Below are 70,674 nucleotides of genomic sequence, written 5' to 3' on the forward strand. Positions count from 1 at the left end.
AAATAATATTGTATCATAGTGTACTAATTATTTTAGGACCATTTTATATGCGAACTAAATTTAGTTTAAATTATACAATAGATTATATATGCATGTGATTTTCATTTATAATTATTGGATCCTATTCTTATGAACAATCTCCAAAGGAAAAAAAAATCCAGATCATACTGATTTTCTTATATTAATTGTTATACTAATTTTGTCATTTTTATTATTATATTATTTCTCATTTTGTTTAGACTCTTACTCTTATTATTTCTTGTGTCTCAGATGTAAATTTATTAAAACTTTATCATCTTATTATATTCATAGGTGTTAAATTATAAAAATTTTGATATATAAACAAGTAATATTCTATATATAACTAGGAAGATTTGTTGTTATTGTTATCCAAACTTTCAAACTTTTCAAAAATTGAAAATGATTAAAAACTTATAACACAACAAAATTTTATTACATATTTTACAAGATTATGTGAAAAGTCAAACTATTTTTCATAGTATTTTAAAATATATAAATAAATTTTTTTAAAATTATACCTATAATCATGTATTATACAGGTATATTATGAGTACTTACTAACTAAGGCACTAAGAATTAATCATTAATAAAACATCTTATCGTTATTTCAAATAAATTTCCTAATACTAGTTTGAAATATGTTTTAAAGTAAAATAGTCCATGTGCCCCATAAATCAGTAAGTTTTGATTATTAATCAATTTTACCATGTTATCAGTAAGAATTACTATTTATGTATAAAAACTTACTATTACTTGAATTAAACTTACTCTCTAAAAAGTAAGTTTGGGATATAAAATAGTAATTTATTTATTTAAAAAGTAAGTTTAATATTTATTCCAATTTACCTTTTGTAGTATAAAAGTTACCAATTTATTACTGTTAACTTACTATTTCAGATGGGAAACTTACTGTCTTATTTTTAAATGTTATCCTATTTAGGTGATAGGTCTATCAAATAATCAAATAGTCGCTAAAAGTAAATCAAAAATAAATCGAAAATGGTCATATAAGTGTTATCCTATTTATGTCTCAAAAAGTAAATCGAAATAAAAATGAAAGTTATTTTTTTTTAAAAATAAATTACTACTCTATATTCGAAACTTACTTTTTAGAGAGTAAGTTTAGTTCAAGTAATAGTAAGTTTTTATAGATTAATAGTAAATCTTGTTGATAGAATAGTAAATTTGGTTAATCATCAAATTTACTATTTTACTTAAAGAAACTTATATGAAACAAGTATTAAGAAGTTTATTTAAAATAATGCTAAGATTTTTTTTAATGATTGAAACTTAATATTATAGTTAGTAATTGTTGGTAACGTAAATGTATAATACATGATTGTATGTATCATTCATAAATGTTTTGTGTTTTAAGCATTTTAATAAATGTATGTATCATTTATAAATGTTATGTGTTTTAATAAATTTATTTTCTAGGTGACAAGTATAAAAGTTAAAGTTGTACTAATGTAGCATAATCTTTGAAAATTATAGTAAATTTACCCATATATTAAGTTTCGTGAGTTTCAAATATATTTTGTATCATTTACAATATGGATTTATATGCACATTTTTATCAAAATTATTTTTAATTCGCAAATAGTATGTAAATTATTATAAAATGTCATTTTATAATAATCATAATTTTTATAGGTGAATGGTCTATAAACTGCTAAAATTGTCAATTTATAAATGAGTAAATCATACTACTTTATGGCATATATCAGTCTGATCAACTAAAAAAATTACCTTAATTAAGTGCACGTTGGTTGTTGATTTGAAAGTTGCACCCCTGTCACTATTTCGTTATTATTACCACAAGTTTTTCTAATCAAAGTAAAACAAAATCATCAGTAATTTATTTGTTGGTAGATATAAAATGCATATTATTTTTCTACATATGAAAAATACAATTTCATATATACTAACCATTAATAGAATATATAGTTTGAACACGATCAATTGAGCTCATATTTCATTTGTTTAGTTATCATTTATTTTGTTACTTATTAATTTCATGAAGTCATCTGAAGTGGAACAAATGAGTTAAATCATGGTACAGTTTTGTAATTTAATATGAGTTTTTTGTAGTGACTAATTTTAAATGTCATTGTAACCGTTGTCTTCACTGGCATGGTTAACTCACTAATTCTATTATGGTGTCATGAATTTTCAATTCAATCCGAGACTGAACATTTTAACATTGCAATGGAATTGGTCCTACACCCTAAGAATTTGTGGGGATTTCTTCTACAAGATCAGTTGCAGAGAAGATGAACAATAAAAGTATTCATAGTTGGGAAAAATTATAATTTATCTTTGCTATTTCTAGCTGAATTCAGGCCTATGGAATTCAGGCCTGAGAAAATGTATCAGACCGAAAGTGTGTCCCCAAGTTGCAGTTCAGTAATAAGCCATTACCTACGCTACATATGAGACTGAAAGACTGAAAATATACTTTTTTTTCAGTTATTTTTGGAGAATCAAGGACCAAGTAAATAATAACCTTTAGGATTAATAAATGAGTAGCTCGAAAACCAGAGGGTATTGAAGTTTGACTCTGCATTTCCATTTTAAACTGGAAAGGCTGAAGACTTTTTTTTTAACAGGAACATGCAACGTTGATATCAATTACATTTTGAGCTTAAACAATCCACAGGGACTCGAATCTTTCTAAATTGTACACAAGGGACAATCCCTTCTAAAACCATCAAAGCCTGCATTAAAAATCATCAAAATATTCCATGGTCTGATTTGTCATTAATCCTTGTTGAGAACTGCTGCCGCAAATTCTTGGTGTCAAGATTCCCCAGTTGCAATTGTTTGGTTCTCACGGCATTGTTGTGGACTCCACCTAGTGATTGTCCTTTCTTCAACAATGTAACTTTCTAAACATGGAGGCAATGTTACATTCTCTCCATATTTATCAATATTAACAAGCAACAATGTCTTTGCAACACTGCCACAAGGTCAAGTGTGCAATGATAATCAGATCAAACCATCAAACGCCCATTTGTTTCACCATTGTTATCAGACAAAACAATCACAGCATACTCTGACTGCACCAAAGATGGATGATGCCGGTAGGCGACAAAGTCCACACGATACTGTGATCCTGATCTAACCACCCAATTCTTCATCCGAAGATGAGAATAAGATTTGAATAAATTCGTAAAATTTTCCTTTTTGGACATCATGTACATCCACAACTCTTCACTATCAATTTCACAATTATTTTCGTTGACAATTTTGATGCATTTTAGGACATAGAAGAGGTAAAAAGCTTCCTCCAGACTTAATTGGAACCACTGCTTATCCTTCTCAGCTGTGACTACCGGGTAGCCAAAACAAGCTCGATTAAGTAGATCAGTTTGTTTGGCATCTGCTTGGAAGAGTACGCTCTGACTTTTGAAGACTTAGGAAGCCTCCTTTGAATATATATTGATCACCAGTAATACAAAGCCACATGCTCTGATTTTTTCTGAAACCAGGATATATATATATACACACACACACACATATATGCTTAAAAGCGTCCCATTAAGGCTTTCTTAACTACAACTTCACCAAAGAAGCATCTCGAAAGCTTATTACTATGGAATTCAGACCGAAAGTGTGGGAAAGTCTTATGGAATTCAGACCGAAAGTGTCTTCTTGTATGCATAATAGTTGAATTTCATCAGAAGATAATTTGTCAAGCCGATCAATAATGGTTCTCCCACTTATACCACCACCATGCTTGGGCGATTTGTTAGATAACTGTACTAGCTCATCTACATGAACTGTCATTTCTTCCATTTTCAGCATGATGCTAGAAGCTATCATGTCAAAAAAGCTATCATGTCAACATTTGTGTTGGTGTATGCTTTCTGAGATTTTAACTTAAATTCTTTGTAGTACATATGAAATATTGCAACTTTGTACTCCTACGCAATCCATACTCAAGCTGATCATTCCTAAAGATTGCAATCCTACGCAACCCATACCCAAAGATTGCTGAAAGTTATCTCAAATTGCATCCCTATTTCATATGTAAAAGTTTAAAATTAATAAACCACGGATTTAAATGATTTATTTAATAGTTTTATCATCTGATTTTTCGTTTAGTCTTGAAGAAATAGATTTTACCGAGCAAATTTGTGCAGTCAACTTGTCCTCTTAAATTATGCATAAGATCGAACATTTGTATGCCTAATGAAACACTACATAGTTAGAAGTTAAAAGGCTTTTTGCATTTGACAAATAAATTACTCTATTTGGGTCGGTGGATTTGAATTCAATAAAGCATTCAGTTGAATGGATTCGGTGGATTTGGAAGTTAAAAGGCTTGTTGCTTTGTGCTTTTAACCCGGTACAGGTATCAATCATATCATACAAATTTCTTTTTGACATTTCAGCAAACAGCTTATATGCATTCCAGAATTAACTGCTTTTCCCATAAATGCCGACACCCTACTATGTTTCACATACAGGTTCTAAGTCATTTCCCATACATTTTTCAAGTTGACAATCAAATCAAATGAAAGATAAACAAATTAAAGCAATATAATGAAGCGATTTTCAAGAAACATGATAGTCTAACCTTTTGGCTGTTATTTTTTATCCGCTCTCTTGCTTGATACAACCACCCAGCCTTAATAAAATTCTCAACCTTTCTGTTGGGTCTGCATATGCCCGATCGATCAGGAAGTAGAGATGGAAAGTGTGGACTGAAAAATTTTGCAAGGAAAAAATTTCTATTCCATCATGTCCTGAGGTGAGAAAATAAAAAGAAGGCAACCAACTTTGGAGAGGCAAAACCGTTTCAGAAATTGGTGGTTTTTTACTTAAATATGAAAATTTTTTACTTTTAGTATTAGTAAGTTTAATTTAAACAAAAGTAAATTTTGTCAAATAATAAGTAAATTAAATTACTCAAAGCGTAAATTTGTATTTCTGATTAAAACTTATCTTTTAGGCATATACTTACTAGTTTTAATTAAAAACTTACTAAAGTTAATATTAATTAATTTAATATAGTATTTAAAAAGTCGCTAAAAAACTTGATCTGTCACTAAAGGTAATAGAAACCTATAATAGTAGGTTTCTCTAATATCGTTATCATAACTATAGGCACTGTAGCATTGTCCGTTAGTTATAATAGCAATGACAAAAGAAAAAAAAAAAGGGCAAATTACATTTTGCCCCCCTATGGTTTAGTGCTTTTTTACATAACCCCCTATAGTTTGAAACACTATACATAACCCCGCGGGCACCCGCACCACGGCAGTAGAAACGGGACGGGGGGTGGGGAAACATACACCCGCCCCATTTCTCGCCTTGTTCCTCGCAAACAATAAAATATATATATGTGTATATATATATATATATAATACAATTCTAAATTCTCCAAAGTTGCACCCTTACTTACAAGTACAATGCTAGTCAGTGTCAACGGCCGTCGCAACAACTGAAGAAATTTTTTGGACTATTGTTGATTTGTTTCTAATGCTCCCCCCCTGCCCCAAGACTAAGCTATCTAATTCCAACCTATTTTGCTCCTAACCTTTTTTATTTCGATCGGTTCTCTTCCTCCGCACTGAATATAACTTGACTTGTTATGCTTTATTTCCATCTTAACAGCTTTTTAATCTTATTTAACATTGTTTACAATTGTATTATTGTAAATGAACATTTATGATAAGTTGATTTAGGGGGCAAGGGGGGACGGGGAGAGTTATTTGACAATGGGGCAGGGAATGGGGAAAGGATCCCCCGCCCAACCCTGCTCCATTGCTATCCCTACTCTCATGGTTTGAATTAAAGTGTCATAGTGATGAAAATAGTCATTCGTAACGGAATTTCTAAAAATGTCGAAATTACCCTTATAAATACATAACACATTAACCCCGTATGATTTTTATGTTTTACCATATAAATCCCTTATGGTTTAATATTTTACCATATAATCCCCTTATAGTTTTCAAAATATACACATAACCTCCCTTGGTTAATAAATAATTTTTAACTTTATATAAGGGTATCTTTAATATTTTAGGTAACTCTGTTACGAATGATTATTTCTGTCACTTCGACACTTTAATCCAAATTATGAGAGTTTATGTATAGTTTTTGAAACCATAGGGGGGTTATGTAGAAAAACACTAAATCACAGGGGGTAAAGTGAAATTTGCCCAAAAGAAAATGAAAGCAACCTAGGAATAAATTTGAATTGGGAGACTGAAAATTGATTTACCAGTGTCTAAGAATATTGGGTTTGGAGGCGTCTAAGAAAAATAGGATTTGGAAGTAGTACCATGTTTACATAGAAAAATAGCAAATTGACCAAGATTAGAATGCGTTGCACCATAGCTTATGAGGATTTTGAGTTTGGTTTGTGGAAGCAATTAAGTCGAGTTTACCAATTCCAATTATTAATTGGAGACGAAGATTGAATTGCTTCTCTAAGCTAGTTCTGTTCTTCCAACTCGTTCAAAGCTGTAAATGATTGATTTTTGACATAATAAATTATCTTTCAGTTTTCGGCTGAATTTTAACTTTAAAATCGTCAAACCAACTACATTAGATAAACTCGCATTTGCAATTTTTATAAGTTGGACAAAAATCGAGTTACTTGTTTGGTTTTTTAATTGGTTTCAACTTTCTGTATTGTATCCTGAGAAAACTAACTTTCCAAATTGTATGAATTTCTGAAACAAGGAGATTACCTGTGTGAGAATTGTTGGCTGTCAGCAAAGCCCCTAGTTTAATATTCTACTAGCAAATTTTTCAATTTTTTCTCCTTTTCTTTTTGGTAGAAATAGCAAATTTTTCTTATAGTCCCCTATTTAAATTCAAAAAGTAATCTTGAGTACTCTTGCACTATAGGCACCAAAACATGCCTCTAGAATAAAGTTGGATTAATGGGCTTACAGAAAAATTTTGATTTTGGCTTCTTCAAGAATGAAGAATGAGTTACATATATCGATTCTTAAAAGAACGCCTCTAATTCTTTAAAATTGAGTTTTAGCCCCAAATGACCTGCCTCTGGTGCTGTTGGGATATTTTTGGGCTTCCCTATTTTTTTATTTCTTAAAAATTATCCTATCAAGACATTGAGCAAAATAGCTTCATGTGCAATCAAGCCTATCTTTTCAAGTCAAAATCATGAAATCGAGTAGCTTTATATGCAATGGAAAGTTATCCACACTTGGAGGCAAGGAAATTCTTCTGCAGATTTTTCAGCAAAGAGTTAGTCTTTGAGACATGGCCTTTGGCCCTCCATAGAATCCAAAAAAAAAGGCAACTTTATATGCAAAAAGACTTTCATTTCAGACTCAACAAAGTTGCCAAGTAGTGACAAGTTTTTGATCTGCACAAGTTAGACTAGATACTTGAAATTCTCACATACTTTTAACAAATTCTTGAATAAAGCTCTTCAATCTATTTAATTTATACTAAATTGTAGGTAGAACTTGACAATGTTTGGAAAAGATTTGATTGTAGGCATGGCGTACAGTAGCTTGATTATTTAAAAGTCGGAGTCAGCACTCAGGTGGCGTAGGCTTTGAGGGACAGAAGTGCAGGTATACAAGCATTGGACTTAGCTGAAGCTGTAAGATTAGCCTTAATCAAGGCAAGTGGAAAGCAATGGTTAGAAGTCTGTGTGCAAATCCCTCTGAAGCACCTCATGGTGTCGTTGAAATCTAGGAAAACTAAAGACATCAGATTGGCCACCATGACTGATGACATCAACAACTAGAACTCTTTGTTTCAAAAATGCTTATTTTGCTCAAGTAAGGAGAGTGATAGTTTGGTTAAAAATGTAAGCAGATATGCTTTAGGCATATATAGTGATGAAGAAAAAATATATATAGTGATCAGCTATGGAAATATTTTGGAGTCTTTGCTCAGCGAGTGTAAAGTTTTGAATCATTGATACAATTCCTACCGTTTCTTGGACAAAAAAAAGCACTCAGAAAAGCTCTTGGGTTGGTGATGATAGATTGTTGAAGGGATACTGTACATTGTTTATACCAGCCCATAGGTCCGTAGCTCAATGTTTTCTGCAACTTGGATGAAAGGCGATGACGTGATCGTATTATATTAAATTTCTAGACGAACTCGTTTTAACAATTCAACAAAAAATGAAAAAGAAATTGAAAACGAAAAAAAGAAAAAACAGAGAGCGCAACTAACTTCCCAGAATGAATACCACAAAAACCTGAACATTTTGAGTACAAGTACCACTTAAGTGACTTGTTTTGTCGTCAAAAGCCCCTTTTTAAAAAAAAGAAAAAAGAAAAAAGAAATTCATTCATTATCTTAGTTAATAATAATTTGGTGTTTATGTTGTTGATTAATCAATCGGAGAAGAACATGAACACGGCTTCTGTATATGACTTTAAACGAATGCAAGTCAGAAATCAAGTCCAACGGGAAAATGTCGTACTCTATATATAGGGATAATTTCAGAAACCTCCTTTCAGATTTCCAACAATTTCACTTTACTCCCCCCAATTTTAGAAAATTACACAAGTCTCCCTCAATTCAACAAAATGACTACAATACCCTCTACTTAATAGATAATTCATCACATATGTGGGATATAAAAACCAAGTCAAAAGTAAAAGGAAGTATAAAAACTTGCAACAACTTGTCATCATTTCTAACCCTACTTTAATTAACAGTAGTTTCTTTTCTCTTTCTATCCTTTTTTTTCTATTTCTTATGAATTTCTCCTTCTTACCTACAACCCCACAGTTTCTTCCACCCATCAACTACACCACCATGCAAACGTACCCAAAGTGTTTATTTCTTGTCTATTTCTCTCTTTTCGTGGTACTTAACTATCAGCCCTCTTGTTTATTTCTTCTCGTATTATAATTTGCATATATTAAAGAATCAAAATTTTCAAAATTACAAATTGAAAGAGCGAATGAAAATTTTATGATCAAATTAGATGGAAATGATGAAGATGGTTGTAATAGAGAGGAAAAAAATGAAATTAATGGGCTATGGTTGGAAGAGAAAAAGGAATGACTCTAGGTTATGCTATTATGTCTATTACGCACTAGAATCTAATATCTTCATTTAGTTTCATTTTTGTTGGATTTACAAGTATTGGTAGTGGTTTGTCACAAAGATTAGTTTCTCTGTTCCTAACGCCATTGGAATATGGGGTTTCTCTTGGCATAGACATCAATAGTAGTTGGCCAGATCTTCTGTTCAAAAAAGGTGATCTGCGATAGGTATCGGGTTCATAATTTGAGGTGTAAGATTAGCCAATAGAAAAAATATAGTGTTAATTTGGGGTGAGAACCTTTTGAGGGTATTTTAGTTGATGCTGGTGGTTATGGTCTATTTGTAAAGTGATTTGGGCTGAGTTTGGGATTTTGATGATGCTGAAATTGATAGAATTTGGAGATTAAGTTAGAGTGCAATTTTGGTAAAATTTGGGATTTTAGTGGTACCAAAATTGATAGAATTTGGGAATTAAATTGGAATTTGCTTGAACGGTTGATGAGGTTTTGGGTTTACAATTATCGTGGAAGCATAACAAATTTGGATAAAAGTGTTTGTTACTTTTTTTTTAAAATTGATCACTAAACCTTTTTTTGACTTTCTTTTGATGTTATGATATTGCATAAGGGTATTTTAGGATACTTAAGTATAATTCTAGCCTAATGGGTCTATAGTGTTACTTAAATAGTAAAAGCAAGGGAGATCAGTGTAATTTTCTAAAATTGGGGGGAGCTGAGTGAAATTGTCAGAAACCTTAAGAGAGGTTTTTGAAATTATCCCATATATAATATAGACACTAGGGCTAGAAGCCATAAAATACTAATCAAGTTGTAAAGGAAATGCTTCGTAAACAATGAAAACAGTTGCCATGAAGATCAATCAAACGCCACATTTTTCATTTTTGTCAAACGTTGAGGTTAACAATTAACTAATGGTTAAAATCTGGATTAATGTACCACAAACGAATCACTATATGTAGGCTACATATGAAATTAATTGGCTAAGCAGAAAGGTAGGTGAAAACAACATTTTTGCCATATTCAGAAGAGTTGGCAGTAGAAATCGAAGAGATATCATCATTATTGTCGAGATGATTACAAGGCAGTGAACGAAATTTTTTCTCCTTCTCCCCAAGCCTCTTGCTAGCTGTTGCTTCGGATGTCCCGTCATTCGAAGGCCTTTTACGAGCTTTGGTTGCTGTTTTTTGCTCAATTCTTCTTTGAACCACGTACTCTTCAGAAATGTACACGTCCATCATGCATGCAAAGTTCGAACAGCTTCTAGCCCTTGAGATCTTTCCTCTCAAAATAGTGGGGCAAGAAAGTGTTAATGCAATGGAAATGTTGGGGTTTATGCAACGTATGGATGGAGTTGGGGTACCGGCATAGCTGAAAAGAAGGTTTTGAATTTATAGGGGTTCTGTGAAGTGTATCTATGGGCGCTGGAAGACCACGTTTTGCCTCAAATAAACGACATGAATGAAGCCACCCTTTGTCTGTGCGAACTACGAAGCGAGTGGAGTTGCAGTACAAGGGGGTCCACCTTTTGTACTCAAGGGGTTCAAACTTCAAAGGGCCTCGAAGGGGATTAAACTGTCACCGAAACAAAGGAATACATATGCACTCGTTGATGAAATTTTCAAAAAATTTTGTATAAAAATGCAAGTCAAGGATTGGATTCTTGGCGGTCAACTATTGTCGGAGTAGTTGGTTTAGAAATCTGTTCCTGGGCTTCCCCTTTTTTTTTTTTTGACATTAAGCAAAATAGATTTATATGCAATCAAGCCTATCTGTTCAAGTCAAAATCATGAAATCGAGTAGCTTTATATGCAATGGAAAGTTATCTACACTTGGAGGCAAGGAAATTCTTCTGCACACATTTTTGCAAAGAGGTTGTCTTTGAAGAATTTAGTTGGACCTGCTATCGGCCCCGGAAGCGAGGGGGGGGGGGTGTTTCTACCCCTAGATTAGTTTGAGTGTAATAGACAGGGCCTTTGGCCCTCCATAGAACCCCCCCCCCCCCCAACAAAAAGAGCGGCTTTATATGCAAAAAAGACTTTCATTTCAGACTCAACAAAGGTTGCTAAGTAGTGACAAGTTTTTGATCTGCACGAGTTAGACTAGATACTTAAAATTCTCAAATACTTTAATAAATTCTTGAATAAAGCTCTTCAATCTATGTAATTTAGACTAAATTGTAGGTAGAACTTAAGTCATATACAAGCGTTAAATTTAACTCGAACGGATATTAACGATGTTTGGAAAACATTTGATTGAAGGCATAAAAGTTGGAGTAGCGCTCAGCAAAGCTTTTGGGTTGGTGATGATGGCTTGTTGAAAGGATACTGTACATTGTTTATTCCAGCCCATAGGTCCGTAGCTCTATGGTTTCTGTAACTTGGATGAAAGGCGATGATGTAATCGTATTATATTAAAAACAATTAAACAAAAAATGACAAAGAGATTGAAAAAAAAAAAAAGAATAAACAGAAAGCGCAACTAACTTCCCAGAATGAATACCACAAAAACCTGAACATTTTGCGTACAAGTACCACTAAAGTGACTTGTTTTGTCATCAAAAGCCCGTTTTTTTTTAAAAAAAAAAGAAAAAAGAAATTCATTTATTATCTTAGTTAATGATAATTTGGTGTTTATGTTGTTGATTAATCAATCGGAGAAGATCATGAACACGGCTTCTGGAACTAATTACTGTATATGACTTTAAACGAATGCAAGTCAGAAATCAAGTCCAACGGGAAAATGTCATACTATGTATATATATAGACACTGGGGCTAGAAGCCATAAAAAAATAATCAAGGTGTAAAGGAAATGCTTCGTAAACAATGAAAAAAGTCGCCATCAAGATCAATCAAACGCCACATTTTTCATTTTTGTCAAAAGCAGAGATTAACAATGAACTAATGTTTAAAATCTGGATTAATGTACCACAAACGAGTCACTATATGTAGGCTACGTACATATGAAATTAATTGGCTAAGCAGAGAGGTAGGTGAAAACAGCATTTTTGCCATATTCAGAAGAGTTGGCAGTAGAAATCGAAGAGATAGCATCATTATTGTCGAGATGATTACAAGGCTGTGAACGAAATGTTCTCTCCTTCTCTTCAAGCCTCTTGCTAGCTATTGCTTCGGATGCCCCGTCATTGGAAGGCATTTTACAAGCTTTGGTTGCTGTTTTTTTCTCAATTCTTCTTCGAACCACGTACTCTTCAGAAATGTACACGTCCATCATGCATGCAAACTTCGAACAGCTTCTAGCCCTCTATATCTTTCCTCTCAAAATAATGTTGGGGTTTATGCAACGTATGGATGGAGTTGGGGTGGCGGGCATGGCTGAAGTGAAAGAGAAGGTTTTGAATTTATAGGGGTTCTGTGAAGTGTATCTATGGGCGCTGGAGGACCCCGTTTTGCCTCAAACAAACGACGACATGAATGAATCCACCTTTTGTCCGTACGAACTACGAAGCGAGTGGAGTTGCAGTACGAGTGAGACTTGGTTTCCGTTAAAGTTTTGGCCCTTCACTGTTTCTGCACCGACATGGAGGTTACAAGTGTTAGAGTGTGGAGCAGTACAGGTGTGTTGTTCGGTGCGTCGGGTTGAATTTTGTCTGAATCAAATTGGTTCGTACTATATTTGTTGGTATATATTTGTACAGTTTTAATGTGGTAATTGCTAGTTTGATTGTTTATATATAAATTAACAAATTCACGTTTACTCCAAATTACATGAACTGATACTAAAACCTATAAAATTTATAGGAATCGGTCGAACCGAGCAGAACACGACTTGTGACCCCCATGATCCGCATCTACACAAGCTGCATTCTACCCATGTATGTTCAGGTTTTTTTTTCTTATTTTGATTTTTGAGTTAAAAATAAAAAGAAGGGGGGAAACCATAGAAAGCATATATATTATCCCCTACAAAAATAGAAACTTATCAAAAAGAAACAATGATAATAATAAGAACAGAGATCCACACCACAAGATCGATTTACTTATATAGTATTTCTTAGTCTAGCTTACTATTCATATATGGTCCAATCTTCTCCATTGCTATTGGATTAACTAACAAAACTTGGAGTTGCATATAGGCATGTCAATGGGTAGGATCTGGATTGAATCCCTTTAATTTAGATCTAGACCCATTTAATTCAGTTAGATTCAGACCCAGATTCAGATCCTTTTGGGTCTGAAAAAGTATGTCCATACCCATCATCATGGATCTGGGTATCCAATGAACATTCATGGGTATTTTCTAAACATACTAAAGTAAAAATGTATTTAAAATATATAGAGTTCATAAATAAAATAAATACCAACCAATTTTTATTTTCAATTATTAAAACTAACACTTAACAAGTTGAATGCAATAGTGTGAACTCAAAGAAAGAATTATTATTGACTACTTCTATATATTTTCAAAGATTTAATAGCATCCATATCCAATATTTCATTTGTTTGTCTTTACCTTTTCTCCTTTTCTTGAAAAAGTTTATACCAATTATAATGACAACTAGAATTAGTTTTTAAAAAGAAAACAACCATAATGTATATAAATATTTAGTCTTATTAAAAAAATGTAATTTTGTACCTCTTTTTCTTATTTAAATCTCGATGTTAGTAGATGTCTTGTAATCCAATACTAAAATAGTGAATGAGGTAAAAGTCATTTGACTAAGAACCGATAACAAATAAATAATAGAATAAGAAAATATATAAACACTTACTCATTTTTTCTTTGATTCTATCCAATCATTAGTAGCCACTAATATTTCAACCATATTTAGAAGCAATTTGGCGCGAGTCTCATCAATCACCCAACCACCAATACTAAATGCAAATTCTGATGCCATAAAATCTTACTGTATTCAATCCAATAACCATAAAATATTAGATTATTTTATAAATTTACATATATATATATTATTTAATTAAATATATATGGGTTTGGGTAAGGTCGGGTATGAGTCTGAATTTGGTTATGGATTCTAGAAAATCAGACCTTACCCAAACCCTCGTGGGTCTGGATCTGGGTTTGGGTAGGGTCTGAATTTGAGAAATTAAATCCAAACCCTACCTAAATATATTGGGTCTGGGTTGAATCTAGGTAAGACCCGACCCATTGACATGCCTACTTGCATAGGAACTACAAATCACGTTAGTGAAGCATTTCCAAATTTTCCTCCTCTTGTAATATTTGGTTAATTTTTTTTTTATTTGATTAGTGTAAGTCAAGACTTACACCAAATATGGTGTATATTAATCTAGTGGAAAGATACACAGAATATTGCAAAACTTATATCAACCAATCCATGCATTGTAATAGAAAATATGTAATAGAAGAGTCTTTGCCAACAAATTATCATTCTATAATATGCACCAACAATCACGGCTTTAACTTGTAAATCATGGAGAAAACACAGCCCCAGCCGGCACGTTGGTGCCAAAGGAAGGCGCATCATCGGTCAATTACGGTCATTGTAGCGGTTTACGAAGTCAAGATAACACCACAATTTAGCAAATTAATTCCTCTTCTTCGTAAGAAGCTAGGTTTGTTAGATCAGAATTCCAAGGAAGAGATGGTTGATGACGAATAACGTTGGTCAGGAACAACAGTCCCAGAGAAATTTGTCACTAATTAAGCTCACGTAACGGTATCATTTTATTATTCCTGAGAAATCACGTACTAGTATCTAATACAAAGTACAAACTCGCTTGTAAACGTTCATCGATTAGCCCATTTGGGAACAATCAAAACCGCTTGGACATGGATGCCCGGATTAGCTTTTAATCTGTTTCCAAAACTAAAAGTCGAGATCTATACCTGATCTTCATAAAATTCTTTTTACGATTTATTTACCTCATGTTTGTATGATTTTTTTTTTTTTAAAAAAATTAATTTTACTTTTCCAAAATCTAACACACGAATTCTTTCCTAACGAATGCCGATTAAGCACTTGATAGACAGATTCTTTTATATATATCAGGTGAAAAAATGATGATAAAACAGAAGCATGATTCAACCAAGCTACGATGTTCCCACTGCAACATTGATTGATGGAGTCCCATGTACGTTAAATTAGAAGGCTGGAAAAAAAATAATATGTTAAAAAAGAAGAAGAAGAAGAAGAAGAAGAAAGGCAGGAAGTCGTGATAGCATGAGAAGAGAGTCTACCTTGTGACAGTGATTTCTTGATTTGGTCGGTTGGACTAATTAATTAAGCAATGCTTTCTAACTAAGATTAATTAGATCTATCAGAGCACAAATTTGATCCAAAACCAATGGAAACAGGCCCCTGCTACCACCGAAAGTTCAGAGATCGGACGGCCAAAGGATTAGGAAAAAAGTCAAAGGACAATTAATCCGAAGAAGGAAAAATTAGTACACAGCACAAAGAAAGGCGGAATTAATCAAGAAGGGCGTCTTTTACGGTATGGTCAAATATAAAAAGCCTCAAGATTAAGAGCAAACCATCCAAGAGTAACATGGCTTGGATAAAAAGCTGTGGTTTATGGGGAAATCTTCACGTGCAACCATGTGCTTCTTTTTGCATGCCTTCATTCATCCAAACAGGATTTCATAGTTGGTATATGGAATAGAACCAGTTACCTACTTACCTTCCATATAATCCTTGCAAGTTTACAAACGAACGAACTCTTGGATTGATTGCAGAGATTTTTTCTTCATTTTAGTTTCATTTGTCACAAATTGGTATTTCTATATGTACAAGGAAAATATTCTGTATTTTAAGAATGAATCTATGCATGAATAGTTGCAAGCTTCCACGTTGCGAAGAAGTTAGTGGTGTTGTGGGCCTTGTGGCTGAATCAGGATCAGGAATTATCCACGGCAACTTATAACTAGGCTTAAAGTGTTTTCCAGCTCCAATTTTCCAATGAAACAGCAAGTTTCTTGTTTAAGAGAGATAATTTTTTTTTTTTGTTTATGGTCAATTTATCTATAATAGACTACAATATCCTAATCTAAGGGAGAGATCCAACTGGGTCTAGGGGGATCAGTGGGAACTGAATCACCACCGGATCAGACGGATGAGCGATTTTTGGATTTTTTAAAAAATCATTTAATGTGGCAATTGGTGGGAAGTAGAGTTTCCCACCAGGCCTTAAATTGTTGTTTAAGAGAGTTAACGAATAAGCCAATTACCAGATCACTGTTATTTGTCAAAGAATAAATATGAATCTGAAACGTTCATCTTGCACTAAGAAATTGATTCGTGTGCATTACTATTTACCTATAATTCTCAGTTGTTTGTGCAAGTCTAGTAAAGTTAGAGATAACATATTTTCTCATTGAATTAAAATGAGTCACATAAGGTAAGTATATGTTTTTTTTTATAGCCACTATAGCAACGCATTCATTTCCAAGGAGGGGGCGGTTTCGCTTGCTGAAAATCTTGGAAAGTTGTAAATTTTCGAGTTAAACCTTCTTGCATGTTTTTGGTCTAATTGTTCTAGAACTAACTGGATGAGGGTCTTATAAGTAACAAGACTTGCAAGCATCCTCGTCCTTGAGAACAACTGGTCACTCCAAAGAGAAAGGAATAGGAAAACAGGAAAAGATTTTTGGGAAAAAAAAAGAAAAAGAAAAGAAGAAGTGGCAGGAAAAAGAACGAGGAATATCATTGCTGGCATGCATGAACAGTAGTACTACAGGACCAAAGAGAAAATGAATTCATATTTTGGGTTCAACCAAAATCCGCAATCATCTTCATAATTGTAAAAGTATTCTCATCTCAATCATAGTTAATAATGTGGGATTACGTAAAACTTACGAATTTAATCAAGAAACAGTTCGGAGCAATAGATTCAGAATGAAGTTATTGCAGGATAGTATCATATGTAGACAATAATAAATCAGAATGATAATATTCCTTTATCTATTGACACATGTATGTATTTATATCTTGCTTATCATTTGCAATAAAAACATTTTTGAATCAATATTTTATATTTTCAATCACGCTTTTATCTTACATACATCATATAAAATAAAAATATTATAGTGTTATTCCAAATAACGTAAGAATGATTTCCCCCTTTGCAAAGATGCTTCTTTTAGCTTCACATCTCATTACTGTAAAAGCAAAAAAATTGCTGGGGCAGTTTTCGTATTCATCATTTCTCTATTTTCTTTGAAAGACATCAATTTTTAAGAATTTATCTCCATAAAAAAAAAAAATCCCCATCCACAGACCAACCCAAAAAAAGAAAAAAAATCCTCATCTTCCCTGCCCTTTTTTTATTTCCATGCATGTTTGATCCAAATGTAACTGACAATCTATTTCTCAGTGTCTATGAAGAAGAAGCAATCTTTATTAAAGTTAATATTAGCATGATACTCAGCTGCGGTTATGATACTTAACAAAATGTTTAATTGATTTAAGCTGTTAATTAAAACGCCTGGACCCACAAAAGTCTACCTACCTGAAGAAAACTCCCCAATATTCACCAAGTTTAACGTGCAAGAATATTGTAAATAGTTGCAAAGGTACGTTATATACCAAAAAAGAGAAAAAAAAAAAAAAAAAAAAGATGATAGGAACAAGAAACAGAATGAAAAAGTAGGAATTCCGCTGCATCTTTGGAAAATGTGGAAATCACACAAAGGATTACCTTCCCAGATCCAAGACACCCGATTTCATTTGCTTTCTGGGGTGGTCACAGGAAGCAACTATACTTAAACTAATACTAGCACTCGCTTAGAAAATACTAGAAAAGAATTGGTAACATTTGGCACAAACCAGAGAATTGGAAAGAAATCACAAACTTTAATGACTAGCATCCTAAACTAATCAAGCTGTCTTAGGATATGAATCAACCTTTTTCGTCGTCTTCTAACTATATTTACCTACCACCTTTCTGCCTCATCTCTTTCTTTCACTTTAGTCTGAGTTTTTCTGAAGAAATCTTTGCCACTATAATACCCTCTGAAACTTAGAATTCTAGTACTTGCTTTACTACTAACTAGTGCAACAAGGATTGAAACATGGGAGAAAAACAAGCTGAACATGTTGAGCCAGAACAGGAGACATCAGCTCCTCTGGCTTTGGTCCCAGCAGCTTCTAAAGAATCCTCCCCTCAGGCTTTGGCCCCTGCCCCAGCAGCTTCTAAAGAATCCTCCCCTGAAGAAAAACCCCCAAAGCATGACTCATCTGAGAAGGCCCTTGTTCCAATCGAGAAACCAATTTTTATTGCAGAAAGTATTCCCTCCCTCTCTATGTATTTATAGCTTATTTGTTATTTTGATTACTTGGGATATTCCCGAATTTTATATTCCTTGAGTTGATTATGACAGAGCCTGCAGAACACCGTGAAGATGAAAAGAACAAGGTGGATCCCAAGGACAGAGGTAAACTGTGGGGTGACAATCCCCCCCTCCGGTTTTAGTTGTTCTTGGTTCTTGATTTTGCTAGGCTTTTATTTATTTATTTATTTTTTTTTTTTTTTGTGAATACTTGTTATCAACAACTAGATGCTGCTCTGGCACGAGTAGAATTGGAGAAAAGACTGGCTTTGATAAAAGCCTGGGAAGAAAGTGAAAAAGCTAAAGCAGATAACAAGTATGTTTCCTTTGGCCTTCCTCACTTTTCAGTTTTCTCTTCATCTCGGTGTTTTTGCTTGTTGCTATTTTTTCTGTGTAATTGTTACCAGGTAATTAAGTGATGAAAACTATGCTGTATTGTGCAACTGCTAAGAATTTAGGCAATAGATACAAGGAATTGAAAGCACAAGAGATACAAAAGCAGCAATTTTAAATAAAGTTTCCCATACATTTCTTTTCCTACAATCTGTTCTCTTTTTACCAATACATAGCGAATGAATTTCCAACTTTGACGTTGTCCCCAGGTTAAAAAACAAAAAAAAGACACAGACACAGATTAGTACGGGTTACTCTTGAATCATAGTTGGTTCCACATTTGGGCTGATGATTTGGACTTTTAGTCCTGAACAAAAATGAACCTGGCATGACTGCAGTTGCATCCTAATTCACTTTCTAGCCAATTCATAATTTAGTGCGCATCAATGAATCGAAATTGAGACTCTTATGTCTAAATTTGTTTGCCTTCTGCCTCAATCAATATAAAGTTCTTTTTTACTTGATGTTTTCCTCTTTGATGGTTTGGTATTTAGTTGTATTTACCTCAGTATTATAATTCTTCAGGGCTTATAAAAAGTTGTCTTCCATTGGTGCATGGGAGAACACAAAAAAAGCATCAGTAGAGGTGGAACTAAAGCTGATTGAGGTAAAGGCTTTCCTGCTGTTAATTTTCTTAGGAGGGAGTCACTTAGCTGCCTTAACTCTAGTAATTTGTTCAAATTAAGCTGATTCCTACCTTTTCAGCTAAACTATTTTGGGCACTCTAAATATCTTTGCTTAATTTCAGTAAAAAAAAAATACCTTTACGAGAGAATACGAACAGTGCATAATATCAAAATTTGGAGTACCTTTTTTATATCTTTCAGAGAAGCTAAGCCTGAACAACCCATGATACGTGTTTCTTCTTTTATATTGTTTAAGCAAAGCAATGACGAGGGCCTTGGAATGTGGTAGCTCTTGTTTAGACACATGATTCGTAATTCATGTTATATCAACTGTAAATGTTTTCTTGAGCAAGGCAGCTCTTGTTTAGACATGTGTAACCGTTCGTTGTGCATGAATGAGCAGGAAGAATTTGAGAAGAAGAAGGCCAAAGCTGCAGAAAGGATGAAAAATAAAATGGCCGAAATTCACAGGAAATCTGAGGAAAAGAGGGCAATGGTTGAAGCAAAACGAGGAGAGGATATTCTCAAGGTTGAGGAAACGGCAGCCAAATTCCGCTCAACTGGCAACGTCCCAAAAAAGTTATTCGCATGCTTCGGTTCCTAAAACTTTTCCTCCCATTACAGGTAACATGACAAGGATTGAAAGAAGGAAGTACAAATATTGGTTTGCACCTTCTGTAATTATTTTTTTTTTTTTTTTTTTTTTGTATTCTGTTGTTTAATGGTAAATAATTCACTTTCGCTTTTTCCTTCATTCACTTGTTTGTGTGCTCAACTTGAGGGCTGTATGTGTGTGACATCTGTAATTTTCTTGGATTGCTCCAATCAAGTTCTGAAAATCAATTTGGTCTGATTCCAACAAACCAAGCCTAAGATGCTGCCTGCTCTCCTGTATTGCTTCCTTGTTCTCGCACTGGCGAATGAGGCTTCAAAAATTTTGTGAATTTCAATTGCACCTTACAAAAAAAAATAATGGTTAAGTTTGTAGGACTTTATCACGAATTAATAATCCCATGGGCAATAGCTGGAATTGGTGAATCATGGATGAATGGGTTATTCTCTCAAGAATCAGAAACGACCTTTTGGTTTGGTTTTCACGTACTATACAATGGCAATTTAAAGATAATCATCAATACTTGAATGCTTCCACAAGAACAAGCAGAGGCTGAACGAAGTTGTAAGTCCTAAATCAGTTCTGTTCTGTTTTAAGTTTAATAGATAGTACTTACAAATGTCAGGTTGGAGAATAACCTTAACCCCAAAACAAAAAATTGACAAACAAACTTGCAATTTCTACTAAAGTGAAAGGAAGGAAAAAAGACAGCTAGGAAGGAGATGAAATTTCTTGAACAGCTACACAATTACAAACTTTCCTTTGTATCCCAGAATTCCCCGTGCATAGAGAAATCGTTAGAAATACCACTCAGTTCTAGGGGTATTATGTTTCATTTCAAGCGAAAACAGAGAGGGGAAATTTTAGGCAAACGAACTCAATACAGGAGGCGTTCAAATAAAGTTATGAACCAATCGGATACCAGCAGAATAAACAACAGGCAAAACGAAAAAAAGGAGAGATCCCATCTTGCTGTATAAGTTGTGCTCTGAGTTAAAAATTACAGCACCAACCAACCAGTTGGGGAGTCTGATTTAATAATATCAAGATCCAGGCAAGACTTCAAATTCTGCCCGGAAACAAGGGGTAGCTAGCCACTTTTTACCATCACTTGGGGAGTCAAAATTCTAAATTGTACGAACTCACCTTGAAAAGAATTCCAAGCATGGTTACTGCCTAAACAGCACAAACTCTTATGGGGCAATTAAACTTGTCCAACAACAAATTATACAGAACAAGCAAAATGGAGCCCAAGCTGAGCCTGAGCATTCCCTTTCTTCCATATCGTATCTAATCACTGCAATAATTGCTTTAATCTTTTCTCTCACTCACCATATTCAGGTTTCTTTGCATGTCATCGGCAGTAAATTGCTTGGTCTATGAGAGGTGGAATTTGTTTTATCTCAGTTCCAAGCTCTTGCTCAATCCTATACCTAAAAGAGAGAGATACGGAGTTATTAACAATTTTAGAAATCATGAAAAACAGCACATAAAAGGAATAAATAAATCACAAAGGCAGAAAAAGTACATACAGGTTGAAACGATCTTCATAGGTGATCAAATTCACGGCCAACCCAAGATGTCCAAATCTTCCAGAACGCCCCACCTAAACAGAGAATTTCCAATATCATCAAGTAGTACAAAACTGTACGGTACAGCTCTTCAATATTAACTGCATACATACCCTGTGCAGATATGTTTCTGAAGTTTTTGGAAAATCAAAATTTATGACAACATTGACAGCTTGAATGTCTATTCCCCGGGTAAACAAATCTGTCCAAATAAAAAATTCCGCTAAAATCAGAACCCTTGACATAAAGTTGTATCATTCATCCATGCTTGACCACAGAAAGTGGAAATGCAACCAACAATTTTAAAACAAGCACGCATTTGAAGTAAATGAAGATAGACTCATTAAAGTGTATGGCTAGTTACATTGAAACTTATTCTATTGAAGAGCATTGGTCCGCATATAAAAACACAACTTTGATTCAATTTTTGTGCCCCAACTATATAAAAGTATCCCTAAAGGACAAAAGACCATCTCTTCCTCTTTACAATTGTCAAAATGACCTCCCCTTGCAAAGCATATTACACAAAAAAATCTTCATCCAGAGCAATATAACACAGAATTGAAACTAGAACCATACCTACTATTGATTAAAATTCAAAAAGTAATCTGTGATCCGAAATAGACATGGATCTGTCGACGAGTATCCTACAGTTTTCAGCTCCAAATTACAGTAGTGCAAGGTCAGATGTAATGCTTCGTGTGAAGTTAATGGAGACAGCATCAGGATGAGAAGGGTTTTTTTTTTTTTTTTTTTTTTTTTGGGATGGGGGGACAGAATATTAACTGATGACAAAGGTTGCTCTTCAGGAAAGTATATTAAGATGAATTACAGGAAGCAGGTGATGCAAACAGATCAGAGCTGCCTTGAAAATTAGTTTTTTACCAAACATGTAACAAAAGCTCCAGAGAGATCTAGGCAGTGAAATTGCATAAAAGTGATTGCAACTTGGATTACAGTCGGTACAAAATAGTAGCAGCATCATAAAGAAATTGCTGGAAGTTGAAGTGAAAAAAATCAATTACTGACCAGTGCATACAAGATTCCTGCAAGCACCATTACGGAAGTCATGAAATACTCTGTTCCTATGATCTTGGAGCATCTTAGCATGAATATAGAAGCAAGAGTAGCCCAGCTCTGTAATTTTTTTGGCTAGTAACTCAACTCGGTTAACAGAGTTGCAAAAGATAATTGATTGGTTGATTTGCAGCTGCAAACAAATGAGTGCACTTGTAAAGTTTGTCACCAGAAAAAAATGGAGAAGCAACACAAGTGGGTTACAGTCAAACCTTGGAAAAAAGAGTATTGAGGCAGTGAACCTTTTGTCTTTCTTCTACAAAAGCATAATATTGAGTAATACCTTTGAGAGTTAGCTCATCCATGAGATTAACGACATAGGGTTTCTTTAGATATCTATCCTTGAATTCTTTGACAGTCACCGGAAATGTTGCTGAAAACATCAAAATTTGTCGATTCACAGGAAGAAATGCTATCAGCTGCTCCAATGAAGGTTGAAACTCTGGGGATAAGAGTTTATCTGCCTGTGAATTTAAGCACATTTCATATTCCACCAGATCACTCCAGTAGTAAAAATCAAACAATAAAAAATCTTCACAAATTCCCAAACTAAACCTCTCAAGAACCAAAATAAAAAAAGCATATAAAGCTGGATTCTAGAAGCAAAGCCCAAAATCCATTTGGACAACTCAATTAGGTAGTCAAATGCCTCGGCACAAAAAGTTTCTGGGTATCCAAAAAGTTATATTAGGATATAGGAAGACATGCAGTGCATACAAAAACACAGACAAACACATAGATACCTGTTTACATATATAAAGTATTGCGAACAGGAAATTTCAAAAAACAAGCATGAAATTACTCATCAATATACCTCATCCATGACAAGCATTGCACAATCTTTCAAAATGCAAACACCTTTTTGGGTAAGATCAAGTACTCTCCCAGGAGTCCCGACCAGCAAATGTACAGGTTGATACAACCGCATAATATCATCCTTTAAATTGGTTCCTCCGGTGGAAACCATGACCTGTATTTTCAAGTGCTTCCCTAGTTCCTTACAAACTTGTGATGTCTGAAGAGCTAATTCTCTGGTTGGGACGAGTATCACAACTGCATCCAGTTTTAAAAATACCAGAAAAGCTACGGGTGAGACAGCTAGACCACCAGCAGTGCAGTATACCAGATTTTACAGTCAAATAAACAAATAGTCTAATAAATCAAACTTAATGCTTATTATACACTTTCTTAAGGATAATAGGTCCAACAAAAGAGTTATGCACATAACTAAAATGTGCTCACAAATTACTACATGAGGTTAAAAAAGGTTTCCTCCTTATAACTGTATGCAGAAAAGGCTAAACATGGACTTCAATGTCATATAGATTGCTGTCCATGTTTTCAACAAATTGCATTTGAGATTACCATGAAGATTCAGTTTGATACTTTATCCAAACACTGGGCTAAATGCCCACTATTGAACTAAATGCTACTAAAACTCATACAAAGGGAATACTATGAAAGATGCATTTGGAGCGTATGAAGACTTTAAGTATTAAAAAGGTAAATGTGCAGAGGAGGTACCTTGAATCACATTGTAATCCGTATCAATTTTCTCTAATGCAGGGATACAAAATGCGGCAGTTTTTCCAGTTCCATTTTTGGCTCTAGCAAGAATGTCACTTCCAGTAAGAGCAATAGGAATACTTTCTTCCTGGATGGGAGAAGGTCTTTCAAAGCCCTTCTCATATATTCCCATAAGCAATTCACGTTTCAAGAAGTAATCCTCAAACTCATTCCCTTTAGTTGCAGTAACATCCTGTACAACAACTAAATTATGAGTCATGCAACTAAGATTTTTCTTTTTGTTCTTAGTTTTCTTTATCATTGAGTGCTTGTGGTTGTTTTCTTCAAAATTCAGGTTTCTGCAATAATACTTTTTGAGTAAAGACTAGAATGCAACCCCATTGATTTTAAGAGGCAATAGCAACCATGATCATAGTAGAAAACAGAAATGAAGGTCATTTGCTAGCTGAAATTCAACATCGGTTAAGAAGTTACAATCAATGGCAAGTGCAAGTAAACCACTTTTTCGTGGGATGGGCACGCATCCTAACATACCTCTGTTTTATATCGAGTGTCAGGTGGTGGTAACTTCAATCGAGCCTTCCAATCCTGAGAGCTATGTGGACAAGAAGAATACAAGTCCAAAAGAAGTTAATTATAAAAGGAAGCTACTATGCAGAAAACGAAGAGATTTGAGATACTATGGACATATCCTAGTATTTAGCAAGTCAATCAACCACAAGTACAGGGATGCAAGCATGGATAGTAACAATACATGAAAAAAAGTACGTTAGTAGGTTCAACAACAAGAACAACCACGCCATGATTTTTGGAAACCTGAAAATGCTTTATGCGAAAGGCAACGCACATGAACTTCGAAAGAAAACAATATGAAAGTTTTTTACTTTGGCCACCCGATACTGGTAGCTCACAAAGTAAGGTCTTGATAATTCATGGTACAAAGTAGACTCAATATCGCTGCAACCCTACGCCAGTATTCATGTTTGAAATGAAACGGCATGCAGGAAATCAAAGCTTCACGTCTATAAACAAGAAAACCAGTATGCTCTACCCATTTTTAGCTGAAAAAGCACTTCTTTTTTGAATTTGCATAAAAATAAAAATACATGTGCTATCAAAAACTACCACTAACACTTGACATTGCACAGCCCCTATATATCGATCCAACACCAAAAACGACCCAACCCCATCTAATATAAGATCATACGTGCCAACAAATTTTAAAAATAAATCCCAACTCAAAATGCCGCAAAATCTGTCAAGACAGCAAGATAACACAACTACACATTTCGTCCGCCAGCCAAAAAAAAAAAATTACTGAAACTAAACACCACAGGAATTAGCGAAAAGACTCGCACTTTATTTCAGAAAATGCAAAACAACGGACACAAAAAGTTCCTAAAATGACAGCACGAAAGGTAAGGTACCCAGAATCAGGAGTAACGGGCTGGACAGTTTTTTCAACTTCATTAACAGAAGAATCAGATGGAGTCCCACCAGGATTTCGTCTCATCCACTGCTGCTGCTGCTGGAAATGATGGTGGTGTTGTTGATTCTGTAAATTTCTCTGGCCATAATTTTGCTGAAATTGCTGTTGTTGCTGCTGATGATGATAGTAAGTGGGGTTTCGATTCTGAAAATTAGGGTTAGCGTTTACTGTCCCAAAACCTCCAGCTCCGCCTCCGCCGCGGCCGTTCCAGATCCCCGGCGGATACCTCCCCCGCGAGTTCATCTAAAATTTATAAGGTCAGACAATCCGGCCCTGCCTTCACAAGCGTGTTCTCTATGAATGTCGCTACTTGAATTGGAGCTGATTATCAGAAGAATTGATTTAGATGAATAGATGGGGTTTGGAGAGAATAATGCAGATCAAAAGAGGGGTGTTTGGAGAACTGTTGTAAAATTGAAGGCCTAATTTGGAAAATCAGCGAGGTTAGTGACTAGTACTAAGTTTTGTTCGCTAAATAAATTTGGGATTAGTTGCAAGTTTGCGAATTGAAATTACGAGTGAGTTGCAAAATACCCCGAGACTTTCAATGGTACAGTTCCAAATTTGATTGGAATTATACTCCGGTCACAGCGTAGCTTTTATCAATTACTAGTTGACAGGGTTTGTTTGGATTGGCTTTTATTTTCTCAAATTTATTTGCTTACATTATCATTACAATTTCCAATACACCTTTTTACCTTCCCAATTACCTTTTTATTTCACATACATCACATCACAAAAAGTGCTACAGTAAAAATATCTCTAATAATTCACAATCCAAACAGATTAGATTAGATGATCTTAACGTAATAGTTCCATTTATTAGTTCAAGTACTTCAATTGGTCATCAAACATGTCGTAATTGTACGTTGTTAAAATTCAATTTAATGCATGTGGATATGAAACGAATTGAGGAATAATAAATTTTCTTCATAATAGCACACTTCATAATAGACTACGTTGTCATGGTGGTTCACAGCAGAGGACAATATCTTGGGTACTGGAGACCCGGAGACGAGTCTTGGACAGGAATAGAATCCAGACGGGGTGCATTCAGCGACGTGAATTATCACAATGGCTGGTGGCCACCACCAAGCCCTTAAGGCTTTGGTGGGGTGGGAGGCAAGGGTTCAAACCTTGCCTCCCACCAAAAATGCCACTCTTGTGGCTCTGCTTCAAATCCAGACGGGTGCGTAGTGCACCCGTCTGATCGGGTGGTGGTTCTGTCCCCATCGGTTCCCATAGGCTCAATTGAGCCTCCCCCGTAGATAGAGTAGGAGTAGGAGTAGGCGTAGAGATGACAATTGAAAAAAAAAAATTACCACAATGGCAAATTCTACGCGATCGGTTTCGGAGGTCATGTTTGGGTTTGGGATGTTTCAGCACCTGATCATCATCCCTCCGTCGCAAAAAATCCCTTTAGCATAGATCCCAAATTCAAGGATGGAACATCCATTAGCAGGTGTAAATTATATCTACCGGCAGAATCATCCCCATCCGCAGCAGGTGATGATCAATTATTTATAGTTGCTCGAGACGGGATCTATGTCAGGGACGACGGGGAATATGGGGGCCGAGAAATTTCGTGTCATCCAATTGGATTTAACCAACGGCCGAGGGGAAGAGATTTCAAGCCTGGGAAATAAGTCAATCTTCGTTGGGCATAATGTTGCATTCTCAATTGATGCCACCACTGGCAGCTTTCCTGGGGTCATTAGGCCTAATTGTATTTATTTTAGGGATAATTTCAGAAACCTCCCCTGGGAGGTTTCTAACAGTCTCAAGGACCTCCCCTGAAGTTCCGAAAATCCCTTATACCTCCCCTAAAACTAAGTAGATAGTTTCAGGTCCAACCCAATTGAGGTGGACAATGAATATAAAATGTGTTTTAGGAGAGAGAAAATAAAGAAATTCCACCTCTGCCCTCAAGATTGTCATTAGTGAGGATGTTTATGTTGAAAATTTCAATGGAATCTAGTTCCTTTGAAATTGCAGGGGGTGTATGTGAAACTGATGGAAAAAGGTAAGGCTGTATTGCAAGAAATTGTCTTCTGGTTCATGCCAACGGCTCTCAAAGCAGTTCTTTGTAACGGTAATAAGAAACAGTTGTGTTGCTTTGGAGCTCTACATAATTGCCAACTGAAGTTGCAAGAGAAAGCAGTGAATGTTGTTGGGTTGTGGCTGAGGTTTCTGCAAAAGTGCTCATACAAGTAGCAAAGCTAAACTACGTACAAACAGATGCACATGGCTTCTTCAAGCCTGGTAGATTCATCATGGAATTCACCAACTTCATTTTCAATAAGAAATAGATATTGCCATTGTCATCGGAAAGCAAGTATTAAGATTTCTGAGAGCAGGAGGAATCCGAACAAGCTATATTTCTGCTGCTCAAATTGCAAATTCTTTCAGTGGTTCGAAGGACCTGAAGAAGGTGAAGTGAGCAACCAAAGAACAGATCAACGTTCAAGCATGCAAAAGGAGGATCAGATACAGTTTGCCAAAGTAGAGCAGTCGAACTCCATTGTGAAATGGCTGCTTATAATGAACCTGTTATTCATAACTATTTACATTTTGTTGTTGATATTGTTTCAGTGGTTCGAAGGGTCTGAAGATGGTCAAGTGAGCAGGCAAAGAGCAGGAGGACATTCAATCATACAAAGAGGTGATCAAGTGCAGAAATTGAATGCTGTCAAGTTCAACTCCATAGTGAAATTGATGCTTTTAATGAACCTTGTATTTTTAGCTGTCTATGTTGTTATGTTGACTGTAAAAGATATCAAATGAGTATTGATTCATAATAGTAAAGAACCAGATTCATTATCATGTGCTTCCAGTTTTGCTTATTGAATACCATATGACAGATTATACAAAAATACAGTGTACAAGTAATAGTGCAAATGGAACTTCAGTCTTCTGTTGAGTAGCACTTTGAGTGTACAATAGCCAAATCTTTCCACTCATGCATCCAGGTTGATACAAAAAGATAAATTTGTCCAAAACATCAGATAACTAATGTTCAGATACCAAAATTAGATAACCAAGACATCAGATATTGCCATTTCTCCCATGTCGACAAGTAATGATCAGATATTCATGTCCTCTGATATCCAAATAACAAAAGACTCTTAATAGATTCTACTAAAAGGTGAAGCTGCTGCTGACATTGTGAGAATCATGAGAAACTGAAGCATTGATGTTGACATCAGTTTGTACTTGGGCACTTCCACTGGGATGTAGTGCAGCAGTATGCATTCCTGCAAATGGTTGAGGTACTGCTGTTGAAGTTTTCCTTTTGGGGTTATATACAACAGATGGAGCAGATTTGTTGGAAGGTCGTCCTCTCTGAAATTGCAGATGAAGTATGTATTAATATATAGGCATGTAAATAAGCATTAAAAGTGCAGCTATCTCTGAAAAAGGATTAAGGAACAAATACCTTTCTCTTAGTAGCATTGGTTGCTGTTTGCAGATTCAAGTCAGCATTCATTAATGGTGATTGAGTTGATGAACTTGGGTTACTGCCTTGACTAGAAACGACAATAGGCACATTGCCATCAGCATGATCCTGCACAAATCAATAGCAAGCATTAGCTCATCAGACAACAGCAACATAAGAAAAGTCTGTTTCTGAATCTAAAAGAATTATAACCCATAGAACAGATCCTGCAAGTCCTGTATTTGCAATTCCCCTTCCTGGCTTTCCTCTAACAAATTGAGTCCCCTGACATGAAAATTAATAACAAATTACAAGCTCGCTTAGCAATTTCAAGTCTCTCAATTAAACCACTAGACTGAACCTTGTTTGTGTTGGTGCTTGTACTCCTTTGTCTCACAGGTGTTCTTTGACATGTTATAGTATTATGTCCAGTAGCTTTGCAGTTGCCACATCTCATAGTGGTTGACCTTTTTGCTTGAGATTGGCTTGGCTCATCAGGCCCTCTCCTTCTATTAACTCTTGGACGACCTGGAGCTCTTCTCAATGGTGGTGGAAAGACAGTTTTTGGTGTGACATCAATTAATGGAGGCCATCTCTTCTCGTGAGGAATTGGATGTATCATGCCACTGTATGTCTTGAGATACATTTCTGTTGAGAAGCAAGGATCACAGTATGTCTCCAACTTCTGTCTTCTGTATACAATTCCAAGTGCAGCATGCTTGCATGGGAGTCTAGACAATTGGAAAGCTCCACAGTCACAAGTTTTCTGGTTCAAACTCACTATAAACGTTCTGTCACCATCAGTAACTTCAAACAAATCCTCACTGGCCATCTGCAATGAACATCTCCTAGAATGTATTACAATTTTCTTGAGCTTTTCTATGATGTTTTTTGGGATAGCAGACGTCCATGTGCAAGCCTTTTGGTACCTTTTGTGTAATTTCTTCATAAAGTTTTTCCTCAGTCCTTCAACAAGTGTCAGTATTGGTTGGCACCCTAAGTCTCCAATCCAAGCATTGAAGGATTCCGTGAAATTGTTTGTGACATGGTCACATTTCAAATCTGTTGAGAAAGCATGTCTAGCCCAAGTAGAAACTGGAATCTTGGATAAGTACCTCCATGCTTCTATATTCATGACCTTGATTCTCTGCATTGCTTGTGTAAATCCAATTGCATCATAACTCTTAGCAGCTTGCCAAAAGAAGGTGCTCAGTAACACTCCAGGGAATTGAGACTTAAAGTTCATGGAAATATGTCTGCAACAGTATCTTCCAATTGCAGATGGCAGCAGCTGTTCATATACAATGTTCACCCCTACATCAAAAGCAAAAAATCAGTCAGCCTTTTTTACCATATCTACACAGCAGGTTGTCCAAATTTGGCGAAGTAAAGTATTTAGTAATACCTTTTGTCTATCACTCATGACAGTTAAGGGACAGTTGTTATCGAATGGTCCAAAGAATTTTTCAAAGAAATGAAAGAACTAACTCCAAGTCTCTTTGTTTTCTACCTCAACAATAGCAAAAGCAATGGAAAATATGCTGTTATTACCATCTAATGCAACAGCAGCCAGCAATACTCCACCAAAACTACCTTTCAAATGACATCCATCAAATCCAACAAAGGATCTACAACTACCTAAAAATCCATCTTTCTGACTTTTAAAGCTAATAAAAAGTCTCAGGAACCTTGGTTCAACTAGTAGATTTGGTCTGTCATAATGAATCTTATAAACATTACCAGGATTATGTTGCCTAAGAAGCACAACATATTTGGACAGTTTACTATATGATTCTGAATGTGTGCCTTCAATCTCTTCTCTTGCCTTTTGTTTGGCTCTATACACTTGCTGTTTGTTAGGATGCACGCCATATTTTAGCATCTCAGCTTCAATGCCCTTTCTTGACAAGTTAGGATAGGTTCTCACAGCTATCAGTTTTTTGGCCATCCAGTCAAAGGTGGCCTTACGATTTTTATTATCCATCACACATGTGTGTTCATGTGTGTATGTCTTAATCATAAATGTTACTGAATTAGCTATAGGGGACGCATGAATCCTCCATGTACATCCAGCAACATCACAGATTGCAGTACACCTGGTTTTCTCATTCTTCAGCCTTTTGATGTGAAATCCTTTTTGGATCACATAATCCTTCAGTGCTGCTCTAAAGGCATCAACATTAGTGAATAACTGTCCCTTCTTGAATTCTATGTCCTCTCTTGGATTGTAAGTCCACATCTTGTTTCTTAGCACTTCTTTTAAAGGGTCCATTTCTTGCTCAGATTCAGAATCTGGTACAATTAGATCACCAGTTTCATTATCATCCAAGTTTTGAAAACTTTCATCACTGCTAGAATTCTCAGACAGAACCATTAGCTCATCACCTATATCATCTTCATTGTCATCATCAAAATCCTTGCTTCCATGATTCATCAGAGCTCGATTCACCCTCATACCCCTCATCCTGGGAGTCAATAACATGAACATTCTGCTCATCAGCAGCCAAGGCAGAATGTTTGTTCTGAATTTCTATGTGCTCACTCTCACCATCAATCTTTCTCAACAACATGACAGGTTGTTCAGTTGGGATAATGTCCATGTTGAACACCTCTATATTTATGACTGGTTGACCTTCATACACACTGAACATATCATGGACAGTTTCATCATCATTCACATTAATGTAAGCTTCTGTTCCCGGTATTGCACATCTCATATGTATAAGAAGATTAATATTTCCAGGCAGTTCATGTAATGCCTTCTCGACAACATCATTCAGCAGATTAATGAAAGTGTATTTTTCAGGATTTATATTGGAAATTCGAACTTTTGTCCCTCCACAATGGAGTACAATGTCATGCACATCACCAGTCACCATCTTACAACATCAGATACACCATTTATGAACTTCAATGTATACAAACATATAATACTATGACAGAGTAACTCCCTAGACCTCATGCAAACCACTTTGTATGATGCATATAAACAGCACCATCACATATGCATGAATACACATTCTAGTTTATAACTATTATAACCAGAAATAATGAAAACATTGTCAGGTGATCATATCAATAACAAAAGCAGAAACGCAGAGCTAATGTAGAAAAATAAGAAGACATGCTCAGTTTCCACACGGTCAGTAACCTTCATCAGCCATATACTACGTAGTATCTAACCTTGCTTTGCTTCAGATGCTCTCAGAACACCAACAGTTCACCCTTTGCAGCAATATTTCAGCTCAATTTTCAGAACTCAATTTCTTCAAAGAATTCTCCCGTTTCTCCTGGAGCTCTCAAATGCTCTTCTCATGATCAGTATGGCTCAAGAAGGTCTATTCCTCACCAAAATTAACGTTCAGTCAGCTACCATTGTCACATCAACAACCAAATGGGCGCCCATTTTTGGCGCCTTTTCTTTTAGCCGAAATTAGCAATTCATTTTATTATCAAATTCCAGTTAAGTTACTTAATCCTTTCTATTACTCATTTCACTAATTAATTCATGTTATTATCAGAATATATTATTTCAACAGCAGGAATATTTGTGTCAATTCAACGTCTTTCAAGTCATTTTGGGACCCAACAATCTGACAGGGGAGGTATAAGGGATTTTCGGAACTTCAGGAGAGGTCCTTGAGACTGTCAGAAACCTCAGGGGAGGTTTCTGAAATTATCCCTTTATTTTACCGATGATTGCATAAATGCCTACCGAGAAGCCTACGATGATACTGGGATTGGGGGTGGCAAGGACATGGGCATTTACGACCTTGGAGATGGCAAATTTGAGCGCTTTGGTGGTGTTCAGTCTTTTAGTCACATAGGTCCGCCAGTTTGGGTCTTCCCGTCGTTTTAATTCATGTTCTCAGATTTTAATGCTTCTATATTCCAAAATACAAACTCAATCTAAATTTTAGTAGGATGGCTAATTATTTCTAAAATGTTAGTTTCAGATGAGTACACGTTTTTTTTTTTTTTTTTTTGTATTATTATGATATTGAACTAAAATTTATTTGTATGGTCAGCTAATTTGCAGTTTTGTCGATATTCCGCGTTGCAGGTAACTTTTTTTAATATGAGAATTGTTGACCCATTGATTGTAATTGATGTTCTTATTATGAACGAACGTTTTTAATTTGATATCCTACATGTATACTCTGAAGGTTTCACAAAAAGTTTAACAAAAACATGTATACTTACTCTCCTAGTATTCTTATTATTATTATTTTGTGACCAAGGGCATGCAAAAGGCCGGCTTCCTCCAGCTAAAATGCACGAAGTTGCATCAAATTGTTTGAAATACTTGGCCCTGGGGGTTCAGCTCCAAACCGGTTTAGATTAAATGCCTTCGTTGGAGTTCAATGGTACAAAGTCAACTATTTGAAATATACCTCGTTTTTTCAAATGCAGAAAATAAAAACATTACATGCCTTGTGGATGGAACCTGTTACAGGCCGCAACACGTAGGGTTGAGTTCTGAGAAATTAAGAAGCAATTGTCAAAATAATACACATTTAATCAAGGTTACAATGTTGAAATAAGATGCTTAATCTTGTGGCTCCAATTGACAGTAATCATCATAGAAACTGTTTATATTCTGTATATGAAAATTATAAGGGGGAAAACAATAGTATACGAAGAATAAAGAGAGGTTATATATAATAGTTATTTATCTTGCTCTTTTCAGTTTATCTCTCCAAATCCATGGCTGGTGGAGTAGTGATCTCCTCCTGCTCAGAAGTAGCAGAGCGTTCAGAAACCAAATTGACAAGAAAGTCAAAAATATCGGTGGCTATAACAGCGGAAGCAACATCTTCTTTGTGAAGTGTCCTCCTCTTGCCTTGCATGGTCATCATCCAAGCCCTTCTGGTAATTTCCTCAACAAAAAGCTCACAAGCCTTGGAGAGAACAATGGGAGCCTCCCCAGATATCATCTTCACATCATCTCCTGATTTCTTCATGATTTTCTTTATTCTAGCCAACGGAAATGAATGAGGTCCAGTTTTTCCAGATATCCCTCCTGATAGTATCCCCGAATACGTCCCAGCCTGCCTCATCTTGGGATCAAAAGTGGGATTTCAAGCACGAATACTGTGAAAATATATAGCTTAGCCTTTAAGAGCTCTTCTTCTGTGTGTGCGCGCACGTGAGAGAGAGGGAGAGAGAGCAAGAAAGAAGAAAAAGTTCTGAGAGTGGTTCAAGTTTTATATAGAACCGGAGTAAAATTTGGAGTTAACCAAATGAGTGAGTTGATCAAAGACTTGAGTCCTTTGAGAGTGATGGGTGAATATGTATTTATACATATGCATGTGCACTGCACATAGCCATCTGTTTGGTGGTTTGCATGAAGATCTAACGAGGCAAAAGATGGGCAGCAGCCAGGCAGGCCGGCCGGCCAGCCTGCTGCTTGGGGCCGGCTACAGACACTCCAGTATTACACTACTATTATATCTTCTACTTGTTATTTTGTTTACATGATTTCATGCCGAATACTTCCACACTACGAAACTGAGCTTTGCGATTTTGATTGGTCAACTTACAGCCCATTATGCACTTTTTGGGAATTCTTTTTGCATTTTTTTTTTTTTTTTGGCTTTAGTGGAGGGTTTTAACTTTTAAGGGTGTTGTTTTAGGTACAAAACCGAATTGCTTTTATTCAATCCGTCGTCCGAGTTGTTTTTTTATTCAAATCGTCGTACTTTCCCTTTCAAAAAAATAGGGACAGGGGAAGGTGTTATACAAATGATATTATTGGTTTCTGGTATCTCCCTCTATGCATTCGTTTTTATGGGACGCATACTTCAAATATTGTGTTTTGCATGAATAATTCTGGGTCTGAGCATGCATTGGAATTGGAGCACAAAGAACATAAAAACCAGCAACGTACCCAAGTATACATATATGATCAGTTGGTTATTTTTGTATTGATCCACAGTTGAGACCTACGACTTCTAGATTCTTACTCAGTGCAAGTCACCAATGGCATAGGCAAGCAGTTGCAGCCAGGAACAAATGCCGATCATCAGTAACCTTGAAAGGATACTTGAAATCAATGGCGATTTAATTAAATTAGAAAAACCTTAAAAGGAGGAGGAAAAAAGTACGACATGAATTGGACAAATGATTGTGAAACACGATTGTCAAATGTTTGCTCTTAATTTCCGAATATGTTTAATTAAAAGTGGGAATGGTTAAAACTTTCTTGTCAAACGTTTTGATCAACTTGGTTTTAATATTCAAAGTGATAATATGTTTCCATTAAAATTGGCAATCAGGCCGAAATGTGCTCCTTATTCAGTTGCCTCAGTAATGCTACAAGATGTTATCTGTCAGAGACGTTTGTTGGGCAAATGTCTTTTTTTGAGTAACAGTAAAAGTAAAAGTTTTGTCCTAGAGAGGTGCCTGATTCTGATCCGTGATAGTGATCGGAACGAGACCATCCAAACTTTAAATTCATTTTGTCCATTTCATCTTTGGGAAGACATGACTGGTCTCTATGAAGCACAAAATTACTCCACGATTCAATTTAGTATGTTGAAATAGCTATCAGTATCATGACTACGGTTGTGAATCACGCCTTAAGTAACAGCTTAGGCTCAATTTCTTTACGGTTTGATTTAGATTTGCAAAATGTCGAGCATTTAACTAAATTGATGATCAAGTAGACAAATGGAGCTAGCTAACCAGCTTGATTACCCAAATTTCCAGGCTTCACTCTTATGGTATTTCCGCTACCAATTAAGGTTAGGAGTTCGAATCCTGCGCCAAGTAGATTGTGTTTCTCATCTAGTCTTATATAGAAGAAAAAAATAAACAAATACCAAATTGATTCAAAATGTTCTCAACCGGGCTCACATTTATTTTTGTTTTATAGTTTACTTATTTAAAATTTAAATTTACTATACACATGCTTTTATTGATAAATATGAGTTAATGATATCGGTCAATTATGTGATACTACATCAAATATATTGGTTGAAACCTAAATTTTGAAGTAAGGGAATAAATAAAGTTTTGAAAATTAAACATAAAACTCAAAATAAAACAAAGTAAAACAATAGTGCTTTTGAGTTAAAATTTGAACATCACGGATATTGCATCAAATTAAGGCCAAACTAGAGATTTGGATTCATATTGGCCACAACTTTGAGTTGGTATCGAATTTAAAAGTTAAAACTCCAAATCCAGCCTCACAATATTTGGACTTTTCTTCTTCTTCTTTTTTTTTTTAAAAAAAAAAAATAAATTGAAGGTCTTGAATTCAGGCTTTCCTAATTACAGTCCCTCCCCCTTAATTACCGTGCCACCACCCTCCCCTCCCTCCATATTTGGGCTTGATTTAGTTCAATTCGTTAAAAACCCTAGATGCATCTCACTAGTGCTATCATTTGTGTGCTACTGCATGTGTTGACAAAGGACATACAGACTATGCTTATCTCCAAAAATCAATTGGAATTTCTATTTGGTCCTGGAGACATACATAAAGAAACCAAGTAAATACAACTGCATTTTGCTTTAATACTTAATAATTATAGCTAGTCCAAAGATTTGAATAGTTATTTAGTTCTCGAGGTAATTTCTTAGATTTAGAATTGGCATTTGTTGATTTGTCTAACCTTTTTCGTCGTATTCTTGCTGACACATTAAGGGGTTCGGTTGAGATTTGGTCTAAAGCTTGAAAAGTAAACAATGGTGGCAAATGGGATCTGAATCGAATCATTAGCATTATTCCATCCACTGCTGTCCTAACCTGGAAGTTGATCCCAAGCACGCTAGCCATCAAACACTTGAATTTCCATAATAAATCTAATTGGCATATATAATTTATACTTTAGAGACAATAGGACTTGGGCACTTTTATATATAGTCTTTGGTCAAAGAAAATTGCACAGAAGATCTACTTGAAATTAATAGCCCTTAAGTTGTAACGTGTGCAGAGAAATGAGGCCAATCTTGGTCATGACTTTACGAGTACAACGTAATGTAATGCAGCAACGGCACGCTATAAAAGGTGATGGTCAAAATACGAGAGATTTTGTATTATGTAAAACCGCTGTACAGTAAAGGGCCTTTAAAATATTATTTGTCTGCGTTAGGTGTGTGAAACCTGTATAGATTTCATGTACCTAGTATTTTAGTTAAGCAGATTGTTTTATAGCAGGAAACTAATGGTCTAGCCGAATCATGAGAGAGAATGGAATAGCTGGCAAGTCTTGCAGCTTAGAGAGTATTGGATAGAATTCCTCAGATTCAAATGGGTAGTGAATGCCCAAGAGCAATATGAGACTGCAATGGGCCGTGAAATACTATAACAAGTTGTCGTCTAGAGCCAAACAAGCAGATGAACAGTGATTAGAAGGAAAGTCCTCGGCAACTCGAGCGTAGACTACATTGAGATGAGGGATCTTTCCTCTGTGCTTGTTTCAGGCCCACGAAGACGACTCTTAATCCATTGATAAGCTTTTCAAGATTAGACTAGACTATTTTGGTTGGACTCCTCCAAATCAAGGGAATTGGAGAAGCCTCATTTTGACCAGCTAAAAATTATATATTATTGCGGATGTCGAAATCATGTAAAATTTCCATTTGACTGACACGGACTAGGTGCTGGATTGTTTAACTTGTAATGACCGTCACTAACATTTATCTTAAAATATCATGAACGGAAAATTAGATGTATAAGAGAAAAGTGAAGCCAAAATCTTTAACTTCTTCTGCATTAATTTCCCATAGAATGATGCCATGAATTTCTAGATTACTTCTTGTTTTTTAATCCCTAGAGACAAATGCATGATCATCAATTTTCCCTTTAATCTCCTACATGTTGGCATGTTTCCCTGATCCATCTACAACTACAAGACGCCTATCTATCAAGCCCCTGAGGGAGTGTTGGCACATCAATCACTGTTGATATGGGTTGGACTATGGCTAACCCTTTTCGTCTCAACTCCAAGGAACAAGAAAGTGTGTGAGTGAGTGACATAGATGGGGACTTCCCACATGTGACATTTTAGGACTTTAGGGTTGTCCAGCGCATGATGTTTTTTTTCTTCATCTTCTTCAGTGCTGGCTTGGGATAGATATCTTGGGATCTATATATTCTCTCAAATTTCACACATCTTTCTTTCTTTCTTTCTTTTTCCTGCCCTCCAGATATGATGATCTGTTTTTATGAGACCTGAGACCACCGGCGCTGGCAGGGCAAAGGGAATGGAAGATGCTAATGTCATGTTTCTTTCTGCACAAAAAGCTTGGACCCCTTGGAATTGCTTTTTTTACAGTCTGTGGTAGGACAATATAATGTGTGTTCGCTAGTTGCTTATAGTTTATATGCATATGGGGTCGACCATCTTCACGTGAGCACCTTCCTTTGTCGAATTCTTGTGCACATTGCCTCATGATTGCTTTGCTGTGATTTAGGATTGTATAAAAGTTGAGGATTGAGCTACACGAATAGGATTTGTATGTACAAAAGTAATAGTAAATGTGTGTACATTATACCTTTATAAATAAATATGACGTGTAAATGTTAATTACTCCAAACTATCACGAAATCATCAAATTGCATTTTAGCCAATTTTTTTTTTTTTTTTTGTTCAACACAAGGAGTATCCCAACATTTGCCGGACTAATCTCCCTGCGCTCGTGCACCCCGTCCTCCAGGAATACACAAGGGGTGAGAGGTGACTCGAACATGCAATCTTGAAATTTAATGAGGCTACCCGAGACTGTCCGAGCCAATCTCAAGGGGTGCATTTTAGCCAACTTTTTTTTCTAGTCAGCAGAATGACTTTTGCATTTTACTAAACTTAATCCACAGGAAACCACAAAAGCCGGCAACTTTTGCATTTTAGCCAACTTGAAATGATAAAAATTCGTGCAGGAATTAGATAGCATCTTTAGAAGGACCAAAATCCGCTGTGGCCCGTGACTGAGTAATCGAGGGAAATTTGTCCACTCTTGCTTGGTTTCCTTTTCCTCCTTTTGGCTTTAGCATATGTTTCTTTTCAGGAAGTTAACCCTTGTTCAAGTTAACGACACTTTATGACATTTTATGCCATGTTATCATGTGAAAGAAAAGAAAAGAAAAGATCGACAGCAAAGTAATCATCTCCTCGTGACCAGAAAAGGGGTGAATCAACTAAGATTAGTGTTATTTCACTAGTATTCAATTATAGATAACAAAAACAAGACAACGGTCTTTTTCTCCCTTTCTGGTCGAGTAGGAGTACTAAAAGTGGTGACACACACCTGCCAAGTACATTGTTCAAAAAAGATCCTATGCTTCATAATTATATGGAAAGGTGCGTAATCAATTCAGCCAAATCTCTCTTAGTATGATCTTTGAATGCCGTTAAACATTTGCTATTACCAGAATTGTTTTATGACCTACAATTATTAGAAGTTGATGGTTCCTTATTTTGGTGTCATGGATACGAACTGTGGTTCCCGAAAGAACCACATCTTGAGTAATACCAAATGGAAGTAAAATGCTATAGAACTTATCATATTTTAATAGTACTATTACTCTTGGGGCTAACAATTTGTGCCTATTCCCATTGGCGGAGTCAAGATCCATGGCCAGTGGAGGCGGTATTGTACACCTAAAATAATGCTGGTATTATGTGAAAAAGTTGTAAATAGAAGCAAGATTTTTATTATTGAGTTTTCGTATTTTAAAAGTATCAAAGTTATTCTTTATTCAAATAGTAATCAAATTTGTCTTTTAATAGTTTCAAAACATTTATACTGTAGAAGAGATATCTAAAAGAAAATGATTGTTCAGGGAGCTAATGTAAGAGGAATGAGAATTTTTCATGATATAAGGGGACAATGTAAAGGAAAAAGGGTTTTTTTTTTTCAAATTTGAAGAGGTGCAATTATAATAGAAACATAAAAAATTATAAAAAGTTCAAGACCATTCTTTCAATTTTGCAAAGTTGTGAGTGTAACACAATGCGGCTCTATCATTGCCTATCCCTACTATAAAAATTTGACAAAAGGATACCATTGGAGAAAAAAGTTTTTTTTTTTTTTTTTTTTTTTTTGGTGGGATGAGCACCATAATTTGCTTTATGGTTGAGCAACGAACAGATCTGCTGGCATACTAATTACAATGTCCCGGGTAGGGCTGCAAATGGCGAGAGGCTCGAGTACGAGCATGACTCGAAATCGGTCAACATCGAGTTCGAGTTGAATTCGAACCGATCAAATCGAACTCGAGTTCAAAAATACTAATCTCCGTTAGCTTGTGAGCTCAATTTTCTATATATATATATATATATATATATATATATATATATTTTAGTTTTTTATTTTAATAGTAAAATTACATATATATCCCTAATATTGTATTATTTGTTAAAAAATTATTATTTTATTTATTTTTAAAAATAAAATAATAATTTTTTAAAATTTTTTAACCTCGAGCTCGAGAACATTTTGAGTTTGTCGAGTTCGAGTTCGAGTTTCATAAAATTAAGTTAAGACTGGGCTCGATTAGGCCAAAGTTCAACTTGACTCAACTCGTTTGCACCCGTAGTCCCAGGATATTTTCTTTTCTGCTTTTGTTTTTGCCTTTGAAGAGGGAAAATGGTGATTGTTGCATTACTCAAAAATATTTTTCTTTTTTTTTTCAAGCATTACTCAAAAATGTGTGTCAATGAATAACTGCCTAAAGAGTCCGTAAAAAGTCAAGGATCTCATGCAGTTAGAATTCATGTACAATATTCAGTGTGCTAATTAAGTACAGACATCAAACTAAGATGAATAGGACCCAAAAAGATAGTGTAGATAGAATGGTAAAAATGATAACATGTATGGCAATTACTGGAAAGAAAGTCACCTTATCCTAAATAATGTGTGAAGTTTTTTTACTACCCGTAATTGAAAATTCAATTATGGAACATATGGGTCAGTGTAGCTTGAACTTAAATATTTATTTATCATATTCATGTTCGGTAATCAGTGTTGCCCACAAATTAAGCTAGAGAATTTCCTCTCTTCCGAATTCAGTGTAATTAATTAGAAGGTTCCCCAGTCATTTTGCAGAGTGAAAAAGTTAAAATTATTTTGAACATCAAACTAATCTGATAGATTGAGAAAGATTAACAAGAATAGAGAGTTACTTTTTGCATAATGCATTGGTGTTGTAAACTATTCACATCAGCTGATGCATTGATTAAATTTCTTGAACTACATGTTAAAAAAAATTATCCATTTACTGGGAGTAAATTGCAAAACCATTAACTTAAAAAAAAAAAAAAAAAGAGACAGGAGAGACTTCAAGCTATTGCATCGATATCATTCAGTTGCATCAGTAATATCATACATAGGGTTACATCATCCTGATTTAAAATTTGAACGGCATATTCAGTGAAACATCCCTGTTAAACTCTCTGTGGTTTAAGCTATCCAATGAACATCTCCATTTGGTCCTCGCAGGCATGATGAAATGCATTCTGGAAAGGGACAAATTTGTAAGTGCCATAACTCCTCGACATGGACCATGCAACGTACGTAGTTAAAGATGAAACCCTTATTTATCCAATCAACAGCTATTATGGTGCTAACTTTCATACGAGTTTCTCACATGATAGCTTAATTATTAGGCCTTTTGCTTGATCATAGTTGAGTACTAGTTGAAAAGAAAACATTCTTTCCTAGTTAGCTTTCACGGGCTCTATAGTTCTGAAGCTTTCGCATCAAGAGGACTAAGATTGATACCATTTGTGCAGTGAACGCCATAAGGGGTAATCGGATTAAGGGTAACTCTCAATCTCATGAGAAAGTTGGGAAAGTTGAAGGGGACCATCCAGTGAAAATATTCAGGTTTCCAAACGATCCCTGTAGATAAAGGCCTATCCCCAAACATCAATGTTGCATGCCCACCAAATTATCCTTGGCCACTTCCCCGAGTAGGTGATTTGGTCTAGGACATTGACAATCTGAAACTTAATAAGCCGAGCATCATTCCGATTTCTTCCACATAAATTTCTTCTTCTTATTCTTTCTTATTCTTTTTTTTTTTGTCATTTATCAAGAACACAAGAAATACAATAATAGTGGGGGAATAGTGAAAAGCCTATTCATGAGCATTTGCTGCTTGCTACTAATCTTAGATTAGGTGTAGGCTCCACGGAGTTTTTATCTCCTCACACTCTTCTTGTGACATGAATTGACATGAATGCTTTCTGCAATCAAGGATTTTTCGGACAAAATCCAATTAATGTTACGTTGAAGTCCCTCTATTTTTGAATCTTGGAAGGAGAGGGACAGAGAATTTCTCTTTCTTTTTTTTTTTTTTAAATTGCAGATCTGTATAATTTAGAAATAAGTGCATATTGTATGGATTAAATATTTCTCTTAAAACTAGGTTTTATGACTCTCCAATTGTCCAAAAATACACCTTTGTGCGAGCAATTAGTCCCCTAATTCTAAATTTCTGTTAAACCTTTTACTCTTAACATATATTGTAGTTTGTCTCACACAACAAAATGAATGTTATTGCATAGAATTTTTTCCTGATTCACATTGATCAATGCCTTAATTTTATGCATAGTTACATCTTAGTTCTCTATTTGTTCCCTAGATAAAAAGGCCATGCGATATTTAAAAACACGAAATTGCACTTGTATGCACATTTATGCAGAACGACTTGTGGTCCGACCATGTGATATAGTTGGTTACATTGTATCCTAAGTATAAGTGGTGGTTGAAGATGACCACACATTTTTCCAAAAAAAAAAAAAAAAGGGATGACCACATTCAAAATATAATGTTTGGTCCCTCCACCCAAGTTTGGTCTAGCGTTGGCGTGGCCCCGTTTTCTTGAGGCATGAATAAGGTTTGGCAGCTAATTAAGAACTGAATCCCTGGTGAATTGAAAGACAGAATTTCAGAGTTACTTTTGCTAGTAATGTCTTCTATGAACTACAAGTTGGTATACACACAATATGAATATTCTAGTGCTTCTAGTTATGGCCAGAAGTACTGGATAATTTGCCGACAGACATTCGTTCCGGATTGCTTCTCACAAGGGTCGTGCATGTCTTCAAATTCTATCGTGTGAAGATTACGTTAATAAGTAATCTATAAGTACTCACAAGCTTCGAATCACTTCCTCACAAAGGTCTTATTTTCAAATTATATATATATATATTTTGTTAATGTAAAGGTTAGGTTAATAGGTGATTTAATTATAAGCATTTCTATAAACAATATATAAGTATTTTTGTATTGTGTGAAGGTTACGTTAACAGGTAATCTCTAAATATGTCATAAGTTTTGAATCATTTCCTTATAAAGGTCATATTTTCGAATTATATGTGTTGTTAATGTGAAGATTATGTTAATGGATGATCTATAATTGTCTCTATAAACTACCTATAATTTCGGGGACAAAACCATCTAAAGTTTTTGTACCAACAAACAAGAATAAAAATGTAGACAATTTGGTGGCTCCTGATCAAAGCACATACGCCTAAGATAGGATAGCTCACGCGGGATAGGATTACAGTTTAACTATGGTGGCTAACTAGCTGGTGAAGACCACCTCACGCTCAGCCCATGACCAACTTTAAAGCCAAGAAAAGTTGGAAAACGAAACCACCATCTTTGCCTTGCCCTCTTCTGTAAGCTTTCGAGGTATTCATGTTACACGTATCAAGTAAAGCAAGCCATATACTAGTAAGCTAGTAATAGACTGCGTCTGTACCAAGAGGAAATTATAGACTACATCCAAATTCAGATGATGGAAACTAACTTTAACAATAATCAAAGTTTAGTGGGAGGTTAAAGGCAATTGTTTTTGGAAAACAGTAGGAGTAATTGGAGTGAAAATTCAAATTGAACCGTATGATTAAAGATTTAAGGACAAAAAGGAAAAAAAAAAACTTGGGACACTGAGGGTTACGTTTACCAAAAGTTGAGGGAGATTGTATGACAAATTACCATAGCTGGACGGCTTAAAGATTTCTAAATCAGTTGTTAGAAATTAGGTCGGATATGACTAGATACTAATTGAATTGAATTCTCCAATGCCGAACAAGATTTAATTAAACAAAAAATAGAGGACCCATATTTTTATTACCAAAAAAAAGGTAGCTAGTGCGATATATATATATATATATATATATATATATATATATATATATTTGTGTTTTGATTGGAATTTGTTGGAATTAATCGGTCAAACAAAAAAAAAAAGCATCAACTGGCTAGATTACTATTTAGGATCTTAAAACAGAAATCCAATCAAAGTGATTTGAACATTATGTAGCTACGTACAGACTGAAAATCTCCAGGGAAATTTTCAGCTGAGATCAGGTATGTTAGAAAACTATGGGATACCAGAATCCCAACAAATTAAGCCGAGTCCGACAATTGAAAGAACGATTGGTGGTGGCATATGATGAAATCCCATTTGGTATTTTGTAGTGTTGGCAAGCCAAGGTTAGAAGTATATATACCCCTTTTTGTGAGGTCATGAGCCTTCAATCATAAGTTCCCTACTAGATTTGAACAACATGTTGCCTTCTTCTTCTTCTTCTACTATACTGTACGTGTGTGTCCATCCGTAGATATTTTAACCGCTTCCTACAGACACCAAACGGCTAATAGCTTTTGTATTTATCGTACATCGTAAGCATGCCATTAATTACTACATTCGGAGCAGTGTTGCCGTACCAACACTGGCATGGGATCTCTATATTCAGCTCCTACTCACAAGCAATCAGCTCCTGCTCACAAGCAATGTTTTGATAATCGGATGGATCCGCTGATTCGATCGGTCGAACCATAAATCGTTTATGTCTCTAGTCTGGTTCATTAGTTGATTCAAAAGTTTAATTAAATCGGTCAAATCCGATTAAAATTTGATAAAAAAACAAGTGGTTCAATTGACGTTACTAACTTTTTTTTCAGAATATATATTTCAGCTTTATTCACATTATTTAATATTAAAATAAAAAAAATTAAACCTTTAAACCAAAGTTGAATCGATCGAACTGATCAATCACGAACCGAAGACTCTTATATATGATTCCTTCTTTGATCCGAATTTAAAAACATTGCTCAAAAGTCTATGGGTTCTAGTACTAGATAGTTTTGTTTCATGATGCTATCTTAATTAGGTGAAAGTTGATAGAAATATGATCCACTAAATTATAGGAACATATAGTTTGGTGGCTATGATATCATAATTTCATACTTTTTAAACACGAATCCATTGTGGGTTGGCAGTAATTTCCGTGCGTGATAGCACTCTACATATTTCTACGGTGAATTTATTGGATACTTTCTGGCTGAGCGCAATCATTTCTGTTACAATTGTAATTTTTAGACAAAGAAAATAGATTCTATTTTTATTTTCTTTAGTTGTCGAAACATATCTAGAACCAAGTTTCAGTTTCCATTCGAAATTTCCGTCTTTTTTTTTTTAATCCTTTTTGCCTTTGAAGCACATAAACATACAGAAAACAACAAAAAATGTTGCATGAAGAACATCCAGCATTTAATTTTATTATTTTGGTCCAAAATCCAGCTGTGGCAAAAATGATCTTTTCTTTTTTCAGCGTATAAGAAGTTACAATAGATCAAAGGTGACATAGCAGTGCCAAATCATATGAGAATAGGCAAAATACGATATGCTAATCCCCTTACCTTTTTATGCATGGGGGAAAAAATTATTTTATATCCCACTATTTTAACCTCTCTTAAATCCTAGCACTAATATACTAGTATTTGTTTTCCACACAAATCATAGTGCTATTATTGACTTTACCATAGTTATATTTTGACATTTCCATTTGGATTCTTGGGTTAAAATTGCTCTAATCTGTTGCCCTCAAATACTACTTGATTGATAATAAGGTAAAACTATTTTTTTCTGTGTTGTAATAAAGTTGATAGACGAGAATATTATGCACTTTTCTTGTACGTTTATTTGAGAAGACCAGTTCTAAATTCCAATATTTGCTTTTGTACTTGCCGGAATAGCATTTCACACATAACCGGGTCAATCAACAAGCACGGTCGGACCAGGCATCTGACTAGAACTTGTTCAGTACTTATGTTAACTTTTGTTAATCCCATAAAGAAAACGAAACCCAAAAAAAAAAAAAAGTCAATCTAGTTCATAACTAAGGAGTTGAAAATGTTTTTATTTGATACATGCAAATAAATTGTAGTTTGCACTGTACCCGAATCTCTGTTACACACTTAGCTACCGACAGAACAGAAATATATATCGGGTGGTCTGCGTAATAAAAAAAAATACAGTCGGACAGAAAAGTAGAGAAAAGAAAGGAGAAGAAATAAAAATTAGGTAATTATTGAGTTAGATACATGCTTAGTTAAAGTTGCTTAATTAAATAATTGGGTGAAGAGGTATTAATTTTGGTAACAGGTCGTTTTCTGGAGATAAACTAAAAATTAAAATAATCACCAGTGATTAATACGTTAACTACGTAGTCTCGGGTCCTGTGGTGGTCATAGTTGACCGTCGGGGAATTGGCTCCGTCTTTTGGTGGCAAGCTCCGTGGTTTCCAACGAGTCCGTTGGCACTTGGCATAAACGAAGCAAACTCACCTCTATTGACTCTTATGTCCTTGGCTCGTCCTAAATAAATACTTGTCAATTGAATTTTTTGTCTTTTTTCTTTTTCAGTTGATAAAATATATTTGTATGTGGAAACCAAACGTATCTCAATTTAGCAAGTAAAATTTTTTTTTTTCGCTCTTGCTTTGGTATAAAATTTTTTGATACGCCTTTTGAATTTTTTTATCAAATAAAATGATAAACATGTCTAATAAGCAATAAAGAAACTTTTTGAGTTGTGTAAAATACCATTCACTGAATTCATTATAATTTTAAACATTTTATTTGTATTTTGCACGGTGCAAATCCTCGACATTTTCTATCTCACACAAACACACACAGACATATCTATACAAAATATGTTAGTTCATTTCTTATGGATTAATTAAAAAAAGATGTTTTCTTCCGTATGATTAAATAAATCAAGGCTCTTGTTTCCTTATTCTTAAGCAATTTCTTTTGGCCTTTGTTATTTTCCCTTCCCTTGTAAGTAGTTTTTATTTTGAGGTGAGAAAACAAGAAACTTTTCAGTTCTAGATGGAATGGACCTAGACGATTGATTGATTTAGTTAATCAAAGTTGATACCGCATGGGGACATTTCGGCTGCTTCGAGTACAACACTTATCCGCTGGAATTTTCGACTTGACGTCCATATTGTAGCGAGGGACCCTTTATCCTTACTTATTTAACAGCAAAAAAAGAAAACCGAAAAGAGGGGCAAAAAAAAGAAGTGTTGAAAGGATCATAATTCATTAAATAAATTTGGGAAATCATATAATAAATCTAACAACTCTAAGCAATATGTCCCACCCGCCATGATTGAAAGGATCCTATAAAGAGGGCTTGAAATCGCTTAGATATTTCACATGTGTTTAAGTTCTGATAGTTGACAAAACATATTAATTGAAGGGGGAAAAATATAGTACTACCTACGCAAATACACTAATACTCTATCTTCTCCATAAAATCATGTTATTTTCCTTTTTCCAATCAATTGTTTACATTATAGGAAGAGCCTATAGTCTTTTTTTTTTGAGCATCATGCATCCAATTTGATTTTGTCGTTGAATAGTGAAAAAAGTGTTTTTAATCCTTACACTGTAATAATTTTTAAAAAAATTAAAATTCAAACTATAATTATTATTATTAGAAGATATAAAATGAAGAAATGATACAGAAGGGACTGCAGAATTCTCTTACATTTATATTGTGTTTAAGCTAATTACAAAATTTTGAAATTGAATTGCCATGCCGCTCCTCAATTAATTGTTTCATTATGAAAACATCAAATTCCACAATAATGGTCAAAATTTTCAGCGGATTCCACTATACCAGAATCATATAATTAATGCTACAATAAATACATGTCCATTACTCTTGGAAAACAACTTGGAATCCTATGCTTGCTTGTTTATCAAAATTCCTTGGAATCCTTGGATTCTTATGAATATGGACGAAGCCGAGTTAGTCAAAAAAGAGAAAAAGAAAAAAGAAAAAATTAAACGCCTTCCAGGGGCATAATTGTCATTTTGACACCTACCACCGTCACGGTGTCTCCTTAGATCAGACGATCAATAAATATTTGAAGATTAATTTTACCTAATCTCTGATCACATATCTTACATTAAACAAAAGAAGCTTCACTTGTAATTTTTTATTTTCACCTTTTTGTTCTTTTCCAATTAGTAAAATTAGAGAATAAAATGACGTCATTATAAAAATGGGACTATCACTGTTACATATACTTATTACCCTTGCATCACTCTTTAACATTTTGGAATTGAGAGAGAGAGAGAGAGCGAGAAGGAAGGCAACCAAATATTGGGCACGACTTCATCACTCTTCTTTCACTTCAGATCTGTTTTACATTTATTTTAGGCTCCCAGTTCATTCTTGAGTTCATTCCGGAGAGTTTAGCGTCAAACCCAAATAGAGAAAGACGCCATTTTGGCCCTGAATTGGACTTGCATTCACAGCTGAGTCAACCCGGTGTCACTGTCTGGTGCAATTTCTTGCTTTCTTTCTCTGTTTCTGAATCAGTTCTACTGATTTTCGAACTGGGTTTTTGGAAATTTGGGTGTATGGGTGGTCATTGACAGGAATGGTGGATTTCCGGCGACGTTCGCCGGAGCTCCTGTGATCAGAGCTGGGCTCCGGCGAGGTCTGGCATTTTCAGCTGAGAATATGTGTTTTTGATGCTGAAAAAAGGGAAAAATGTTTAAGTCGGCGCGATGGAGGAGCGATAAGAACAAGATCAAAGCTGAATTTAAGTTGCAGTTCCATGCAACTCAGGTGGTTCATAGTTGCACAATGAATTCATTTAATTTCAAGCATTTTTCACGTTTTGATGTATATATATTGCTACGCATGATATAGCAATTTGAACACTATTTAACTGGCAAACTACCGGTCAAAGTTCTTTTCTTTTAAGAAGATTACTGTCGCAATGTAATTTGGGGATTGAAGGTAATGGACTTTTCTTGAAAATAAAGAGGATTGTGGACGAAATTCTATCTTTTACTGATTAAATATGGAGAGTGGGATGGTCAGGCTTTTTATTTTTTTTTTTTTTAAAAAAAAAATTTGTTTGTGTGCATAGGGGATGTTGCTCGAATGCTGCATTGAATATCAGATTGTAGTCCAACAGGAGTATGAATGGGGCACATTTTTTTTACATTAAAATTATAAAATCTTCAAGTTCTGAGGTTTTAATCACCTGCATTTTCTTGGTAGGCAAGCTTTTTCTTTTTTTTTTTACCCCCTTCTTTGCAAGACTTTACTTCTGTTGGTTTTGTGGGAGATTTGCAAGTAAAAAGTGAAGTAAAGATTCCGGAATTTGTGCTTTAATGTAGGTGTCACAGATAGGAGGGGATGGACTAACGATATCTGTGGTACCTGCCGACGTTGGGAAACCCACTGTGAAATTAGAGAAGGCAACATTTCGAGATGGAAGCTGTTTTTGGGATACTCCATTTATTGAAACTGTGAAATTTGTTCGAGAGCCAAAAACAGGGAAGATCCATGAGCGAATCTATCACTTTCTCATCGGAACAGTATGAATTGTTTTAATCAGATGACTTTTAAACAGTTTGCTTTCTTCCCAAGTGACTTGTGTCTGAAAGTTGCTTTGATGGGAGCTTTTGCAGGCATCTCTAAAAGCTGGAGTTGTTGGGGAGGCTTCCCTTGACCTTTCTTGTTATGCATTGGCAACAAAAATTTCCTCTGTCTCTCTGCCCCTCAAGAACTCAAAATCAGCGATTGTATTACATGTTAGTATCTGCTCTTTCTGAAACATGCAGGCTGAGAAACACAATTATTGATCTTTGTTACCAGTAACACGTTTCTTTTATTTCGATTTTGTCCTTCGGGACCTTTTCTGGCCCTTTTGATTATTAACAAATGCTCAATTGATTTTCTTCAAACAGGTTTCAATTCAGAGGATGCTTGATTCAGTTGATCACAGGTGCCGAGACATTTCATTTTTGCTCCTGTTATAACGTTAACTCTTGTTCCATTGTTGTTGGCTGCTGTGTCACCTGGACTCTTAAAAGATTTTAATGAAAATATTTTCTTTCTTTGTCTTGGTAGAGAGATTGAAGAAAGTGAAAATCTGAAACAGAATTCCCAAGATAGGAGCTTAAAGGCAAAGTTGAGCAATGGAGATATGGAGGGAGGGATCAAAAAACATACTAACGATGTAAGCTTTTCTCTTATTTTTTCCAGTCAAATGCTGAAGTGACCATACTTGTTTTCTTCCTATTGTAAGATGGTGCAGAATTGTAAAGACTTGTCTTTTTGTAACACTACGTGCCCTCAAAGATGAAGATTTTTTGCCTAATTGTATTACTGTTGCCATATCATTTTGTTTTCTCAACCAGAGTGACTGATGAATGTGTATTTTCTATTTGGGTTTAATCATTGCTTAAACAGGAAACAACACTCAATGTGAAAACAAACCACAGTGCTGAATTGAATGGAAACTGTAGGGCATCTAGCGGATCTGATGTTACAACTTCAAGTTCAGATAGCAGTTTGGGACTCAATACTCAAATTCAAATCAGACCAACCTCTGATGTTTCTGAACAGATCAATGAAGAGTGCCAGAAATCATGGGAATGGCTAGGAGGTTTGGTTCTTGAAGAAAGTACAGATGACTCATCAGGCACTCCTAGAGAAGCCCTTCTAAGAGAGATTTCTCAGGAGGCCCCTGATATTGTTGTTGAAAAGCTTACATCTGAGCTTTCAGCTTTGGCTAGACAGGCAAAGATGTCTGAGTTGGAACTGCAAACTCTGCGCAAACAGATTGTGAAAGAGAGCAGAAGGGGACAAGAGCTTTCAAGAGATATTAGTAAGTTGAAAGAGGAAAGAGAATCTTTCAGAGAAGAATGCGAAAAGCTTAAGGCTTTCCAGAGCCGTTTAGAGGAGGCAAAATCGAGAAACAAGATGCAATTTGAAGGCGGTGATCCCTATGCTTTTATTGAGGAACTTCGGCAAGAACTGAATTATGAGAAGGACCTCAACAATAATCTTAGAATCCAACTTCAGAAAACGCAAGAGTCAAACTCTGAATTGATTCTTGCTGTCCGTGACCTGGATGAGATGTTGGAACAGAAAAATAAAGAGACATCACGTCTTCCCAACAAATCAGCTGCACTTGATAGTGCCAAAATGTTACAAGAAGCAACCTATGGGCGTGAAATAGATGATGATGATGAAGAGCAAAGAGCATTAGAGGAGCTTGTTAAGGAGCACACTGGTTCCAGGGAAGCACACATGCTGGAGCAAAAAATTGTGGACCTGCAGAGTGAAATAGATATCTGTCGGAGGGAAAAAGAGGAGATAGAGATGCAGATGGAGCAGCTTGCCCTCGACTATGAGATCTTGAAACAGGAAAACCATGACATCTCCTACAAACTTGAGCAGAGCCAGCTGCAGGAACAACTCAAGATGCAGTATGAATGTACATCGTCTTATGCCAGTGTAAATGAGCTAGAAGCCCAAATTGAGAGCTTGGAGAATGAACTTAACAAGACGTCACAAGATTTCTCAGATGCATTAAACACCATAAGTGAACTTGAAGGACAGGTCAAGACCTTGGAGAATGAACTTAAAGAGCAATCACATGAACATTCAGATACATTCATCAGCATAAGTGAACTCGAAGCACAGGTCAAGACCTTGGTGAATGAACTTAAGGAGCAGTCAGATGCACATGCAGATGCATTGGTCACCATAAGTGAACTTCAAGGTCAGGTTATGAGCTTGGAGAATGAAATTAAGGGGCAGTCAGCGGAACACTCAGATGCACTGAACAGTGTAAGTGAACTTGAAGACCAGTTGAAGAACCTGGAGGAAGAACTGGAAAAACAAGCACAAGTCTATGAAGCTGATATGGAAGCTCTTACTAGTGCCAAAGTGGAGCAAGAGCAGAGAGCAATAAGAGCTGAGGAAAGTCTTAGAAAGATGCGATGGCAAAATGCAAGTACAGCAGAGCGGCTTCAGGAAGAATTCAGAAAGCTCTCTGTGCAAATGGCATCTACATTTGAGGCGAATGAAAACCTGGCTGCCAAGGCACTGACTGAAGCCAATGAGCTCCGTCTACAGAAAAGCCATCTTGAAGAAAAACTCCATAACGGTTCTGAGGAGCTCCAACTGGTCAGCCACCATTATGAAGCAAGATTGCATGAGCTCTCTAATAAAGTGATTTCCATGTCCAATCACATGGAAGAGTTGCAGTCAGAGATTCAAGATAAATCTGTCCAACTTGAGGATCAAGTAAAGAGTGCAGAAGAAATTCAGCTGCATCTCATGCAGGAAATTCAGATGCTTAAATCTGAAATCAGTACGCTTGCAATGGAAAATAAAAACCTTTCGGACCAAGCAGAAGAAAGAGAATCTCTTAGGTTCGAAATAGAAAACATGAGGAGGTCATGTAAGGAACTGGAATTGCTATTACTGCAAGCTAACAATGAAAGGGCTGAACTTGAAAGCAAGGTTGCTTTGGCAAAGGATAAAGAAGAGCTGTCACTGAAGGAATTGCATAGCATGAGATATTTGAAGGATGAAAAGGAATCAACAACCAAAAATCTTCAGATAGAGGTTGACAATTTCAAACTTCAATGTGAAGAACTGAAGCAAACTTTGTCAGAGGATGCATTGGAGAAAGAGAAATTGAAGAAGCAAGTGCTTCAATTAAAAGGTGACTTGAAGAGGAAAGAAGACGCATTCAACAGCATGGAGAAGAAGATTAAGGATAGCAATGGTCGAGTAACAGCTTCTGATGGAACAAAGGCAACTTCAAAAAATAACAAATTTCAAAATGCCTCTCGCACCCCTAAAGAGGTTGCAAGTCTGAAGGAAAAAGTAAAATTGCTAGAGGTAAATAAGTTACTGCACTTAGCTAAACTGAATTGTGGCATAGCTCGAGATCAGAAACTAAAATATGTTTGACTTCTCCAAAAGCATTTATTAACATGCATATAGCATTAAATTCCTTGTGATCAGCATCTGACTGTTTGAGATCTTTTCATATTTACTTTTCTATGCTTGATTGAAGGAGTTACCATCATGTTTTCTGTGATCGACAGGGTCAAATAAAACTGAGGGAAACTGCTCTTGAGAAATCAACTAGTTCATTTTTGGAGAAAGAGAAAGATCTTCAGAATAAAATTGAAGAGCTAGAACAAAGACTGGAAGTTCTCAATCATAATACAACAAGCTTTTGCCAAGAAAATTGCTACAAGGTCAGCAACCCAAATTTTGTGCTATGCAATCAAATGGACTGCTGAATAGTTGTTTCACTTATCCATATTGCACTATATGTTTAAATTCATCGCTGATATTAGATTCAGTTTGTTCCTCTTGTAAGTAAATGCCACCATTCATATACAGGGTTAAGATTCAACAAGCATTCTATTGAAGTATTCCTCTTGATATCCTACTAAACCACATTCAAATTCTACTTCCTTATCGAATCAATTGTAGGCTTAGCCAATTTATAAGCAACATAAGTTTTATACTGTCATTTGTCAGAAATTTAGTTGTAGCTAGGATTTGCTCCATGGATCGCAATTTCTGTTATGCATCAATTTCATAACTGTCCACTGTTGGATGCAGATTTCTGAAGCTCCAAAGGATCTCACTCTAGATTCTAGACTTGCAGAAGAAGTGATGGATGCTACAGGAAGACAGAGCACCGACGCTTGCATTCCTGAGGAAAATAGTGCCCCATCCTCAAGAAAGAGGTAGGTGTCACTTCACTTGGAAAACTTGCCTACAAGATGACATTTTTATTATGGTCATCTGTAAATGCTTTTTATTCTAATTATATGCATTCTGCCCTCACAGCAGTCATGACGACTTGACGCAGAATGATGTGAAATCCTGTGCATCTGATTCTAGAGTCGAAGAATTGTTAAGTGAATTGACATCATTGAAGGAGAGGAACAGCATGATGGAAGTCGAACTTAAAGAGATGCAAGAGAGATACTCAGAAATCAGCCTCAAGTTTGCAGAGGTGGAGGGTGAAAGACAACAGCTTGTAATGAGAGTACGTAACCTCAAGAGTGCTAAAAGGAATCCTTGAGTGAAACTGGAGATTGGACGTTGCATCAAAGATTGTAGGTTTGATAACATAGAGTTCAAAAAATGAAATAAAACAAAATAAATGAGATCGAAATTTGTAAATTTTTAACATATTAATGTCTTTTTGTCTTGCATATAATATTTGGCTTTGAAGACTGAATATACCAAATTATGAGGTAGTTTTGCCATAGGTTAAATGTGTTTTTAACCATTTTTTTTTAATGTAATATAAACAAGTTGTTGATGCTGCTATTAATAGATATATCTTCATTTTTACCAAGTTGGTGGAAGCTTACAGCTAATCACTTCAGTTTCCCTAGTAGCATGTCATGAAAGTCATGCAAAACAATTCGAAGGCTCCGCTTGGAAAGTTCAAACAGAAGCTGCAAATGACCAGTAAACTGGCTAAACTTGGCTACTTCCAGTGAACTTAGGTGGACCTGGTTTGCGCTTCACCATAAATATAATGAAGCTTTGTACTGTACGATGAGATCCATATGTTGTTAACATACTACGTGTAGTAATTAAAGTTGCAAAAGTTCAACCCTCTTGCCCATTATAATTCATACAGGTTATTCAAGATTGTATTAAATTATCATTCATTGTCGTATTTTTGTGATTTAGTAGCTAGATTTACCTCATGAAGTCCGGTTTGTTTTGAGGGGGATGGACCGTAGCTTAATATGCTAGTGCTGTTTTTCTCAAAGGGTAAACATAATAACATACGAAATTTTTGGTATCCATGAATACGGTATCCTTCCCAGCTGAACTATAATTAACCAGTTAAGAAAATTATCGGTCATTGACATTTAATGGCTCTTTTGGTTCACTAGCCGGTTTAGATCAGGAAGCAGTTAGCTCGATCCCTTTGGAAATTCCCAACTTCCGGATATGGTTGGGTTTGGCGACGTCGGTTGATTAATAATCAACAATGACTAAATTTGGAAATTCTAGTGCAACCTGATTTTAGAAACTGGAATATTGCTGCTTTAAATTAGAAACTCAAATCAATTGAGCTGTGAAGCCTGCCCGTCCCTAATCTAATTGGGAGACTGAAAGGTTACTACGGCGGAAACTGAAATTCTATTCTCACAAGAATTTGGTAATGATCAACCATTACAAAATCGGATGTTCAACAACATTACGTCTTGTGTCCATGCTCTTGAACCTTTAGTTTCTTGGATCCATTAATCATGGACGAGAACATGGAAAACTGGTCTGATCTTTATTTTGATCCTCTTGAAACCATAGCCCGAAAACTAAAAGAGATTGAAGACTTCACAGCTTTCCGATCCACTTGTACTTCCTTGAAAGAAGCTGCAAACAAAGATAACTTCACGGGAATATGTTTGTGGCAGAATATACCATACTTGATGCTTCCAGGGAAGGATGAAGGCCAACATGAACGTGAATTTTGCAGCTTGTTGAAGAAAAAAAATTGTTTACAAGGTCAGTTTACCTGAAGCAAAACGTAAGATATTCTTTGAATCTCAAGGATGGTTCTTGACCATAGGAAAAAGAGGAAATATGAGGCTTTTGAATCCCTTTTCACCTTGTACCAAAATTCAATTACCACATTCAACTACCATGCCTGATTATAGATGGAATGAGAATCCGACCAAGGCAGAAAAATTCATACACAGGATGGTTTTATCGTCAAAATCTTCAGACTTCGTGGTTATGGTTTTGTTGGTTGTGCTCAAGTCTTGATGTTCTGGAAATCCGGAGACAAAACCTGGAGAAGCATTGAGACAGGTCGAGCTTTCAGTTCAAAGATATTACTTGTTGCCATGGCCAATTTTTTGGGATCAATTCTGAAGGAAATGTTTGGCGTTTCCACGTTTTAGGGCCTAATCCTACCGAGGCAGAACTCATTACTCAAATCCCTCGCGAAGAAGTGCATTTGTACATCATGGAATCGTCGTGGAAGTTGCTCGTAGTCGCGTGGCCTAGTGGACAATCGGTTGTGCAAGAAGGCTGTTCTGGTCATAAAATCGTAAGCCGTGTTTTCCAACTTTTTGAAGTGGATCCAGTGAAGAAAACGTGGAAAGAGATCAAGAATTTGGGTGGGAATGCAGCCTTTATTGGCTATAGCTCTTCTGCTTTGATCCAGGCCTCTAAATTCCCTGGAATTAAAGCCAATCATATATGTTATGCCAGTTCTGGAATGCCTACAAAACAACGTAAGAAGTTGGTCCGCATCTATAATTTGGACAATGGAAGCATAGAATCCTCGGATGAGGCAAGTAGGAGATCGATGGTCTCCTCCCTTCTGTCGATCGTTTTGGGTTACACAGAATATTTATTTATTTTTAATTTTTTTGGGTCTAAGGTTTTGCAGATATTAATGTTCGTTCATGTCATTGTGTTAAATAAGATCCAGTTACCTTCTATAAACCTTGGAAAACAACTATTATTTAAATCTCCTTAAAACAACAAAGACATTGTACACGAGATTTAGTGAACAAATTTCTTAAGCAGTTTTACCTTAAAGAGATTTGACATTTTTCTCTTACTGCTAACCATGTATTGGAAAGAATAGAAAGAATTGAATGGAACGAACTAAACCTCTTCAAAGACAGCCCCAATCCTGAATTTACCTATCTATCAGATCCGACATACCCGTCCCGTGCAGCATAAGAAATATGATTAATAACAAGTCAACTTAATTACCTGATTTAATGTGGATATATGTTAAACTTGTTTCTAATCACATTTGAGAGCAACTTAATAACGATATATTTGGTACTGATGTCGATTAATTTGACTTTTAAAAGAGTAAACTAACTTAGAGAGTCATTTTGTCAGGGTATTTATACAGAAACAACCCACAACATGTGGCGAGTCAAATTACCTGGATCGTGAATTAAATACGATAACCACACTTTTCTTCTTCGTCTTTTTTTATTGGGAAAAGGAAAGAAGCACTTCTAACTCAAGCACTTTTAACAAAATTATTTTTAAATTACCAAAAGTTAGTCTCTTTTAAGTTATGAGAAATTGATTATCAAACATTTTAAAAGTACTTTTAGTATTTAAAAGTTTTTTTTTTTTTTTTTTGTAAACGCATCGCAACGTCAAAGGATGTAGTCTAAAATCCTAAAACGCAAAAATCGATATTATAGGATGATTGAATTTTTTTAAAGTTAGTTAGAGCCTGCCAAATCCTCTGGAGAGATTTACTAATGGTTTATACTTTATACGATCAAAAGAAACAATAAATCGGCTTTTGCTTATTTCACATGAAAAGAAAGTGTATTCACTAGAATGTTATTTATAGTAGTTGGGGGGTGTATCTTTTAAAAAAAAAAAAAAAGGAAGCAATTCGGATCTTAGGACGTACGGTTTACAGGCGAAAAACCCTATTCCTTAAAAGGGATAATGTCGTAAACCTCTACTGACACATCTTTGATAATTGCAACCACCTATCCAAAGATTTGAAAAATTACAGAAACCTCCCCTACAAAGTATGTTTTGATAACAATTGATGTTGTAAACGCAAAAAACTAATGACTATCCCATATTAATTGCTCTTATCTAATTTGTAAAACAAACTTAAAGGTAAAAGAAATCAAATATCACCACCCGTTGGATAAAATATTCAATGTAGTTCTTGGTAAGAAAAGTTGAGCCATGTTTTTAAAGTATCTTTTTGGGTACTCGGACTTTTTTTTGATAAAGTAATTTGTGAAGATAGTCCATTTAGACAAATGCATCACTATTGGCCGGTTGCATCTTTGTGAAATCGAGCAAGAAGTCTATTTAAAGGAATTGAAGCTAGAATATAAAGCACTAGATAAGATGAGATTAGAGCTTTTGGACAAAGAAGTGTTAACGAAAAAGGGTTTCCTTTTTTCTCTTTTAAATCTCATTTTTTGCTTACCAGTTGTAGAGTTTATGAAGGTTAGTATGGTTACTTCATAATACTAAGGAAGGTATGTGAAAATTTTCAAATCTCAAGAATAGTGGCTGCAATAGTAGAAAACTTTAAGGGAGGCTTGTAAAATTATCCTTTACTTGAATCATAGAAAACGGTGTCAATTTAGAAAAACTGAAATCGGCTTGAAAGCAAATCAATTTCTAATAGGGATTCTCTAGAGTTCTGTTTCAACATAATTCAATTTCTTTCCTGGGACCAAATAATAATCCAATACTTAAAATCCAATCTCAACATCGACAAGCATATAATATATATGTACTTTATTATCTACCAGAACCTCAAACAATTGGATGGTTAGCATCATGTGGTCTAAATAAATTTGGCTTTTCTAAAGTTGAGCAGCCGACCGAATCGCTGGGATTAGTTCTCTGCTGGACAGGTGTTTAAAATAACAAGATAGTACACTTTCTTTGGAGCATGACATGAATATGTTTGAGCAGCTGATTTTACTCCAATCACCAAGAACCTCCGTATCGGAGATTGGCCCAGTTGATGCATGATTGAGTATTAAAAGAAAAAAGTAATTCATAAAAATCAATTTTAATACAACAAAAAGATTAAGCACAAGAAATATTCCTTCTAGAATCTTCTCCTACGTATATATAAACAAAAACAGAAGTTAAAAATAGAAGGTTGTCTCTGTCATGAGTTACTTTGCCAGTAACTTCCAAAGAAGTGGCTTAAAAGAAGAAGAAGATGATGATGATGATGATGATGATATTGATGATGAAGAAGAAGAAGAAGAAGAAGAAATTTCCGCAGAAGCGAAAGAAGAAATAAAACAAGTCAACGAGTGCACGAGGGGCACACGCTGCAGCAGCACATCACGTTTGTGAGAAGAGAGTTGAGTAATCATAATTTGTGATTGATCAACTCATAGACGATCACAAGAGCCATGACTAAGGAGTGATCTACTTGAGGTTCCACTACTAGACTCAATACATCCTCACCAAAATTAACTCCTGAAGATGATTGCTTTTGTTTTACCTGCAAAATTAAACGCAACAAATTGCACCTTAAGTATATTTATGGCCGATCTTTTCCGGTTGGAGGAGGTGATAAATTGCATGTATAGCAGCTATAATCTAACCTCGGCAACAGCTTTGCCATTTGTGTCCGTTATTTTAAATGCTGATTTGTCTGGTAATCCTCGTATTTGATAGCTACTTGTCTCAGTTCCAGAAACAACATAGGTACGCTTGCCTCCTTTGAGAACATTCCGAATTTTTCTGACTTGAAAGCTTGGTGTCCTCTTGTTTACTTCGGCATCACTCCGTCTATAGCCATCCCAATGTCCAAAAACTGGCATTTTCTGCAAAAACAGACAACCAAACGAACAATAATTATGAGTTTAGTCATTCATTGATTTCTTCATGCAAAGCTTAATTAATTAGCTATCGATATCACTAATCGAGCATTTGGTACCTTTTGTCGTATAGAAAAGAGTACGTTGCCCCCAACGTCCATGAGATCAACTTCCCGGCTATATTTTTGGCCATAGTTATCGATGCGGTAGACGAGTTTACCGTCGGAATCAAAAACCGTGCATCCGTTGCCATGGAATACAAGGGATTTCATCCATAAAGTAAATGATTCCCTTCTAGAGGTAATGTAGCAGGAAGAGGAAGAGGAAGATGAAGAAGAAGATGGTTGAGGATAAAGTCGAGCCATTGATGAGAACTATTTGCGGAAGAAAGAAGTTTGTGTTGGTACTGCCTGGTGAGATATGAGAAGTATGAAGTATAAGTAGTTCCCCGGACACAGGAAAAAGAGTTGAAAAGTGCATTAAAATATTGTGGTATGCTACTCATACAGCCCAATTAAAATGCCAAATCAAAGCGTTGAGATAAACTTTAGTTCAAATGCATCTTTCATTGGCTAAACATATAATAGTTTAGGCAGCAGCATAATATTTGAATTTTGCTTTAAGTCATGCCTTAAATGCCTGCAATTTTAATTGAACGTATTTTTTTTTCAAAAAAAAAAATTGGTCAAAGGGAGGATCGGTCCGATATGTTAGAGAAATTCGTCAGAGATGGCTTACTAGCTATATATTATTCAATTTCTTTATTTCTTATCTGGAGCTTGGACCAATATTACAATTTTTCTTTCTATAGATCTCTTTTGAAATGGATCCCAACCTTCCAAGAAAGAAAGCTAATTTTGTTTAAATCGGAATATAAACTAAACATTATTAGCCTGATAACAAGACTTGAATCCGAACGCTATCAGCTCTTGCTTTTTCACTTGGTTATATATGAAGTTGACCATACTTCATATAATTCCAATCCCATGCTCGTTTGGTTTGCTTTTGCCCCAGAAATTTTGGTAATTTTTTGGCCTTGATATCTCTTTGTACCAAGGACACATTAATTAATGCTTAAAGCTTAAACAAAAATTATAGGCAGACAAGCAAACATGGCTACGTCTTCCTTCCTTTTTTTTTTTTTCTTTTTTTGGTCAATCGTCAACCCTACTCCTACTTCTACTCTATCTAGGAGGGAGACCTAACTGGGCTTATGGAAGGCCGATGGGGACAGAATCACCACCGGACCAGATGGGTGCGTGATGCACCCGTCTGGATTTTTTGAAGAACCATAAATGTGGCAAATTGGTGGGAGGCCTTATCTATCCGAACCCTTGCCTCCCACCCCACCAAAGCCTTAAAGGCTTGGTGGTGGCCTTATCTACTTCGTCCTTCCCTTGATCTACATGAATTTTATATTTCCATAAGAAGGCAGACACTACGAGAGTTTACTGTCTGGTTATTTTTGCTCTAGCATGGCGGCTCCAATATTTAATTGGGATAAATTAGAAACCTTTCCTGAGTAATTTTACTGAGCTCCCTCAAGATTTTAAAAATGACATGTACCTCCCTTTTCCTTCTAAAATGACAATATTAGCCTTATCATTTTAATAAAACTCCTTTGCTGGGTATGCATATAGAAAGAATGGGATTTATAATTACTTTTACTTTTTCCTTTTCTCTTCTTATTACCTTCTTTTATCTTTTGCAAGTAAAACTATATAACAATAAACTATAAATACTGACTCTAGCCACTATCATTATTAGATGTTGAACTAGCAAATCTTTTTTTTTTTTTTGGGGACAACTTCGAAGGTGATTCAAGTATTTTGTTGATCTTTTTCTTTTTCTTTGTATCAAAAGCATGCAACATAATTTAAAAGAAATTGTCCAAAACTACTACTAAACTATGATAGTTCCAACAAATAAAAAAATACACAAGTCTAAAGGAATTATGACTATAAATTCCTCTCCAATTTAGAAGGAATATGTATCCCAAATAAAGCACCATGTACAATAGCCTCTTATAGTGATATAATTGCTTATTAAATAGTAAGCATAGGCATTGAAAACTTGACACTTTTTCTTCATATTTGTGCTATATATTTTTCAATTGTTTTGACAAGTAAGTATAATTTTTGAAACATCAAGGGAGCTCAAAGGAATTGATAGAAACCTCAGGGGAGGTTTATGAGGTTTATGAAATTATCCCGATTTAATTTTCTACTCTTTGGTCTGCATAGATTTTTTTGTTTATGAATTGAACTGCTACAACCTTATTATTTACTCAATAGTCAGTACCCCTAATACTTATAAGTAGGAGTTTAGCAAGGACTAGTTACTTAAATCGAGGTAAATAGCATTTTCTTTTGTACTTTATAAATTTGATATCTACCGTGTGAATTGAAAATTATGCATAGTTTTTTAATCTGGGCCTTTGGCTGCTATTTCCAAGAATCCTTTGTGAAGCTATACAACCTCAGTGAACCAACTCCCTCTAGAGTAGTTGACCGCCACATTAATTGTAAACCTTTGACCTCCCATCAATGTAACTCAATATGAGGTTTGTCCTAAATTCATACGAGTGTGTGGTACACTCGTCTGATCTGATTGTGGTTCAGTTCTCGTCAGGTTCTTTCAGCTCAGTTGGGCCTTCCCATAGAGTAGATTCCCCCCTTCCCCGCCCGCCCCCTTAGGAGTAGGAGTAGGAGTAGGTTAGACATGTGACGTTATGACCAAAAACAAAAAAAAACTATACAACCTCACTGATTCATTATACACTCTCCTACGATTTTTGTACAACTTCATTTACAAATACACGTTTGATGTATTTCCTTATCTCCAACAGACTTTCACCGCTAAGTATTGGTTTCTGCAATCTTAGCCCTACGTACATGTCCCGTCTTTGTTTCAAGTTTGCTTGTTTGTGATTTATCAAGAGTTTGCCTCACTAATCCTTAGACTTTGTTTAAGGCCAACTTAATTAGTTTGCGTTCAAAATTAACAAGTTATCCAGCCATTTAGAAGCAAACTTTTATGGTGCCCTGGTCGACAGAATTGGTTCGTGTATAACCAAGCAAGCCAGCTTGCTTACTCTCCTAGCAGCCCACGTTGGCGGCAAGGAAGGAGGCAAAAACAATCTCCGACTTGTTACTGCTGATGAACGTTGCATAGGTATTGTAAATTTGTAATGCAATGTTCTTTTAATATTTCTTACTAATTCATGAAAGCTACAACTTTGTTTACTACTAGTATACAACGTCATCAAACTATCTGTTTTTTTGAAACCAAGGGAATCTATATTAAGAAATTCAGAAATTGAGAGAGAGAGAGATTAACAAAAAACTTTAGATTAGATTAAAAAAAACCTTATAGATTAGATTATTGGCTCGCTAATAAATCCAGCATTGGTATTGAGAGTCCAAGTTTATCCAATACGACTTGGAATGTGATGTTATCTTTTAAGTTATCTTGCACACGAGGGAGGAGGATAAGGTGAAAATGATCCAATTCGATTAGTTTATTGCAAAGATGAAAAGGATCAAGTTATTGTTAGCATTTCTCCATTCCTTTACAAGTTTACAACCTTTTGGCATCTTTCTTAAGAACTCCCACTACTAAGGATCCTTCTAGCTCCCTCAATTTTATATGATAGCTAGCCAAGTCATTTCTGATGCATCCAAAACTCTCTTGAAGGAAGGTTTGGAAAGCAATTGCTTGTCTAGTGTTTTATTCCACTCTTATATTTCACCAGAGTGAGCTCACTGTAAGATTGCAACACTATCATCCATCCCTTATGTACACTTTCGTGTTATAAACTAAACTTTCACAAATAACATAACACTAGCGCACTTGTTATCTTGACCTAATTAAGAACACTCAAAAGAAGAACCCTTTCAATGAGAATAGCATTTAATTATCTCAAATGCTAAACAAGAAGCTGAGATGAAATCCAGCTTTTGAAATATATATTGAGGTGCTTAAAAGCTATTCGATTTGCAAAGAATTTAACTCTGAGAAACACCGTACGTGTTAATTAAACTGAATTTATGGGATACCTTAAAATCTAAATGCGCCTTGTCAAATGTATTGAACATCCCAATTACCTAATGAGCAGAAAATAGCAACAAATAATAACAAGAAAGACACATATAAACTTTCTCTTGCTTGCACATTTTAGGCAGTCCGCATCCAAACCTGCGTCAAACAAATTAAATAAGCTTTTTATGTATTGCTTCAATTCAAATGGAGTGGCGGTTTTATTGCAAAGTACTGTATGATTATTATATGTCAACATATCATACTTTTTTATTAGCTGATGAGAGCATCAGCATTATTGTGAGGTTAGGAAATGGGATTCCAATCCCAAACTACTGAGTTTTCTTCATTTGGTGTGCTTACGATTCCCATATCAAATGTTTACAAACTCACATCATATCATACAGAATCAGAGGGTATGATACCACATCAAAATGAAGCCATTGACTCCAAATTTTCCAAAGTTCCGTGCAGAATATCCACGAAAAGAAAAGCCCATAATTAATGCGTGTTATAATACCCAAAGTATAGTTGCTTCCCTTATTGTATATTTGTAGCTAATAATTTTGTAGATGCCGATCAAATGTGTATTGAAAACAAAATGAAATGGAAAATCATGTTCAACCAAACGGATCCTCCATTCAAAAATGAAGTGCCTTACTTTCTGATGCGCTTATAATTGAAGGAATCATCGCTCCCCAACAACTTCCGTAGGCGGAAAGCTCCAGTGGCCCTCCATATATAGTTGTTTGTGCTGGTTGTCGATGAGTTGCAAATTTGACATGCCCAAAAACATTGTACAATCACCTTTTTTGTTCTTTGGTTTGAAGAAAAATGAAGTAGAAGAAAACTTGGTGTTTTTTCTTTTTTCTTTTTACTTTACCGAGAAAAGTTCTGGTGAAGAAACCACTTTGGTATTTGGTTATTAATTTGTGGGCCTACAGCATTAGAGTTCATAGAACTGTACACGAATTAATATTCACTAGACACTAACAATTTCTCAGACCATACGAAATTCGCTGCATAATTTGACAACTTAGGAGCGATCAACTAAACAAAAGTTTTTTTTTTATCCTTTTAATTCTAAGCAAGAGAAAGCTGAGATTCGAGAAGGGAAAAGGAGAATTTGAATGTAGATTTTATGATTCTTAAGGTTTCAACTTTAGTCTAGATCAAATTCCCTTCGGCCAACTGAACAAAGGGTTCAAGTGATGACTATTCCCTTGTCCATCACTTCTTTGAATTAGTTCTTCCGATTGACCAATTCTAGTTTCTAGATGGATGGAGTTTCTTTTTTCAGAATTGGCCCCAACATCTTGACTACTTAAGAAATCACTCTACAATAAGTTATTTTACCAGCATGGACATGACAGGGCAGTGTTACTAAAGTTGTGGGGGATCAGCTCAACTTGGGAAAAGAACAAAACCTGCTAGCTCATCTCAAATTATCTTAACATAAAACCCAAAAAAAAAAAAAAAATTGAAACTCCACTCATTTCACGATTCGAAAGTATAATCGGGACAAAAAAATCGAGGTCACGAATGCCGAAATTTTCATTGACCTGTAGCCATAAGCCGCCTCATGCATGCACTAAAATTGAAAAGAAGAAAAGCAACGTGTCTGAATTCTCGTTGAAAAATCAAAGGAAATGGTTTCTCACAAAACAACTGATATCATATGTACAGCAAGCTCTGAGGTTTCTCCTTTTTTTGCGCTTTTTGGTGGTGCAAAGTATGTACAAGTATGAATAATGTTTGATCTCATTTTTTTTCCATAGCCTATGCATACAAAATCTTTACTCATGTGAATGATGAATGAGTAAATGTGAGGCTTGGTTGCATCAGACCCTTCACAATTTATGATTGATGAGGCCATGAACTGTCATGAGAGCAACAATGAGCAATTGATCTGTTTGGGGTTCCACCACTAAAGTTAGGACATCATCTCCATAGGGAACTCCGCTTGACGACCTCTTTTGTGTTGCCTGCAGACATCAAGGCGGATATTAGGCAAAAGGGCCATTAATTATTATGTCGGAAGAGTCTTGAATGCTACGATATGAATATATGCTAATTAAATTAGACTTCGCATTAATAAAGAGGTTTCCAACTTTGTCTTTGCTGTAATGAAAAATATTTTGGCACTAACGTTGTCGGTGCATGGCTTACAAGCAAACCCCACCACATGAATATTACGAACCTAAAAATCGAAAAGAAAGAAAAGGGGAATAAATGTGATGGCCAATATGTCTCTCTTTGCAACTCAACTGATGGGGTAAAGGGGGTTCGATTGGGATAACTGCTTCCAAACCTACTAAGAATTTGGCTTTCAACCCTTCACAAAGTGGAAATTCTCTATCAATATTCAATGACACAATGATAAGTCTCACCATTTGTGTCTTCAGAGTTAGTTTTCAATAAACACCAATCGCCATCAAGACACTTATGAACATTAAGTTTGTCTCTCAAATCTTAAATTTTTATCTGCCACAGTGCCAATAATCATTTCAATGGAAAGAGATAGAAGAACATGCAAGTTAGTTGGGTTCAGCAAATGTACTTAATTATCTTCCTCTCTAAATTAATAAAACAGTAACCTTTTTTTTTTTCTTTTTGCATTCATTCGTCAATTGATCGTTGAAAATTTTAAAGATGTACTCCAAAATGTATTAACACTTATAAAATTTTCCTCCCCTGCTAGTAACAATATTTTGTCATTACATCTCCTCTAAGTATCTTAAGACTGCTAATGATATATATAGATATATACTAGAAAACATGAGGGGGAAAATGCCAAATAATCTTAAATTAATTACCTCTGCAACCAGCCGGCCAGCGCTGTCTATAATCTTAAATTCCGATTTGCGGTGGGATTCTATTATGCTGTATCCGATTCCAGTAGCTTTATCACGCCCCAGAGCAACCCGGTTAGTCGTGTTTCCTCCCAGAATCCGACGACATTTCCTTACTTGAATCCATGGTCTTTCCTTGCTGGCCTTTGAATTAGTCCATTTATACCCATTCCAGCTTTGGAAAACTTGAATTTTCTGCGAGGAAATAAACGCAACTCCTTAAATTTCGAGTTTCAAGATTACAAAATCATCATGTAAACAGAGAAATGCCCATATCTATGATGACTATTACCTTTCTTTGTATTGAGAAGAGGACATCACCATCGAGATCCATGAGGAAAACTTCACTGCTACTTTTCTCTTGATAATTATCAACGCGAAAGACAATTTCTCCTTTGGAGTTAAAGATGGTGCAACCATTTCCATGGAATACAAGGGACTTCAACCATACAGTATATGTTTCTCTGGTTGATGCCATGTAACTATTAGAAGAAGTACTACTGAATGCTTCAGGATGAACCTTAGCCATTGGAAATTAATGATGGAAAAGAAAAGTATTGATTCTAGCTTTCCACGAAGAATTTTCAAAAGGGATTGAAGAATTTCTTTGACTGGCGAATGTTAATTAAGCTGAGAATTTAGGAGATCAGGTGATGAAATACTTCTATGTAGTTGGACCTTAGAAGGAAATTATAAAGGAAAGGGAGCCGCTGAAGAAGAGAAGCCAGAAAGAAAGAGGTAATACCTGAAATAGACACGTTTTAGGCATTTATATGTGTAAAACTATGGGAGAAAGCTAACTTAATTAGTTTATTCCAGTTCGTCTGCGTCACTGCCTAATGTTAGCTTTTCTTAATGTTAGGCTTCTTATCTTGTGATAATGTTTTATTTGTTGAGTGCAGTCAGTCTTTATCAGTTGTACCCTACTCATTTCTTGCAAAAAGTGGACCTCTTATTTCTGGCCCTTATCGTTTTATTGCAGCACTAGCGGCTCTTGTTTGACAGTTAAATTAAGCTAGCAACTGAATTGCACGACATGTGGTGGAAGTTATAAAGTCGTCCGAAAGATAACTAGCATTCCTGTACCCATTTGGAAGTTGCTGATCACATGCTTACCACTAGCAATATTGAATGGTTGATACTGCCCAAGCTAGTTATTGCAGATAATGTATGAAAATTACTATATATGTTGATGCATTCGCAATGAGGAAAGATCTCAGTATTATTGCAATATTGCTTAACGGTGGGGAAGAGTTTGAATGTATGATTTGGTTTAGGAGAGAGCCTAAAACATATGGGGACGAAATTCGAATTAAAAAAATTTGGTTGGGAGACGATGGAAATATATCGGGTACGCCAAAATGAACTAATGAAAGAGCTAAAGGAGTAATAGCATATTTATTAAAATCAACCCGGCAGGAGGATCGGGTTGGCGGATCAGTGGTCAACCTGAAATGAAATGAAAATCAGAATGAATGGAATGGATCAATTTGTTCAAGAAGTAAAGCAGGATACATCTTCACCCATTGATTGTAAGGATCCGTGTGTTGCACGGGCAACTAGGATTGGTTCCCTTTCTCACTATCTTGGACGGACAGTATGTTTACAACATATACTCAATGTACAATTTGGTCTATCTAATGTACATTCATTTATAAACATTTTATAATGTATATACTCTGCATATCAACCATTTGATTATTCATGGAGAAGAATAGGTTGGATAATAGGAAGAAAAAAAAGAGAGTGCAAGTGATTCGAGAAAATAAGCCCATTTGGTTACACATAAGTAATAAAGGCGTACATTATACAAAAGCTAAATGTTGTAGAATTCAAGACTCGAATTATTGACCGTTGAAATCAGCCTCATTATACAGGCGCTCCCTGCGGATTGATAGATACCCCAATTCAAAGAAAGGAAGACTTTTACTTTTGGTTTTAGGGGGGCAAACAAAATCCAATGCATGTAGTCGAAGTCGAACCATCCAATACTGCGGGCAAGAAAAACGTCGTACGTTGCATGAGTTAATCATTTTCTTGATTTTAAAGGCACATTATTAGAACAAAGCTACAAACTAAGTGAACTAATCTATTATAGTTGATTGAAAAAAAAAAAAACTAACTTCTAGTTGACATCATGGAAATTGATTACTATCATCATGCACTCGTTCAGAAGATAAGTTAATCAAATTTGATCCAAATCCCAACAAGTAAAATATTCCTGGAAGACAAAGAAAGACAAAAAGTGTCTAGATAACAAGTACTATTTTCTCTATATTCGTGTGCTGACTCAATGATACACTCTTATCAAAATTGAGTTAGACCACTTCCATTGAATTGGGCATTTGAATTCTGATGTTCGAGCCGACGATGAATAGTGTATTAGGTACATGTACAGTCAAAGTTCGGAGATATTATAATGCATGATGACAATCAATATACTTGATTCATCTAACTAGAATAAGTAGAGAATGAGGTAATCTGAAACTAGATTGATGATGAAATCTGTATTCTCATTATCGTAAATTAATGCAGCTATCTCACATTTTTACGTCAGATTCTTTCTTTAGCCTGTTCTTTACACTTTGGACCCTGCAGATTGTTTCTTTAACCTGTTCTTTACACTTGAAATGAAACTAGCAAAAGAATTTCTTTCCCTTGATATATTGCTAGTTGTACATACAGTAGCTTAATTAATAGGGCCAGAATCATCAGCATTCAGGATCATTTTGAATCTGAAATGTGGTTAGTTAATTGTTATAAAGTGCTATAGATGGATGGATGAGACCTGAAATCCAAAGGTCTTATTGATTCTTACAGTAAAAGGAACGTAAAGAATGTAACGTATTATTGCCAAATTTCCACTGTATTTCTCTTGTCTGGCGTCCTCCTGATGTATGTTTAGCTCTTGAAGTGCTCTAAGGGCAGTGATACTTTTTTTTTCCCAAGGAATTTTGTCTGGCTTACTCCTCGTCACCAAAAGTGAACTAATTATAATTTAGCTAATAGGGCCAAATTTCATGACTTCTTGAATTCAAATAATTTTACTATACAGAAAAAGGGACTTGCCATGAGTTTCATGTAGAATTTCTAAAATGAGGGATATCGTTTATAATTTAAGAAATGCATTCCAGTCTCTAAATTCTGAAATAAGTTCTAGCTGTCTCTTTCATTTTATACCTGATATTCCATATGATTGGAGTCAACCGAAATTATCAGCTTCAATTTCGGAATCCAGGATTGGTGAAAAATCTCTTCTTTTCGGTCAAGGAATAATTTTTCCAACTCCTATAATATCACTTCATTGCTATTGATATCAAAACCTTTTATAATGCACTCCAAATCTAAAAGAGTCCTATGCAAAGACTGAAATTAGAAATAATTCAAACTGACCATTTGATATAATTATGAATTTATGATGAGGATACATCGAGCTGCACGATGTTAAGGCCAAGAAAATAGCAGATCAAAGGAAGGGTAGCACCCAAATCCTGAAATTTAATCTTTTCCTTCATCTATACAAGCAGAACACCTACTGTATCCTTTCAAGTTAAAATTAAAATAGGTTTCTCTATAAAAAAAAAAAAAATTGTAAAGGGTGACAAAAGACATCTGTCGAGTCATGTTTATGTGTGTCCAACTCCAGAATTATGTGTTTGGAAGCTTTGGCTCCTCCATTTGCCTCTCCATTACTGACATGTTAAGAGCTAAAGTATTGGATCAACTTTACCTTGTTATGTTATAATTTCATCAATGTGCGGTATGTACATTGCACAAAGGAGTTCAGATTGTGACAAACATTAAAGTCCTTAATCAGATGCCAAAATTTTATTCAGTTTAATTTAAAGAAACAATCAGATCATGGGCATTGGAGGTAATTACTGTGGGTAATCTATCAAAAAGATTTTAAAGAATATGCACATAACCACCGATACCGCAGCCGAGTTGTGACTATTCCCATTTCCCACCAATGGACTAAACCAATGTAATGGGGCAAAGTACTACAAACCTTATCTTACCAAAAGAAATTGGTCATTTTCTCTTGCATGTAGTGGACACTGAACTGTAGACCTTGTGGAGCTAAGTGCATAACATTACCTCAGCTTCACCATCCTGAATATTTAACTATTTGACAAAGTAATCTAGACACCAACAATAACTTAAGGAAAAAATTCACCTTTTGGGATTGTTGATTGCCACAACGAAGTTCACAACATTTATTTTGGTTCTTAAATATGTTGGTAAGTGCGATCTTGCGTATGTGAACTTGCTAGCAATTGGCACACCGGCTGGACTATTGTCCACAAT

The 70,674-nt window shown here is 35.4% G+C and overlaps 6 protein-coding genes and 1 pseudogene across 8 annotated transcripts; 2 read left to right on the plus strand and 5 right to left on the minus strand.

The window, feature by feature from the left end:
- Positions 1-2,547: 2,547 nt before the first annotated feature.
- LOC113705008 (tRNA-splicing endonuclease subunit Sen2-1-like) lies at positions 2,548-3,819 on the minus strand (annotated as a pseudogene).
- Positions 3,820-17,679: 13,860 nt separating this feature from the next.
- LOC113704049 (remorin 1.4-like) lies at positions 17,680-20,204 on the plus strand. Its single transcript, XM_027225680.2, has 5 exons — positions 17,680-18,268; positions 18,364-18,417; positions 18,541-18,628; positions 19,231-19,312; positions 19,735-20,204. The coding sequence occupies exons 1-5, from the start codon at positions 18,055-18,057 to the stop codon at positions 19,933-19,935; spliced, it is 639 nt and encodes a 212-aa protein (XP_027081481.1). The 5' UTR covers positions 17,680-18,054; the 3' UTR covers positions 19,936-20,204.
- A 683-nt stretch (positions 20,205-20,887) lies between these two features.
- LOC113704048 (DEAD-box ATP-dependent RNA helicase 8) lies at positions 20,888-26,106 on the minus strand. Of its 2 annotated transcripts, XM_027225679.2 has the most exons (9): positions 25,547-26,089; positions 24,654-24,714; positions 24,117-24,351; positions 23,407-23,645; positions 22,805-23,056; positions 22,545-22,725; positions 21,629-21,717; positions 21,477-21,550; positions 20,888-21,377 (listed from the first exon to the last, which is right to left on the minus strand). In XM_027225679.2, the coding sequence occupies exons 1-9, from the start codon at positions 25,849-25,851 to the stop codon at positions 21,299-21,301; spliced, it is 1,515 nt and encodes a 504-aa protein (XP_027081480.1). In that variant the 5' UTR covers positions 25,852-26,089; the 3' UTR covers positions 20,888-21,298. The 2 variants fall into 2 exon arrangements, with proteins under 2 accessions (XP_027081480.1, XP_071917626.1); XM_072061525.1 differs by lacking the exon at positions 21,629-21,717 and having other exon boundaries at positions 25,547-26,106.
- Positions 26,107-28,746: 2,640 nt separating this feature from the next.
- Positions 28,747-31,418, minus strand: LOC113705009 (uncharacterized). Its single transcript, XM_027226870.2, has 5 exons — positions 30,533-31,418; positions 29,442-30,358; positions 29,258-29,329; positions 29,045-29,173; positions 28,747-28,950 (listed from the first exon to the last, which is right to left on the minus strand). Exons 1-5 carry the CDS (start codon positions 31,416-31,418, stop codon positions 28,747-28,749), a joined length of 2,208 nt encoding a protein of 735 aa, XP_027082671.1.
- Positions 31,419-33,735: 2,317 nt separating this feature from the next.
- Positions 33,736-34,104, minus strand: LOC113705010 (nuclear transcription factor Y subunit C-2-like). Its single transcript, XM_027226872.1, has one exon. The coding sequence runs from the start codon at positions 34,102-34,104 to the stop codon at positions 33,736-33,738; it is 369 nt and encodes a 122-aa protein (XP_027082673.1).
- Positions 34,105-48,710: 14,606 nt separating this feature from the next.
- LOC113704351 (uncharacterized) lies at positions 48,711-54,510 on the plus strand. Of its 2 annotated transcripts, none has more exons than XM_027226206.2 (9): positions 48,711-48,938; positions 49,499-49,699; positions 49,793-49,915; positions 50,072-50,109; positions 50,235-50,343; positions 50,577-53,024; positions 53,234-53,389; positions 53,763-53,890; positions 53,997-54,510. In XM_027226206.2, the coding sequence occupies exons 1-9, from the start codon at positions 48,861-48,863 to the stop codon at positions 54,229-54,231; spliced, it is 3,516 nt and encodes a 1,171-aa protein (XP_027082007.1). In that variant the 5' UTR covers positions 48,711-48,860; the 3' UTR covers positions 54,232-54,510. The 2 variants fall into 2 exon arrangements, with proteins under 2 accessions (XP_027082007.1, XP_027082006.1); XM_027226205.2 differs by having other exon boundaries at positions 53,994-54,399.
- A 4,367-nt stretch (positions 54,511-58,877) lies between these two features.
- Positions 58,878-67,259, minus strand: LOC113703617 (uncharacterized). Its single transcript, XM_027225044.2, has 6 exons — positions 66,659-67,259; positions 66,331-66,561; positions 65,368-65,499; positions 59,596-59,850; positions 59,261-59,482; positions 58,878-59,157 (listed from the first exon to the last, which is right to left on the minus strand). Exons 1-6 carry the CDS (start codon positions 66,893-66,895, stop codon positions 59,023-59,025), a joined length of 1,212 nt encoding a protein of 403 aa, XP_027080845.2. The 5' UTR covers positions 66,896-67,259; the 3' UTR covers positions 58,878-59,022.
- Positions 67,260-70,674: the final 3,415 nt, after the last annotated feature.

The sequence above is a fragment of the Coffea arabica genome, chromosome 8e (assembly GCF_036785885.1).
Source record: "Coffea arabica cultivar ET-39 chromosome 8e, Coffea Arabica ET-39 HiFi, whole genome shotgun sequence".
In the NCBI taxonomy this organism is placed as follows: domain Eukaryota; kingdom Viridiplantae; phylum Streptophyta; class Magnoliopsida; order Gentianales; family Rubiaceae; genus Coffea; species Coffea arabica.

Bases quoted from the DNA above. Each gene is read 5' to 3' on its own strand.
- LOC113705009 (XM_027226870.2), bottom strand. From the start codon at position 31,418: ATGGTTCTGTCTGAGAATTCTAGCAGTGATGAAAGTTTTCAAAACTTG. The intron at 29,174-29,257 runs GTTATAATTCTT...TGATTTGTGCAG, and splicing joins TTGCAGGATCTGTTCTATGG to GATCATGCTGATGGCAATGT. The intron at 28,951-29,044 runs GTATTTGTTCCT...CTGCAATTTCAG, and splicing joins CCAATGCTACTAAGAGAAAG to AGAGGACGACCTTCCAACAA.
- LOC113704048 (XM_027225679.2), bottom strand. From the start codon at position 25,851: ATGAACTCGCGGGGGAGGTATCCGCCGGGGATCTGGAACGGCCGCGGC. The intron at 23,646-24,116 runs GTACCTCCTCTG...AACTGGATGCAG, and splicing joins GGATTACAATGTGATTCAAG to TTGTGATACTCGTCCCAACC. The intron at 21,718-22,544 runs GTCAGTAATTGA...TTATTTGGACAG, and splicing joins CAGGAATCTTGTATGCACTG to ATTTGTTTACCCGGGGAATA.
- LOC113705010 (XM_027226872.1), bottom strand. From the start codon at position 34,104: ATGAGGCAGGCTGGGACGTATTCGGGGATACTATCAGGAGGGATATCT.
- LOC113704049 (XM_027225680.2), top strand. From the start codon at position 18,055: ATGGGAGAAAAACAAGCTGAACATGTTGAGCCAGAACAGGAGACATCA. The intron at 18,269-18,363 runs GTATTCCCTCCC...TGATTATGACAG, and splicing joins ACCAATTTTTATTGCAGAAA to AGCCTGCAGAACACCGTGAA. The intron at 18,418-18,540 runs GTAAACTGTGGG...ATCAACAACTAG, and splicing joins GGTGGATCCCAAGGACAGAG to ATGCTGCTCTGGCACGAGTA.
- LOC113704351 (XM_027226205.2), top strand. From the start codon at position 48,861: ATGTTTAAGTCGGCGCGATGGAGGAGCGATAAGAACAAGATCAAAGCT. The intron at 50,344-50,576 runs GTAAGCTTTTCT...TTGCTTAAACAG, and splicing joins TCAAAAAACATACTAACGAT to GAAACAACACTCAATGTGAA. The intron at 53,891-53,993 runs GTAGGTGTCACT...CTGCCCTCACAG, and splicing joins GCCCCATCCTCAAGAAAGAG to CAGTCATGACGACTTGACGC.
- LOC113703617 (XM_027225044.2), bottom strand. From the start codon at position 66,895: ATGGCTAAGGTTCATCCTGAAGCATTCAGTAGTACTTCTTCTAATAGT. The intron at 66,562-66,658 runs GTAATAGTCATC...ATTTCCTCGCAG, and splicing joins TCTTCTCAATACAAAGAAAG to AAAATTCAAGTTTTCCAAAG. The intron at 59,158-59,260 runs GTTAGATTATAG...TTAATTTTGCAG, and splicing joins ATGGCAAAGCTGTTGCCGAG to GTAAAACAAAAGCAATCATC.